The sequence below is a fragment of the Mustela putorius genome, unplaced genomic scaffold (assembly GCF_011764305.1).
Source record: "Mustela putorius furo isolate JIRA1106 unplaced genomic scaffold, ASM1176430v1.1 tig00000196_pilon_pilon_pilon, whole genome shotgun sequence".
NCBI classification, from domain to species: domain Eukaryota; kingdom Metazoa; phylum Chordata; class Mammalia; order Carnivora; family Mustelidae; genus Mustela; species Mustela putorius.
The window spans coordinates 7,121,073-7,193,161 of record NW_025421310.1 but is presented as its reverse complement, the minus strand read 5'-3'; the positions used below and the strand labels follow the sequence as shown (position 1 = coordinate 7,193,161).

Genomic DNA, 72,089 nt, shown 5'->3' with positions numbered 1-72,089 from the left:
GAGTAAAACCCAGTTATGTAAGAGACGATTCACATGAAAAGAGTCTCAAACTAAGATACACCAGATGTAGAAAGCAGAACTTCAATACAATACAGAGAAAACTATTTTTATTATGAATCTAGAATCTCTTTACTTACTAGGAAATCATCAGTTTTCAAACTTGGAAATGACCTGGCTTGAACCAAGGTTCCTTTTCCTTCTGAAGATATAGGTACACACATGTATGTATGTACACATGCTTCTTCCTACTTAGTTCTGGGACTTCAAAATCTATCTTTAGCTTAATATGACACATCGCATTCTGTGCAGATCAAAACCCTAAAACTCTCCTTGTGTTCTCTATGCTCACAAAACAACAGGAGAAACATACAGTGTAAAATTTGATCAATAGTCCTTGAGAATTGTGTAGCTGTGGCTTCTCATTATATTTGTAGTGACTTTGTTCAATTAGCGATCAGTAGGTAGAACCCCTGGTGTTAGATGGTGAGCCATGGCTCAGGACAAGAAAAAGAAACTAACATTTACAAAAACCATTCATGACAGTCCTTATCAAAATTGTAGCAATAAAGAAAATCTTCTAATTCTGAAATAGAGAAATACACTCAAAACCATTCTGTGAGGTTAGCAGTACCCTGATATCAAAGCAGTTTAAACAAAAGATAAAAGGTTAGTTTATCTGATGAAACTTCTGCTACTCTGTCCTACTCTGCCTTTCTCTGGTATTTATCAACAGACTGGAAGTTGAAGGACAATTAATTTTATCCACACCTCTTCTGATTTTGTTCTCTTCAGAAACTACAAGCAAGGGGCACCCAGATAGTTCAGCTGGTTAAGGGTCTGCCTTCAGCTCAGGTCATGATCTCAAACTCCTGGGATAGAGCCCTGAGTTGAACTCCCCACTCAGTGGGAATCTGCTTCTCCCTCTTTCCCTTTCATCACTCTCAAGCATTCTCTCTCAGCTGAGAAAACATTTAAAAGAAGAAAGGAAGGAAGAAAAAAGAATGAATCTATAACAAGAGAAATACAGAAGAAATAGTTTACCCTGAAATGCAACAATTCCTGAATATTCCTCAGTATCCCATGTTCCTTACAAATGACAGGAGGGAAAATAGGAATATTTTAGGGGAGGATCTGGCAGACAGCACCAAGCCAATAAAAGAAGTTCACATCAGCTCAATGGAAACAAATGTTATCAGTGTCTAATGCACATCAAAGGACACATCATCACTGGTTTTTCCAATGGACTGAAAACAGGATTTCAGAATATAAATCTGATTTTGGAAATACAGTAGATATATACCTAAACAATTGAATCACTATACAATCTGTAGAGGCTGCTTTTAGGCAAGGAGGCTTGAGCAAAGGAGTGGAGGAAGGGCCCCAGTGTCCCCTTGGCTGAGTCCAGACAGGCCCAGCAGGGGACCCACCTCAAAACTAGCAAGACCCTAAGGAACCAATGGGCTTCTGACAACCAGGTACAATGAGCAGAAAGGAGCAAGTCCCACAGGTTCCCCGGAACTCCTCACCTTCCTTCTCCTGAAAAGCAACCCCCACACACTGCCCCTTGCAGACAAGCTCTTCTGTGCCCCACTGTCTGCTGATCTTTTAGGTCTTCAGGAAACTTCCACGACAGGGGAATTCCGGCAGTGCTGCTTCTAGATGGACTTCCAGCTAATCGTGGACACTAGTCTGGGGCCCCAAGTGACTGAGAGAGACACTACACTGAGACAACACAGCATCCTTGTGCTAGAAATAACTAGTTTACTCCTTTCTTTTCTTTGAATTTTTAAGATTTATTTTTATTTTCATCTTCTTTAAAGATTATATTTATAGGGGCACCTGGATGGCTCAGTGGGTTAAAGCCTCTACCTTCTGCTCAGGTCATGATCCCAGAGTCCTGAAATCCAGCCCTGCGAGGGGCTCTCTGCTCAGCAGGGAGCCTTCTTCCTCCACTCTCTCTGCTTGCTTCTCTGCCTACTTGCAATCTCCGTCTGTCAAATAAATAAATAAAGTATTTATTAAAAAAAAGATTATATTAATAGGGGCACCTCGGTGGCTCAGTCAGTGGGCATCAGCCTTCTGCTCAGGCCAAGACACAAGGTCCTGGGAATACCTCCTACACTGGGGCAGTGGGAGAGTGTCTTTGCTCAGCGGGGAGCCTTGTGCCTCTGCCCATAACACACCCTACTTGTGCTCTCTTTTTCTTACAAATAAAGTTTTTTTTTACAAAGACTGTATTTATTTCAAAGAAAGCAAGTGAGATAGCACAAACAGGCAGAACCGGAGAAGGAGAGGAAGAAGCAGGATCCCTGCCCATCTGTGAGCCTGATGTGGGGCTGTATCCCAGGACCCTGAGATTATGACCGAAGGTGGAGGCAGAGGCTTAATCCACTGAGCCACCCAAGTGCCACAATAAGTAAAATTTTGAAAAAAATATTGTATTTATTTCAGAGAGTGAGAGAGAGACCACAAACAGGCAGAAAATCAGAGGGGGTTGGGGAGCAGGATCCCTGCCCACCTGGGAGCCTAATGTGGGGCTGGATCTCAGGCCCCCAAGATCATGACCTGAGCTGAAGTCAGAAAGCAGACTCTTAACCAACTTAACCACCCTCGATCCCCAAGATTGATTTATATTTTAGAAGAGATGAGGAAAGGCAGGAGAAGCAGAAATCTTTAAGCGCACACCCCTCTGGGCACAGAGACAGAAATGGGGATACCAGTTCAGGACCCTGGGATCCCAACCTGAGCGGCAATCAACAGTCCAATCTTAGTTGACTGAGCCCTCAGGCACCCTCCTCTAGTGGACTTTAAGTAGAATATCTCTTTCAGGGGCACCTGGGTGGCTCAGTGGGTTAAAGCCTCTGTCTTCAGCTGGGGTCATGATCCCAGGGTCCTGAGATTGAGCCCCACATCGGGCTCTCTGCACAGCGGGGAGCCTGCTTCCTCCTCTCTCTCTGCGAGTCTCTTTACCTACTTGTGATCTCTATATGTCAAATAAATAAACAAAATCTTTAAAAAAAATAAAAAAAAAAAGAATATCTCTTTCACGTTCTAAAGATGAAGACACTCACACCCCCTTTCTTAGAGTGAAAAGTTTCCAAGTTTTTCTGGACTCCTACTCATCGAGTTTATGTCTGCATTTTCTTACTCCCCAGCTGCATACAGCTGATCGAGAATACAGAGGAACCCGAATGAGAAATTATTTCCCTCCCTGATATCCCAGGACCAGACCTCATCTGCCACAGGAATCTCGGACTGAAAACCTTCCCCTTTAAATCTGCCACCAACAGAATACTGACACTCCTCGCGGGGCTTTAAGTCAAAGTGACAATGGCTGATGCACTATCAAAGCCAGGTTGGGGACACAGGACAGTAGGCTCCGGGACATAGAGAAGCATTCAAAAAACCTAACCATGAGTATCACTTCTGACCACATCTTATAAATAGGTGAACGCAGAATCGAGAAGCACCCATATTTGAGGCATCCACATCTGAAGCTTCTAAACACGACGGTCTGCGGAGAAACAGAGGACACGTCTCCACAGTGACACCAGGCTCACCTGAGAACCGGCTATTTTTGCCTTCGCCTCCACCTCTAGATTTTGTCCTCATGAGGGATCTGTGGGGGAAATCACAGCTGCATCAGGAGAAAATGCCCTGAAATCCAGCAAGAGCTCCTTCTCCTCACACCGCTCGCTCGCGGGCAGACTTGGAGATGCAGAAAAGGCCCAACTTCCCAGTCCTTTATGTCAGGAGCAGCTCAGAAACTGTGAGCTCCCATGAGGACACCCATCCCTGCATTTTCCTCATCTGCTTTGTGGGGAGGGAGGGGTCCCCTCCCATCGCCACTCACAACGTCAGAATCAGCATTGGAACAGCGGGCTGCATGGACCCGACATTCCCAGACTCATGGAGCAGAGACCCTGTCACCTCTCCAGGGCCAAAGCAGCAAATACACTCTCAGAAAACCACCAAAAGCCCTCGGGCTCCCCCCTGGCCTCACTGAGAACCTCCTGAAGCCCTTAATTAACACAACAGTGTTGTTTTCACCCAAACCAACTGACAGAATCTGAGGGGGAGGCCCGCAGAGGAGATCCTTCCTGAAACTCCACAGGTGACCCTGCTGGGAAGGAACTGGGATGGTGACCAGGCCAATCAGGGGAACCAAGGCTGGTGCTGGGAACAGAGTTCGAGCCCTGCCTTCTCCACCATCAGAGTTTTGGTAGACTGCAGGTTTTATGGCCCCGACCTGCTGAAGCCTCCTTGGCTGGCAAAGCAATGAAGCTCTGGCTGCCCTTGATCCCCAGCTCTGTCTGCACGTTCTGTTCCGGGTCTGAAGCATGGAGCTCAGTTCACACAACAGAATGAATGTGAGGAGAGGAAAGTTTGTTTTTCCTGCGCTGTTCTCAATTCTTCGGCTGGTCTAAGACTTAAAATGATGTAAGACATTTTCAGTAGAGAAAACAATGATGTTCTTAATTATGCGAACGAGAAAGACAGCACCTGCTGTTCCCAGCACCAGCCTTGGTTCCCCTGATTGGCCTGGGGATTGGCCTGAGGCACAAAGACAGGTGATTGAAGCTCCTGTGTCACTGACTTAAGAAGGAGGAGGTAGATTTAGAATTTCCAGAGGGGATTATATTCAGAGGAGAAAGGAAAGATGAAATATTTATCAAACAATATTTGCCCTCAAGGTAGGCAACTCTTCTTTCTCTTTTCTTTTTTTTTTTTGAAGTTTTATTAATTTTTTTTTCAGTATTCCAAGATTCATTCTTTATGCACCAAACCCAGTGCTCCATGCAATACATGCCCTCCTTAATACCCAACACCAGGCTCACCCAACCCCCCACCCCCTCCCCTCTATAACCCTCAGTTTGTTTCTCATAAACTACAGTCTCTCATGCTTCATCTCCCTGTCCGATTTCCTCTAACTCACTTCTCTCTCCTTCTCCTAATGTTCTCCTCCTAATGTCCTTCCTTATGCTCCACAATTAAATGAAACCACATAATTGGTGCTCTCTGCTTGACTTAGTTCACTCCACATAATCTCCAGTCCTGTCCATGTTGATACAAAAATTGGGTATTCATTCTTTCTTATGGAGGCATAATACTCCATTGTACATATGGACCATACCTTCTTTATGCATTCATGTGTTGAAGATCATCTTGGCTCTGCACATCTGGTGACTGTGGCCATAGCTACTATGAACATTGTGGTACAGTTGGCCCTTTTTTTCACTGCATCTGTATCTTTGGGGTAAATACCCAGGAGGGCAATTGCAGGGTCCTAGGGTAGCTCTATTTTTAATTTCTCAAGGAATCTCCACACTCTTTTCCAACCTTGCTGCGCCAACTTGCATTCCCACCAACAGTGTAAGAGGGCTCCCCTTTTTCCACATCCTCTCCAGCACATGTTGTTTCCTGTCTTGCTAATTTTGGCCATTCTAACTGGTGTAAGGTGGTATCCCAATGTGGTTCTGACTTGAATCTCCCTGATGACTAATGATGATGAACACTTTTTCATGTGTCTGTTATAGGTGGGCAACTCTCTGTGATATAAACTGTGAATCTCTGGTATCCATGTAGGAAAGAACATTAGGGTTTGAAGCCGATGGCAAGGAAAGATTTCTTGAGATGTGATGTCTCTGGTGCAAAAGGTGATTTTATGAAAGCATTGGGACAGGACTTGGGGGCAGAAAGAGCTGCACTCTGTCATGAGGCATGGCCCATTATATACTTTCAAGTTGGAGGGAGTTTGAGATAGCCAAAGTCTATAAGGGATTTTGGAAGCAAGGTTTTTAGGACATTGAGGGGCTAGTGGTATTTGGGAAAAGGTCATTTATTACCATCTAAAAAACCTTAGTCATCGGCCCCTTCTCGGTGGGCCATCTGCTTCGGGGATGATTGCCAATAGGGAGGAAGGGGGGGGTGAGAGAAGAAGGAAATTCCAAAAGAAATGTTATATGTTAAAATAGACTTACAGAATCCTGCGGGGGCTTGGGGGGTTCAGGTCAAGATTGTCTTTTCCTGTTAGCAACATATTAACATCAAGGCAGTTGAGTCCTTGGAGGAATGCCACTCTGCCTATTTCAAGGACATGTCAATGAACTGTAGATATAAGGATATTAGTAAGTTTTCTTCTGCCTTTGTTTCCCACATGATCAGCTCTCTTCCTAATAAAGGCCTTCAATCTAATTGATTCTAAATGACATTATTTCCTTCTGCTGTGATGATGAGTATATACACATATATGCATATATATGAATATATATGTATATATAATATATACACATATACATATATATTATGTACGTATATATGTATGTATATATTATATATATGCATAAGTATACATATGCATAAGTATACATATATACATATGCATATATACACATACACATACACATGCATATATATGCATATATATTATACATGTGTATATGTGTATGCATAATATATATGTGTGTGTATGTATGTATATGTGTATGTATACATATGTATATATGTGTGTATATATATAATTTTTATATATATATGTATTATTTCCTTCGGCTATGATGCTGAGTATATATATATAGATATACTCAAATGCCATTTGTGTATATACAAATAGCATTTTATATATATATTTATATATATAAATATATATAAATATATATATATATATTATATATATACATAAATACATACACTCAGCATCACAGCGGAATGAATAATGCCATTTGTTTCACAGGACAAACCTAGAAGACAGGCTTTTTTCTTTTTTTAAGATTTTATTTATGGGTGCCTGGGTGGCTCAGTGGGTTAAGCTGCTGCCTTCGGCTCGGGTCATGATCTCAGGGTCCTGGGATCAAGTGCCACATCGGGCTCTCAGCTCAGCAGGAAGCCTGCTTCTCTCTCCCTCTCTCTCTCTGCCTGCCTTTCTAACTACTTGTGATCTCTGTCAAATAAATAAATAAAACCTTTAAAAAATTTAAAAAAAGATTATATTTATTTATTTGACAGAGAGAGATATCACAAGTAGGCAGAGAGGCAGACAGAGAGAGAGAAGCAGGCTCCCTGCTGAGCAGCAAGCCTGATGTGGGGCTCAATCCCAGGACCCGGAGATCATGACCCGAACCAAAGGCAGAGGCTTAACCCACTGAGCCACCCAGGTGCCCCTAGAAGACAGGTTTCTAACTTAAATTGAAACCCTGCCTTGGCCTCTTGGGCCAACTTAATAGTCTAAATTTCTGCATGCACCTTTCCATGAAGGATGGATGAAACCCTTCTTTGTACGTGTGTACAATACAAATTGTTTCCAAGAAGGACTGGTAATCCCACCCTCTGGCACAACCACGCATGGGGACACATACATAACATCCAGGCACCTCTGTGAGGTCCTTAGGAGGCACTGTGAGTGCCCAGGCCATCAAGAACTGTATCAGACTGCCCTGGTCCCCTCATACTGATTCACTGTCCTCAAATTCTTTTAAAACTCTGAAGACCTGGCAAAATCCTTGGAATTGATTTTGAACATAAGTCCTTCTTCTTTTCAAGTGGCTCACCTTCTGAATAATGCTGATATTCCATTCCAATCGAAACTCATGCCCTATGCATTAACTTTTCAAAGGAATGGCAACCAGCTTGGGTTTTTGGATAACAAAATTGTAGGATCCTTCAGCACAGTGATCAGGAAGAACTGTGATGATTTGTGGTGCAACTTAGTAAGTTCATTGAAGTGGCATATGGTTGGGACTTGTGCTCAGAAAGAGCCACACTTTTTTCTTATTTTTATATATTTTATTTGAGAGGGTGCCTGGGTGGCTCAGTGGGTTAAAGCCTCTGCCTTCAGCTCAGGTCATGATCTCAGGGTCCTGGGATTGAGCCCTGCATTGGGCTCTCTGCTCAGCAGGGAGCCTGCTTCCTCCTCTCTCTCTGCCTGCCTCTCTGCCTACTTGTGATTTCTGTCTGTCAAATAAATAAATAAATTCTTTAAAAAAAAACAAAACAAAAACAAGAAACAGATCTATAAATGTCTATTTTATTTTGAATAAAGTTCATGGATAATCCTAAGAAATATAAAAATTCCAAGATGACACACATTCCACACTCTAATCTGTTGGTCTGTAACAATCTCCCATTACAGGCAGAAGAAAAGAGGTTCCCAGGTGAAAGTCCAAGTGTCTTATGCCTCATGTCATAACAAACACCATAAACTTCTTCATCACACTAATTCCACTTCTCAACAACCCACCCCCAACTGATACAGGGAGACGCTGCACATGCTGTGGGTTTGTGTTGGACACTCTGAGCATAGGACATGCCAGTGTCTTCAAGGAACATCTAGCATAGCTTCCTGATCCTTGGCCATAGAAGGAGACATCTGTTTTCCTGTACAATGAACTTATTTGTCCTCTACCCAAGAGCCAGATGCGTTCATTATATTCCCAAGCTTTTTTATACACAAACATGAGTGGAATGACAAGTACAACTAAAATATCAATCAAGGAAATGCTTGTGCAGATCACAACATCACCACATGACTTCAAGGAATAGTGACAAGTCTGTAGAAGGCACATATATGAATGTATGATTTGGGGCAGATTTCCACAACAGCAACCAATATATTTTCCTTCATGATCTTTTGCTGATCACCTGGCAGAGATATACATTCACATGCAGTGTAGATCACAAAGTCAATGTACCTGGAAGATTTGACTTTAGGATGCTTCTGACCATCAGCCATAGGACCACTTGTGAGGGTCTGGAAGACCCCCAAGATGCACACTGTGCCACCAGGGACACATCCCTGGCCACTCTGTCAACCTAACAAAGAAGTGTGCATCCAACGTCATGGCAGAAATCTTTCACCCCAAAGCTGTCAGTGTCAGTTGGACTCCATTACAGCCGATGTCCAATGTTCCCCTGTTTGGCAGTAAAAGCAGTAGAACTTATCCTACCTCCAGTGAAGTAAAGACCAACAGTGGTACAACATCTATCAGGTTGCCATGGTTGCAGGGACAGTCTGCAACACAAAGCTTATGGCAAGTGCCCATGGCAAGTGCCCAACTCCTGGAGGCATGTCTGCTGTGGGAAAACAGGAATAATCATTCATCTGAGCACATGCATGATCTATGACACCAAACTGAAATTGGGTGTCTGGTCCTGAGAGGCTGCTAACACCACTAGAGGAAGAATACATAGAGAGTAAGTCAACGAAGAAGTCAGCATCTAAGATATTGCCTGTGTGAATCTATATCAAGACATGACTTGTGTAGGGAAGCCTGGGTGGCTCAGTCAATTAAACTTCTGCCTAAAAACTGGATCCTGATGCAGGAGGTTCCTGGAATAGAGCCTTGCCTGGGGCTCCCTGCTCAGTGGGGAGTCTACTTGTCTCTCTGTCTCTGGCCCTCCCCTGAACTTGTGTTCATTCTCTCTCTCAAAGGATAAAATCTTTAGAAAAAAATGATTTGTGTAAGGAAATGGGACGAAAACATAGTTTAACTTCTCCAGAATACATTTCAATCTGTTAGACATGTTGGGGGAAAAAATAGAGAACGTCAGACACTAAGGAAACCACAGAGGACAGTAATTTATAATCCATTTCTGACTTAAATTTTACACAAAATGATGTGTTTATAGAGAAACACAAAGGATTCAGTCTCTGTGGTAGGGTAGAAGAAACAATTTCTAAGATGAAGGGTGAAATGAAGAATGAGATTACAATAAAATTCAAAACTTTTCTGCATCACAAGCTCAAAAGATAGAAATAGAGGTAGACTGAGACAGGGGGACAAAAGACTCATTCTCACAATATACAGCCCTACAAAGATTGAAGAAAAAAGTGTAACAAAAAAAAAATGACCACAGGAACTCATTAGACACCTTGTAGAAGAGATTATCCCATGGTTCATGTCCAACTCTATAATAACAGAGAAAGACAACACCAGCAACAAAGCAAATAAAATGCAGACTTAGTATCATCATGTGTGAACCAGGAACCCAACATCAAAATCACATAACCTACCAAAATGTGGACAAACCAGAATCCCCATGCGCTGCTGGTAGATGTGAAAATGGGCACAAGTGTTAGAGAAAGAACATGGTAGCATCTATTAAAGCCGAACATATCTAACCTATTTACCAACAATCCGGTCCCATATAAACAGCCAGGAGATATGCATGCACGTTCTAGTAAAAAACAAATTACATATTTTACATACCAGTACCATTTATGACAGTCTGCACTGAGAACCCTTTCCCCCCATTAATAGTACAATGATGCAATCACTTGGTATTCATACAATGGAATTGGAGCAATGCATTCTTCTTCTCCTTTTCCTTCTCCTTCTTAAGGTTTTATTTGTTTACATGAGAAAGTGCTACACATCACTTGGAATCAGGAAAATACAAATCAAAACCACAATGAGATATCACCTCACAGCAGTCAGAATGACTAAAATTAACAAGTCAGGAAATGACTAATGCTGGCAAGGATGCAGGGAAGGGGGAATCTTCCCACATTGTTGCTGGAATGCAAGCTGGTGCAGCCACTCTGGAAAACAGTATGGAGGTTCCTCAAAAAGTTGAAAATAGAGCTACCCTACTACTGAACAATTGCACTAGTGGGTATTTACCCTAAAGATACAAGTGTGGTGATCCGAAGGGGTACATGCACCTGAATGCTTTAGCAGCAATGTCCACAGTAACCAAACTATGGGAAGAACCTAGATTCCATCATCAGATGAATGGATAAACAAGATATGGAATATGTATATAATGGCATACTATGTAGCCATCAAAGCAATGAAATCTTGCCATTTGCAATGATGTGGATGGAAGTAGAGGGTATTATGCTGAGCTAAGTCAGTCAACCAGAGAGGGACAATTATCATATGATCTCTCTGATACAAGGAACATGAGAGGCAGGGTGGGGGGTCATGGGGTTTGGGAAGGAAAAACTGAACCAAGATGGAATGAAGAGGGAGACAAAGCATAGGAGACTCATAATCTCACAAAACAGAGGGTTGTGGGGAGGTGGGAGGGTAGGGCAAGGGTGGCTAGGTGATGGGCACTGGGGAGGGTATGTGCCATGGTGAGTGCTGTGAAATGTGTAAGCCTGATGATTTACAGACCTGTACACCTGGACAAATAATACATTATATGTTAATTTAAATTAAGTGTGTGTGTGTATATATATGTATATATATTTTATATATGTATATGAATACTTCATTTGTTTATTTGTCAGAGAGAGAGCACACAGTGAGGGGTGTGCAGGCAGAGCAGGCAGAGGGAGAAGCAGACTCCCTGATGAGCAAGGAGACCCATTCAGGACTGGATCTCAGCACCCTGGGATTATGACCTGAGCTGAAGGCAGATGCGTCACTGATTGCGACAACCAGCCTTCCAGGGACCCGTCCATTCTAATGAATGATGCACAGTAATACATGGGAATACACATCAACTCACAAATAGACAGAAACAAACCCAAATACAAGAGTCCCCACTGCCTGACTCCATTTATGTAAAGTACAAAATGAGCACAGCAACCTCTTGCCTTACAGGTAAAAAGAGTGCCAAGTCTGGGGGAGGGTTACTGAGGAGCTCAGAGGGAATGTTACAGGACAGTACTCTATATTCTGATCTCACTGCCTTGGAGAGATGTGAACAGTTTGTGAAATTCCACTGAGTGGTTCACTTCTCTTATGCACATGTGACTTTACTTTAAAAACAAAAACGTACTCATGAAAACCAGATGTACAAAAATACATAAGCATCACCATGTCCACGTACTGACAGACTGAAATCACAGGTATGATGTAATGTCCTACCATGACTAGATTCGAAAAGCATGTTTAAGAAAATAAAAGTATGCCTTCATTTCTAGCTAAAGCAACGTTACTGAATGCATAATGGTCACAGAGAAGGACTGAAAGAAAGTTTATATTTTCTTAATCTGAACACACTAAAACACAAAACAGAAGTAGTAAAACAAAACAATAGGTAAGGTATAAAGTAAAACACTAAAATACATAGTCAATCCAAATCCCAACATCTCCACTGTAATATTAAACATTAATGAAACAAACGTTCCAGGTAACACTAAATGATGCTTCAATATATTTCACTGGCATTTTTCCTGTATCTATAACTCAAAAGAAAGGACTATCAAATTAAAAAAAAAAGAAAGAAAGAAAGAAAGAAAGAGAAAGAAAGAAAGAAAGAAAGAAAGAAAGAAAGAAAGACGGAAAGAAAGAAACAATTCAGGTAGCGATAAGCAATCAAATAAGCAGCATGGCAACATAAACATCTCACAGAATAATCGTTAACACGAAAGGCATTAGTCTCTGTTAACGTTATGGTTCAATATAAAAAAAATTCATGATTTAAACATTGTACCTCTTGGATGTCAAACATGCATATGTGCAAATGTATACACACATATATACAAATACATACCCACAAACACATGCATACAGGGAAACATCTCTTTTTAGCCCAGGGAAGAGAAAACCGTTCCTCACAGAGGGAGGACCTCATCCAGATAGTGACAAAGTAGTTCCACCTTCGCTCAATGAGCAACTGTTCACATGAGACACACGTGCTTGATTCTCAATACAAAAGCGTGAGGCTGAAGCATCCCGGGACCCCAGAGACCAAGAAGGACAACCATAGAAGGGTAAGGAGCAATTTCACGTGGATCCCAGCGCGCGTTTCCCAGGCCAACACAGTGCGCCACTAGCAGGGACCAGAAGGAACTACAATGGCTTCAGGATAAAAGACAGCCCAGAGTGGACATCCAGCATTCCCCAAATGGCAAACCACTTCCTGGGTTGCCCAGTGAGTGCTCACCTCTCTGCCTCTCCACATCTGCCTTCAGCTTCCCGGGGGGCGTCTGTACTGCGGGACCACTGGGGACCCTATGGACACGGAGAAGGTGGGCAGGGCTTACAGCAACCAGTGCTCAGATCATAGAGCTGCCAGACCAGACAGTGCTCCAACTTCTAATGGCAACGAATTAGAGATCCACGGGAATCTGCCCACTTGCAGAGAGGAAATGAACCTACCTGGCTAAGGAGATTTGTCAGCATCTATGACTGACTTAAGTATCCAGCCAACGCTTTGAACTAGAACATTCTCTGTTCTATGGGTAGCTTTGCAAGTTCTAAGTCACTTCCTATGGCTGATCTTAGCCTCCAATACTGCCCCACTGGAAGCCTGAACAGAGACCCTAGACAACCTCAGAGCCTCTCTAACAGGCCTCTGGGGAGAAAACCAAGCCAGCAGCATGGACCAAGCACTGAGCATAACCTCTTGCTTTGCATGAGCAGGGAGCCTCCTCAGTTAATCTGAGCAGCCTCAGAGTGCAGCCTCTGGTCCTGCCAAGCAACAGAGAATGGCCTTTGGTCCTGCCACATGTGCAGCATCACCTCTGGCCCCGGCTGATCACAGAGTTGCCAGCATAGGTTTGGAAGGCACTCAGGAGTCCACACATACCCATGGACAGATGTCTAGCCTTCTGTGCTCATAGAGAATAATTTTATATCCAAAATGATCGCACATGTTTTAACACCAGAAGCTGCCGAGTTCCATGGAATACCTCTAGAAGGAATGCCAAACAGTTGGCTACATTCAGATGATGGTGAATAGAACCACTCAAATTTGCCTTCTTGCCATTTCACTAAAGGAGAAGGCACAGATACAAGAGTGAGCAATTCCACAGTATTCCAATGAAAATTGGCATCAGATTACTTCCACGTTTCAAATGCACATGGGCTATTATTTTTAACAAGGTGCACTATTCTCATTCAAACAGAGAGGATTCAGCATGAAACATGACTTGTGGGTGACTTTTTATCATTAAAAACAATATTCAAAATATTCACTAGTGTCTGACACGTTCCTCTGCATACAGCATACACTGTATGTCCCACAGGTTACTGATGAATTATCTATTAATGTGTTCAATGTTCGAGATTCCATGGATTAGGGCTAATACTACTGTCCTTTCACTGAAAGAAATGATTTAGATAAAGGAAGGTACAGGGAGCCTCTCACTATTGGTAGAGTCAGGGTTTGAATCTGGGTGCCCTACACAGGAACAGGAGGCACACAGAACATATACCGTTCTAGAAGGTGCCCGTGTTTGGGTTCTCTTCCCTCTCTGATACTCAGTGGTTCACCCAGCCATCCACACACAAACAGCTTCCATGACACTTCAAAGTGAACATTCTAGCCCACACCACTAATATACAGGCTGAGTGGTTTTCTGGTTGAATCCTCGGAACTAGACACAAAAGATCAGACATCCAAGGTACAATACAGGAAAGGCCCAACACACAGGAGTCCACATTCTCTCCTGGAGAACCAAGTCGACACAACTGAGTATCTCACTACCTTACCCATGGGCTACTACCTTCCCTGAAGAACACAACTATGAATGTGTCCCCAGATGTAGGTTCTCAAGGTCTAGTCCCTAGACAGCCACCTGAGACTGGGTAAGAAAGGAAAGGTGGGGGGCTGCACCCCAGAGCCACCGACATGGTAATGCAAGGCTAGGCACAGCTACCCAAGATTTACAAGTGCTCCCAGTGATTCTGACCCAGGGAAGTTTGGACAACCTCTGCAGGAACTAAGTCCTAAGTCAACCCTGAGCTATTCCCACAGAAGTCACTCTCAGAAACCCTCTGTGCTTGTGGTCATGTTAGTGTTGGGACACACAGACACAACATACACAACACACATTTCCTTTATTCATTACTAAATCTGACTCTAACAGAGTCTGTCTTGGCTTCTTCCACTTCCAAGTCTCTCTTCTCTTCCAAATAATACCCATCTGAGGACGGAAACAGAAATAAGAACCACCAGGATTCTGCATCCCAATGGAGAAAATAATGGACCAAATAACCTTTTAGAATGCTCCAGAAACCAGTTAGGAGAACACAGCACGCCCACACAAGTACAAATGAAGTAGAGACATTGAAGAGACAAGGAAAGATTGGGACAGTTTCCCACAAGGCTGTTCACCCTAACTTCCATGGCAACACTATGAGAAAACTCCTTCCTCTCCTCAGTGCAGAGACAAATGAGTGACCTGAAGGTTCAATAATCTGGGTTTTCACCTGCCTGACAAGAAAGACACAGAGAATGAGAGCACCTCTGGAGGCAGTGTGGTGGCTACTCAGGCAGAAGGCTAGCTTTTGCTCAAATAAGGAAGAGATGACAGAGCTGAAGGCAAAGGGAGAGGAGGGGAATCACTCATTCTAAAGTAGTAACTCCCCTTCCTGAAACCAGGAAATTACTGTAACACAGACTTGATAAAATGCCCAGGACATGTGTGACAGAACCCAAAACTGCATTATTAGTGTTTTCCTGAAGAAAGCAAGTTTGTCATTCTGGATCCACAGGCTATTTTCTTAAATTCCAAAATACCACTCAAAGATCACAAGGCATAAAAAGAAACAGAAAAATATGCTCCAATTAGAGGAACAAAATAAATCACCAAAACTAGCCCTAAGTTAATAAAGACTCATATATTGCCCCCCCAAAAAAATTCACAGGGAAGAATTCAAATTACCATCATAAAGATCCTCATGGAGGAAGAAGAGAACACACACAGGTGATGAAACATAATTGGGAAAATGAAGCATAACCAAAATATAAACCCAAAAAGACAGAAAGTATAATATCCATGAACCAGAAATTGGGAGCCGATGAGAACAATTACTGAATTGAAAAATATACTAAGGGATCAGCAACAGACTTGAAAGACAAGAATGAATCAGAACTCTTAAATACACCTGTTCTAAATTCTCTACTGAGAGGACAACAAAATAAATAGGTGGAAAAGGACAGAGTCTGAGGGACTCATGGGACAAGTGGTCCAATATGCACATTAAGGGGCTGTGGTACCCGGTGTGACAAATTGACCAGGAACATGAGAGTAAGAAGATGGTGAAAAGAAATTAAGGGACAAAGAGATGGGGGCAGGAGGAGCACTGAGGAGGATGTCCAACAGTGCCGATTTTATTCCACATCTTATAATCATTTATAAGGCAGACCACAATAGGAGGAGTAATACATCAGTATCTAGCTAGATAACCACAAGTTCCTATAACAAGTCTTACATTAACTACAAACAAATCTTGTGATGCCAGGTAATCACGGCTAATGCCATTAGCTACTATTGATACAAGAAGTTACAATCAACCAGGGAGTGGGTTATGGAAGTACAGGAACAACAAGGACCAACTAAGAATTTATGACCCTGATCACATTGTTCCCTTCTGTAGAGAGAACATGTGGGAAGTCACGTAGGTGAGCACATGACACATAGCACAGACCCTTTCTCAGTGCTACTCGACTTTATCAACCTAAGCCTTTTGTTTGGCTCTTCAGCCTTTAAAGGAGGCATAAGTCAGGGCCTGGTTTGATCCACGACCCCAACCATGCCGTGGCTTCCAACAAGGGGTCCCCATAAGGACAGGAGTGTGACCTCTGTGGACACAAGAGACAATTCAAGCTTGCTAAATTGTAATAGGATAAAGGGCAACACATGAATCCAGTGACAGATTGTAATTAACCCATCAAACACCACAGATGAAAAGAGACTTTTGAAACAGCATGGCAAATGTACTTCACCTTGTGCAAGAGCTCCTAGAAGGACATAGTGGGATTCCCAGCAGTCCCAACAAGAATGGGGCTGGTATAATGTATTCAGGTACTGAAAGATCAAAAAATACTACCAAGAATACTTTACTGGGTAGAACACTTTTCCACAGATGTAGAAATGAAGACATTCCCAAGTAAAGACCCCTCTACATTTACCAGTAGATCTGTCCTAGAAGAACCGTTAAAGGAACGCTCTCAATGAAATAAAAGGATTCTACTGAGAAACTGAAACCACACGAGAACACAGAGCTCTCCGCTGAGCATAAATATGTAGAGAATTACACAAACCTGCAGTGTTGTAATGAGATATCAATCAGTTTATTTCTGCTACAGTATTTTTTTAAGATTTCTGTATTTATTTATTTGACAGACAGAGATCACAAGTAGGCAGAGAGGCAGGAAGAGAGAGAGAAAGAGAAAGAGAGAGAGAGGAGAAAGCAGGCTCCCTGCTGAGCAGAGGACCCAAGGCAGGGCTCAATCCCAGGACCTTGAGATCTGACCTGAGCCGAACGCAGAGGCTTAACCCACTGAGCCACCCAGGCCCCCACAGTTTTGTTAAAAAAAAAGTGTAAAAATCATCAATGTAGGTCATATAGTACACAACAAAAAGAATCTGTGACATCAGTAGCAAAGTGGGTGCAGGGGTGGGGACAGGAAGAATTCCATTTCTATGGAATTGACACTATGAGTTTTAAATGGTTCAATTTACAGCTAAGCTGTTTTAAGGAATCTCCAAGGAAACCACAATGAAAATACTCACAGAACACACAAAAGCCAATGAGAAAGTACCAGGGCCTACCATGGGTATTAATGCCACAATTAAAGATAAAATGTATGTTTTGAATTTCATACAGAAACATGATACAGAGGTATAAAATGCTTCAGAATTACTATGAATTCTAAAAGTCTTTCTCTCATGCAGAGAGAATAAAATTCACCAACAAATACATGGTAAAATTAAGTCTATCTTTCTTTTTTGAAGTTTTTATTTATTTATTTGACACAGGCAGAGAGAGATCACAAGTAGGCAGAGAGGCAGGCAGAGAGGGAGGAAGCAGGCTCCCCACTGAGCAGAGAGCCTGGTGCGGGGCTTGATCACAGGACCCTGAGATCATGACCCAAGCCAAGGCAGACACTCAACTTACTGAGCCACCCAGGCACTCCAAAATTAACTCTACCTTGATGACAACTCATCAAGACATAGTACAACATTCACTGACCACTCTGCAAGGAGAGAAAAAGTAGGGGTCACATGGTAAATATGTGTGACATACAAACACAAGACAAAGACACACATAATTTACTGGCAAAAAGCATAAAGCCCATTCATTTTGAGTTATACTCATATAGTCCTGAAATATACTGAGCTGAAAATTCTCTTCCTGTAACAAATAAATTAATATTTGGGGTTAAATTCTAATACATTCTGAGGAAAGTAGAAGAAAAAGCTCATGATTAGTTTCCAATGAAGCAACATTGCATTACTGAACACAAGGATATTTCAAAATGGAGGTCTGGGGTACATGGGGGCTCAATCAGTCAAGCAGGTTCCTTCAGTTCAGGACATGAGCTCAAGGTTATGGGATCCAGCTCCACAATGAGCTCCCTGCTCAGCAGGAAGTCTGCTTCACCCTCTTCTTTTACCTTTTCCCCACTCATTCTCTCTCTCTGTGTGACTCAAAGAAATAATTTTTTTTAAGATTTTATTTATTTAATAAATAAAGAGATCATCAGTAGGCAGAGGCAGGCGGAGAGAGAAGAGGAAGCAGGCTCCCCGCAGAGTAGAGAGCCGATGCGGGGCTCGATCCCAGAACCTTGGGATCATTATCTGAGCAAAAGACAGAGGATTTAACTCACTGAGTCACCCAGGTTCCCCAAGAAATAAAATTTTTAAACAAACTATATGGAAATATTACTAACTGTCTAATTCACTTCTTATAAACACATGTCCATGTCATATCAGGACATTTGATGTAAAAAATTCAGAGATATATCTCATGTAGAACTAATGAAAAAGTGAAAACACACATGATGAAGTCACAAGAAGTTCACACAAGAGAGAATCAAATGATGATGCAATTATTAAAAAAACAAAGTAATAAATGAGACTTTATTAAAGTCTACAAGTTCAAGTTCTAAATGTGCTAGTTCCCCAGTAGCATTTGTTATGTAGGAATTCTAGGAAACAAATAGAGACATTACATTACTTCACCACTGAGGAATGGAACTCATAGAGTAGAAATTTCTATATGTAAAAAAAGAAAGAAAGAAAAAGAAAAAGGAAAAGGACTTTTGAAGGGAAATAAAGCAGTACATTTTCTCATTTTAGGGCGGTGCTTTGTTATCTGAAGTTACTGAAACTCAATTTTGTAAGACTAAGATTAAACCCTCCATAATATTAGAAAGCAAAAGCCAGAAAACATTAAAAATCTGTCTCCAGTGTTCCAGGAATTTCCCCACCAAACCCCAGTGTGCATACAACTACGCTGATCTACTTGTCCCATGATGAAAACCAGAATTGACAAAGTCTGTAGCGTACAGGTCCTCAGAAATAGGATGACTTCCCCAGGGCCCTCACAGCAATGGAGGAGGATTATGGAGGCCCTCCCACTCCAAGGAGAGTCTACTGGCCCTCCCTGTGGATGTGACAGACCATCACTGAAGCTGAAGGAGAATCCCTAGAGAATGCAAGAACTTGATAATATTGGAGAGCAGATGTTCCTCTGGGAAAGAGAGAGACATAAAACTGGGCAAGTCTCCAACTGACATTCCTTCAAAGAGAACTAATCAAACCACTGGTTAAGGTCTACCTTCCTCCCTCAGACTTGGATCTCCCCTCTGTCATCTGCCTCAATCATTCCCACATACCTGGATGGAAGCCTCCAGTCTCCTTTCTCTTCACATCCCAGAGCTGCTTCTCTTGCTCCAAAAACATGATCAAGACTGGCTTTGACAGAAGGAGACCTGTTTATGAGAAAAAAGGAAAATGACTATTGCTGTCAATTCTAACTTTCCATCAGGCTTGGGTTCAGCAAAGAGGGGACACTGTAGAATTCTAGAAAATGGTTTCCCAAAAGCTATGGCCCAACAGTTTCTTTAGAACATATTGGAGGCATTTACAATGTTCACATCCTGACCTCCACTTCCAAGTAGTAGACATGGTAATAAGAAGAGGAAATTTCAGTTTAAGATGTGAGAAGCACCATTCTATGCCACTAAGTGTTTAGAATTGCCACTCAACTACATCAGGGTTGATGTTACCTTGAGGAAGGAGAAGCCAAGGCTGAAAAAGGAAGCATCATGAAGATTTTTCTCTCCATCTACAAGCCCCTACTTATTTCCCTTTCTGCCTGGATCTGATTTCACCTCATTCAAAGTGAAATCTCCCAAGAGACAGTCTTCACAAGAAGAACAAAACCCTCAGTGAGGGTTGGGAAGTCTGGAAAGAGTCTTCCTAACCCAAGAAGAGGAGGTGTCCATAGTTCTCCAGCTTCATATCCCTGTACAATTCCTGCTGAGAGTGGGCCAGGCATCCCCACTCCTCCTCAGAGAATTCTATGGCCACATCCCTGAAGGACAGCTGTCCCTGTAATAAAAAAACACAGTCACCAAGTGGCCATTGACACAGTTCACGATGGTCCCTAAAATGAAACAGAAAGTGTCACCACCTAGAACCAGATTGGACCTTTCCTTCTCTCTGACATGGGTGTGGAGTTAAAGAAAAACCTATGTGGCAAGGAGCTGCCTGGTTGAGAACTTTCACTCCCAGAATTCAACTCTATCGACGACACAGAGATGACAACCCTCCTTGTCCAGTGCAAAGTATTGGGATGTGGGAGAAGAGCCAATGGTCAAGAAATTCCTGACAAGTTTCTGATGTGAAATACTGGGCTTCTGGAGTGAATAATGAAGGAATTGTTGAGATACCTGTGGTACAAACACTGTGGTCCTAACGCAAGGGGAGAGGAACGGGAGCAGTGACTGGTTCTATGCTGTCAGGTGGGGAGGTGGTGAGGGATAGCAGGAGGCTCTAAGGAATTTGGAAGCAAGTTTCCAGGACCCTCAGGGCCTCCCAGCTGGAGTTTTGAAAAGGCCACTCACTATTTAGCAACACTTTAGTCGGAGACCCTCCAGATATCTATCAGTGGGCCACAAGCCTGAAGGATGATGGCCAAGCTACATTTGGGAAATAGAGTTCAAGAAGTTTCCAAAGCAATTTTCATATGTTAAAGAGGAATTACAAGGTGCTGGAGGTCTGGCTAGTGTCAAGTTAAGGCTGCTTTTTGCATCCAACAAAATATTAACCTTGAGGCAGTTGTGGGTTCCCTGAGGAATGTCCTACTCTGCCTTTTTCAGGTATTTATCAACAGACTGGAGGGGTGCATGGGTGGCTCAGTAGGTTAAGCCTCTGCCTTCAGCTCAGACATGATCCCTGGGATCTGGGTTCAGGAGATGCACATTGGACTCTCTGCTCATCAGGGAGCTTGCTTCCCCTCTCTGTCTGCTGCTCTGCCTAATTGTGATCTCTCTGTCAAATAAATAAATAAATAAATAAATAAATAAATAAATATTATATAAAAAAAAACAGACTTGAAGTTGATGGAAATTTAATTTTATTCACACATCTTTTTTTTTTTTTAAAGATTTTATTTATTTATTTGACAGAAAGAGACCACAAGTAGGCAGAGAGGCAGGCAGAGAGAGAGAGGAGGAAGCAGGCTCCCTGCTGAGCAGAGAGCCCGATGCGGGACTCGATCCCAGGACCCTGAGATCATGACCTGAGCCGAAGGCAGCGGTGTAACCCACTGAGCCACCCAGGCGCCCTATTCACACATCTTTTGACTTTGTTCTCCTCATCAGAAAGCCTAAGCAAGGGGTCCCTGGATAGTTCAGTTGTTTAAGGGTCTGCCTTCAGCTCAGGTCATGATCCCAGACTCCTGGAATGGAGCTCTGAGTTGGGCTCCCCACTCAGTGGGGAATCTGCTTCTCCCTCTTCCCCTTTCATGTGCTCTCTCTCTCTCAACTGAGAAAATGTTTAATCAAAAAAAAAAAAAAAAAAGAGAGAGAGAGAGAGAGAGAGTCAGAGACAGAGAGAAACCTACAATTAAGAGAAACTGAGATGAATGAAGTTTATACCTGCAATGGGATAGTTCCTGCATATTCCTCAGTATCCTAGGTTCCTTACAAATGACAGGAGAGAAAATAGGAACATTATAGGGGAGGATCTGGCAGACAGCACCAAGCCAATAAAAGAAGTTTACATCAGCTCAATGGAAACAAACTGCTTTCAGTACCTAATGCACATCAAAGGACACACCACTGCTGGTGTTTTTCTGTAGACTGGAAACAGGAAGTCAGAATATAAACCTAATTTTGAAAATACACTGGATATACATGCTCAATTCAATCACTATAGGATCTGTAGAGGCTGCTTTTAGGTAAGCAGGCTTGAGCAAAGGAGTGGAGCAAGGGCCCCCAGTGACCACTTGGCTGAGTCCAGACAGGCCCAGCGGGGGACCCACCTTAACATTCCCAAGGCTGTAATGAACCAATGGGCTTCTGAAACCAAGCATGATGACCAAAACTGGGAAGGTTCCACATGTTCCCCATAACTCCCCTTTAAGAAACACCCCTACTCACTGTTCCTTTCAGACAAGCTCTCTTGTGCCCTTCTGCCTGCTGGTCTTTTAGGTATTCAATTAACTTCTCCAGCCTTGTCCTGCCTCGGGGGAATTCTGACAGTGCTGCGGGATGGGCTTCCAGCTAATCATGGACCCTCGGTCTTGGGGCCCCAGGCAACTGACAGAGACACTACACTGAGACAGCACAGTGTCCCTGTGCTAGAAATAGCCAGTTTAGTCTTTTTTAAATTTTAAATCCTAAAGATTTATGTAATTTTTTTTCTTTTTAAGATTTTATTTATTTATTTGACAGACAGAGATCACAAGTAGGCAGAGAGGCAGCAGAGAGAGAGGAGGAAGCAGGCTCCATGCCAAGCAGAGAGCCCGATGTGGGTCTTGATCCCAGGACCCCGAGATCATTACCTGAGCCCAAGGCAGAGGCTCAACCCACTGAGCCACCCAGGCGCCCCTATATAACCTTCTTTTTAAAGATTTTATTTATTGGAATGCCTGGGTGGCTCAGTAAGTTGGGCATCAGCCTTTGGCTCAAGAATGTCTCTCACACTGGTGGGGGCTTTCCTTGCTCAGCAGGGAGCCTTCTCCCTCTGCCCACTGTTCACCCTACTTGTGCTCTTACTCTTTTCTTACAAATAAATACAATTGTTTAAAAAGATTGTATGTCTTTCAAAGAGAGTGAGAGAGAGAGCACAAACAGGTAGAGAAGCAGCAGGAGAGGAGGGTGCTGGCCGATTTTGGAGCTTGCTGTGGGGCTGGATCCCAGGGCCTCAAGTTCAGGACCTGAGCTGGAGGCAGAAAGCAGACTCTTAGCCAACAGAACCACCCTGGTCCCCAAGATTTATTTATACTTTAGAAAAGATGGAGACCGGCAGAAGAGGGAGAAAGAGAATGTCAAGTAGACTCCCCTTTGGGCACAGAGCCAGAAGTGAGGATACCAGCCCAGGACCCTGAGATCCCAACCTGAACTACGACCAACAGTCCAAGCTTAGTTGACTGAGATTTTCAGGTACCCTCCTCTAGTGGACTTTCACATGCTAAAGGTGGAGAGATGCACACACTCATATTTTAGAATGAGAACTTTCCACATTTTTCTGGACTCATGCCCACCACGTTCATATCTAAATTTCCTTTCTCCCCAGCTGCACACAGCTGATTGAAAATCCAGATGAGCCCAAATGAGAAATGATTTCCCTCTCTGATATCCCAGGACCAGACCTCATTAGCCACAGGAATCCCGAACTTGACACCTTTCCCTCCGGACCTGCCACCAATGGAATATTGTCACTCCTCATGGGACTTTAATTCAAAGTGACAACAGCTGATGCCCTATCAAAGCCAGGTTGGGGACAGGACAAAACGCTCTGGGACATAGAGAAGCATTCTAAAGAACTAACCATGAGTATCACTTCTGAAAAACAGGTGAACACAGAAGCCAGAAGCACCCAGACTCAAGGCATCCCCATCTGCAGCTTCTAAACGCGAGGGTCTGTGGAGAAACAGAGGAAATGGCTCTGCGGGGACACCAGGCTCACCTGAGAACCAGCCATTTTGCCTTCACCTCCACCTCTAGATTCTGTCCTCATGAGGGATCTGTGGGAAATCACAGCTGCATCAGGAGAAAATGCCCTGAAATCCAGAAACAGAGCTCCTTGTCCTCACAGCGCTTGCCCACGGGCAGGACTTGGAGATGCAGAAAAGGCCCAACTTCCCAGTCCTTTGTGTCAGGAGCAGCTCAGAAACTGTGTGCTCCCATGAGGACACCCATCGCTGCATTTTCCTCACCTGCTTTGTGGGGGGGGAGGGGTCCCTTCCCACCGCCACTCACAACTTCAGCGTCAGCATCGGAACTGCGGGCTGCAGGGACCCGACTCTCCCAGACTCATGGAGCAGAGACCCTGTCACCTCTCCAGGACCAAAGCAGGAAATCCACTCTCAGAAACCTACCGAAAGCCCTCAGACTCCCCCCTGGCCTCCCTGAGAATCTCCTGGAGCCCTTAATTAACACAACAGTGTAGACAGAATCTGAGGGGGAGCCCAGTAGAGAAGATCCTTTCTGAAACTCCACAGGTGACCCTGCTGGGAAGGAACTGGGGAGGTGACCAGGTCAAGCAGGGGAACCAAGGCTGGGGCTTGGAGCAGAGTTTGAGCCCAGCCTTCTCCAACATCAGAGTTTTGGGAGACTGACACCCTCTCCCTCTTTCTGCTACACAAAGGGAAATACCTGACAGACTGAAATTTCCTTTATAAATGCAAATGTCTCTTTCAAAGTAACACAGGATTTCAGAGCTTTTCCTTTATCTGCCTTTGATTCAAAATACCCAGCCAAAAATAATGCTCAGGCCAAGAAGACATATTTTTGGGTAACAAAGAGCCCTTCAGTAGGTTTTTCTGTTCATAAGGACCTGCCACACAGTTGTCCACAGTCCATCTACTTTTTACCCTCCCATCAGCGATATACAAGAATTCTAATTCTCAGCATTCTCAGGAAAATTGGATGTTATCCTTTTTCTTTATTTTAGCCATTCCAGAAAACACTGAGTGCTTTCTCACTGTAAAGTATGCAGTTTTCTTACAACCTTTGTCTTGCTGACTGAATGAAAACCACTTGGAAAACATCAGGTTGAACAAAGAAAAAAGAAATTAATGCTTCAGTGAGACTCCATTTCCAAATAAGTAACCTTTCTCTTCTCCACAAACCTCTTCTCCTCACTTCTCAGCCCTTTGTTTCAGGAACCTGGTTCCACCCCAACAACATGATTACCAGCACTGGCAACACAGATAAAATTCTTCTGGAATTCGGACATAATCCAGTATTTTCCTACAAACCACAGCCCCTTCCTCTGCAGGTTTCACACCCTGACCTGCTGAGGCCTCCTTGGCTGGCAAAGCAATGAAGCTCCCGCTGCCCTTGATCCCGAGTTCTGTCTGCACGTTCTGTTCCGGGTCTGAAGCATGGAGGTCAGTTCACACAACAGAATGAATGTGAGGAGAGGAATATTTGTTTTTCCTGCGCTGTTATCAGTGACATCAGACAGTTTCACTAGAAAAAACAAGTTCTTAAGTATGGGCATGAGAAAGACATGAGGCTCAAAGAGAAGTTGAGACTTCTGTGTCACTGTGACTTGAGGAGGAGGAAGTGGGACTTAGAATTTCCAAGGAGGGGATTGTATTCAGAGAAAGAAAAGACTAAATATTTATGAAACAATGTTTGTCCCTCCAGGTGGACCACTTTTTTTTTTTTTAATTCACTTTTTCACTTTTCAAAGATTGTTTATGCACCACACCCAGTGCTCCATGCAATACGTGCCCTCCTTAATACCCAACTTCAGGCTCACCCAACTTCCCACCCACCCCCTCCAAAACCCTCAGTTTGTCTCTCATGCTTCATCTCCCCTTCTGATGCCCCCCGACTAACTTCTCTGCATCATGCAATGTCCTCCATGTTATTCCTTATGCTCCACAAACAAGTGAAATCGTATGATAATTGACTCTCTCTGCTTGACTTAGTTCACTCAGCATAATCTCCTCCAGTCCTGACCATGTTGATACAAAAAGTTGGGTATTCGTATTTTCTGATGGAGGCATAATACACCATTGTATATATGGACCATTATAGATATGGACCATATATACACCACCGTATACACACACACACACACACACATATGTGTGTGTGTATATATATATTTATATATGTATATGTATATATGGACCACATCCTCTTTGTCCATTCATGAGTTGAAGGTCATCTTGGCTTGTTGTTCACTTTGGTGACTGTAGCCATGGCTGCTATGAACATTGGGGTACAGATGGCCCTTCATTTCCCTATGTCTGTATCTTTGGGGTAAAGACCCAGGAGTGCAATTGCAAGGTCATAGGAAAGCTCTATTTCTAATTTCTCAAGAAATCTCCACACTGTTTTCCTACGTGGCTGCACCAACTTGCATTACCACAAACAGTGTAAGAGGGTTCCCCTTTCTCCACATCCTCTGAAACACTTGGTGTTTCCTGTCTTGTTAATTTTGGCCATTCTAACTGGTGTAAGGTGGTATCCCAATGTGGTATTGATTTGAATCTCCCTGATGGTTAATGATGACGAACATTTTTCATGTGTCTGTTCTAGGTAAGTCTTTTTTTCTTTTTTAAGATTTTGTTTAATTATATGACAGAGAGAGAGAAATCACAAGTATGCGGAGCAGTAGGCACAAGAGGCAGAGGCGGGGGTGGGGGGGAGCAGGCTCCCTGATGAGCATAGAGCCCCATGCTGGGCTTAATCTCAGGATCCTGGGATCATGACCTGAGTCAAAGGCAAAGGCTTTAACCCACTGAGCCCACAGGTGCAACTCTATCAGTATCAACTGCTGTGGTGTCTGTGAGACTCAGAGGGTTCGGCTTCTGCCTTTGGCTCATGATCTCAGGGTCCTGGGATGGATCCCCATGTCAGGCTCTCTGCTCAACAGGGAACAAGCTTTCCCTTCTCACTCTGCCTACTAGAGAACTCCCTCTCTCTGTCAAATAAATAAATAAAATCTCTAAGAAATATATTTTATTTGAGATAATGAGAGAGGCACTTGTGGTGCTGGGTGGTGATGGGCAGAGGAGAGACAAAAACCAACTCACCACTGAGCAGGGAGCCTGATGCAGGGCTCATGACCTGAGCCTAAGGCAGATCCTTAATGACTGAGCCACCCAGACACCCCTAGTACTACATTCATGATGGCACTGAAGAAGGGAGGAAGGTTTGGCACAGCAGGGAAATAGCTTTCCTGAAGGATCTCCCAACCACACTGGATCTGACCTTGACTGGGGTTACCTACCTGGGAAATGAGGGAGCAACCACAGCACATGCCCAGCTGATTCAGCCTTTCCACTGTCCAGGTGGCTTCTTCATCTCAAACATATATTCTACCAGGTGACATCTTAAAGCTGCCCACATGACTGCATCATCAAACACCCTCCTCCATAACTTGTCATGGATCTAGGCAGGGAAGTACAGTCATCACTGACATCCAACAGCATTAGTCCTCAGGAAGACGCAGGAGGTCCATCAAATCATCAGGATAAGGCAGAACTTACCCACTCTTGAGAAAACCACATTAGCCATCTCTTCTCCCCATGACAAGTATTCATCAACTGACACAAGCAAGAGCTGCCTGTGCCTCTGCAATGACTAAAGGGAGCCACCTCTGGGTCCCTACCCACACGGGAAAAATTTACTCACATTTCCTTTTTATAAGTCTTGTCCTTCTCTCAAAGGATGGTGCCTTCCTCAAATTTCACTTAGATTGAATTTCCACATCCCTGTTCTAAACGCCTTAATACCCATTGGCTTTCCATCTGTCTAATCTCAATTAAGCATCTTCTGAAGACATGCTTTCCACAACACAGGTAAAAGAGAACAGTTGTGGTTCTGACGGAGCTAGAAAGAAAAGTGAGGGTTAACACAACTAGAGATCTGTAGATAGGTAGGTCATAAAACAAGTAGTAGTTATTTTTTTACATCTAGGAAGTCATGTGGGAAACTCAGCACAGTTGTCCTCCTTTACATGCTAACTCCTTCTCTTAAATATTTTTTTGTCTCTTCCTGGGCTACCACATCACTCCAATTGGGAAATATTTCTCTTTCTTATGGGGTATCTATGACATACATAGCGTGGTCATATGCACATGTGTACCTCACAGACACATGAAAACAATCCTCAATGCGGGATGTGGGGCACCTGATTTCATTTGGGGCCAAGGGACAGTACTATAGAGTCACAAGTCTATGTCCAGAATATGTTATTCTGACTAAAACAGATTTAGGGAAGCTCTGGTGGAGGGGGAGTCTTCTCTATGGGACATGGGAAGGAAGTCATTGGAAGAAAAGAGTGATGGTGGCTCACTAGGATAGAGTACAGATGCCATATGAGACGTTCCACTAATTTGTCACCCCATAGCATGCTGACTCGGGAATGCACTAGTGAAAAGGGCTCCTGTCAGTACAAGGCCCTGACAACACTACTGGCTACACAAAATCAATGCCAAATAGCAGTATCATGGAGTACATGAGCTAAAACACCAATAATACCTCTATGTCACAAAGCTTGGTAATACACATAATACACAGTAATATCATCCTATTCACAAAGAGGAGAAAATCATAGCATAGACTGGGAAAAATAATCACATATCCCTTAAACCTTCAGAGCACTGGGAAAATGGTGTCCTAGGTATATTGTTTTACTCCAGTACCAAACAGGTGATTGATTTGATCAGCTCCTACAACCCGCAATGAAATAGATGAATGCTAGACGTAGAATAGCACATCATTCATGACATACTCATATCCATATGTTAAACACCAGTGTTTTATTGAAGCACATAGGTGGCTAAGTGGGTTAAAGCCTCTGCCTTTAGCTCTGGTCATGATCCCAGGATCTTTGGGATCCAGCCCCACATTGAGCTCGCTGCTCCACCAGAGCCTGCTTCCTCCTCTCACTCAGCCTGGCTCTCTGCCTACTTGTGATCTCTTTCTGTCAACAAAATAATTAAAATCTTTTAAAGAAAAAACAGTTTTATTAATGAAAATACATTAATTTCATACATACACTGAGTAAGTAATACATATCAAATCCACTCTATTGTCTCCTTTTGAAATACAGAACACACATGTGCAAAAGTATTCAAGTGTTCTCATAAGGATGTGGGAGTACTTATTTCCAAAATTTCAGGATTGAGGTACATTGCCCAAAAATGTGTATGTGCAGTGGTAGGGCATTGTATGGAATAGTTAGCTACTCTCCTGCAGTCATCTGTCAGGATTTCCTCATTTAACCACATCAATTCATACTCTCTAACGATTGCACTTAGGAAGATACATTCAGAGTCCACTGCATGGCTACCTCTTTTTTCTTAAAGAACAATTAGGAAAACCTCCTATTTCTAATATTGAGGAAGTTCTTTAGTGTCAATACATGCAGAAGTGTGTGCTCCGAACACCTATCCCATGGAATCTTACATCAGTGTTATAACCGTAAGCACCATCTCCACTGAGCTGTACTTCATATGTTGTAAATCATACAGTCCTCTTCCATGGAAAATTAGGTACAAATGAGTCCCACTTAATGGAGCAGGACATCTAATATCTTTGATGTAGCAACAATCAGCCCCATATTCTTACACACCCATGAGGAACAGAGAAATTTTCGAGAGTGATTTCAGAGGAAATACATTAATATTGTTAGTCACAAATCTCAAATAGGGTTAATGTAAACATTTAAAAAGACTGAAATCCTTATATATATGAAAAATTCCATCCCCTAAATCTGTTCAACAGACTACTATATACTTTTTCTAAGTGTACAAGTCTGATTTATCCTTATAATCACTATTTTCATGCAGGGTAATGTCTGAGTAGGGTGAATAATGTATTCCATTGGCTTGATTCCTGTAACATTCTTTGGCATCTGATGTTCAATAGTTCTCTAAACATTGCTAACTTTTAATTGACTTTCCTTAATGCACTCTCTGGTGTGTCCTCCAATGTATACTAAAATGAAGGCCTGCCCACATTCACGATGCTCCAAGGGTATGAGTCTAGTATGCATTATGACATATGGAGTAAGAACTGAATTCCAGTTACAGGCTTGACCATGTTATTTACATCTCATACTTTCACTCCTGTATGAAAACAACGATGTGAAGACAGTTGGGAGTCCCACTGAGAGGTCAGACACATTCTTAGTATTTGTACACTAACTCTCCTATTTAAAATCTCTCATATGGAGTGAGGAGGGAGCAGTCCTTAGGCACTCTCTCACATTAATTACATCCATAATCTTCTCTGCAGGATGAATTCTGTGATGTGCATTAAGAGTTGTGTACCTACTAGAGGTTTGGCCACATTATTCATCTGGTGTCTTTCCAGTATGAATTCTCTGTTTAGAAGGCATGCATGCTGGACAAAGGCCTTGCTACACTGGTTTTATTTGTGAGGTTATTATCTAATATGAATTCTCTCATAGGCATGAATCCATGACTGGTCTTTAATCAACTTTGCTCACATTCTCTTTTTCTTTTGTTTTTTAAGATTTTATTTATGTATTTGACAGAGAGATGGAGAGAGAACACAAGTAGAGAGGAGGATCAGTCACAGGGAGAGAGAGAAGCACGCTGGCCACTGAGCAGGGAGCCCGATGCAGAGCTCAACCCTGGGACCCTGGGATCATGACCTGAGCTGAAGGCAGCCCCATAACCACCTGAGCCACCCAGGTGCCCCTGTTCTTACATTCTATACACTGGCAAACCTTCTATCTAGTATGAATATTATGATGTTTAGTGAGGACTGAGTGCATGTAAAGGCCTAACAATATTCTTTTTTTTTTTAATTTTAAGGATTTTTTTTAAATTTATTTATTTGAGAGAGAATGAGTGAGAGAGAGCATGAGAGAGAAGGTCAGAGGGAGAAGCAGACTCCCCAAGGAGCTGGGAGCCGGATGTGGGACTCGATCCAGGAAGTCTGGGATCATGACCTGTGCTGAAGGCAGTCGCTCAACCAACTGAACCACCCAGGAGCCCCGCCTAACAACATTCTTGACTTTGGTAAGGTTTCTCTCCAGTATAAATCCTGTGTTGTCGAGTAAGTGTTGAGCTGTTTATAAAGGCTTTGCCACACACTTGACATTGGTAAGTTTTCTCTCCAATATGAATTCTGTAATGTTGAGTAAGGCCTGAGTTGTGGTTAAAGGCCTTGCCACAGTCTTAATATTGGTAAGATGTCTTCCCATTATGAATTCTTTGAAGCTGACTAAGCCTTGCCACATTTTTGGAATTTATAGGGTTACGCTCTAGTAGGAGTTCTGTTATGTTGACTGAGGTGTGAGTTCACCTTAAAGGCCTCGCCACATCCCTGACACTGGTAAGGTTTCTCTCCAGTATAAATTCTGTGATGTTGTATAAGGTTTTAATTGTGAATAAAGGCCTTGCCACATTATTGACATTGGTAAGGTTTCTCTCCATTATAAATTTTGTGATGTTTAGTAAGTTGTGAAGGGATGGCATAGGCCTTACCACATTTTTGACATTTGTAAGGTTTCTCTCCAGTATGAGTTCTGTGACGTTGAATAAGGGATGACCTCCAGTTAAAGCTCCTGCCACTTTAACTGGTAAGGTTTCTCTCCAGTATGACTTCTGTAATGTTCAATAAGAGTAGTGCTGTCCTTAAAGGGCTTGTCACATTCTTCACATTGGTAAGATTTTTCTCCACAATGAACTCTCTTATGCTTAGCAAGACCTGACCTCCAGTTAAAGGCATTGCCACATTAGTGACATTGGTAAGGTTTCTCGGCACTATGAGTTTTCTGATGCCGAGAAAGATTTGAACTCCTGGTAAAGGCATTGCCACATTCCTGACATTGGTAAGGTTTCTGTCCAGTATGAATTATCTGATGCTGAGATAGATCTGACCTCCTGGTAAAGGCCTTGCCACATTCCTGACATTGGTAAGGTTTCTGTCCAGTATGAATTTTGTGATGCTGAGAAAGATATGAGCTCCTGGTAAAGGCCTTGCCACATTCCTGACATTGGTAAGGTTTCTGTCCAGTATGAATTTTGTGATGTTGTATAAGGTCTGAGTTGTGGATAAAGGCCTTGCCACATTCTTGACATTGGTAAGGTTTCTCTCCGTTATGAATTTTTTGATGTCTAGTAAGTAGTGAACAGACGGCATAGGCCTTACCACATTCATGACATTTGTAAGGTTTCTCTCCAGTATGAATTCTGTGATGTCGAATAAGGTCTGAGCTCCGGTTAAAGCTCTTGTCACATTTGTGACATTGGTAAGGTTTCTCTCCAGTATGACTTCTGTGATGTTGAATAAGGGATGACCTCCAGTTAAAGCTTTTGCCACATTTTTGACATTGGTAAGGTTTCTCTCCAGTATGACTTCTGTAATGTTCAATAAGAGTTGGGCTGTCCTTAAAGGACTTGCCACATTCTTCACATTGGTAAGATTTTTCTCCACAATGAACTCTCTTATGGTTAGCAAGACCTGACCTCCAGTTAAAGGCATTGCCACATTCCTGACATTGGTAAGGTTTCTCTTCACTATGAGTTTTCTGATGCCGAGAAAGACTTGCCCTCCTGGTAAAGGCATTGCCACATTCCTGACATTGGTAAGGTTTCTGTCCAGTATGAATTTTCTGATGCTGAGAAAGATCTGACCTCCTGGTAAAGGCCTTGCCACATTCCTGACATTGGAAAGGTTTCTGTCCAGTATGAATTTTGTGATGCTGAGAAAGATCTGACCTCCTGGTAAAGGCCTTGCCACATTCCTGACATTGGTAAGGTTTCTGTCCTGTATGAATTCTGTGATGTTGTATAAGGTTTGAGTTGCGGATAAAGGCCTTGCCACATTCTTGACATTGGTAAGGTTTCTCTCCAGTATGAATTCTGTGATGTCGAGTAAGGGTTGAGCTGTGGTTAAACCTCTTGCCACATTGTTGACACTGGTAAGGTTTATCTCCACTATGAATTCGCTGATGTTGAATAAGTTTTGAGCATGATGTAAAGGCTTTGGCACATTCATTACAGTTGTAATTTTTCCCTTCAATATCAATTTGGTGCTGTCTATTAAGACTTGAGTGATTGTTAAAAGTCTTGCCACATTCTTGACATTTGCAGGGTTTCTCTCCAGAATATATCTGCGAATGTCCATTTAAAGATGAACAGTCCTTAACGCTTTGACCACCTTCTTCGCATTTGTATACTTTTTCTCCAGTATGCATTCGCTGATGTTGAGATAGTGTTGAGTGGCAGTCAAAGGATTTACCACATTCCTTAAAGATGTAAGTTTTCTCTCCCTGAGGAATTATCTCATTGATGTTTAGGCTGGATGACTGACTAAACATGGTCCCTGGTTTATTAGATGTGAATGGGCTTTTTCCCTCATGAATTTTGTGATGATCAGCAACACTGGAGGACTGGTTATGAGCTTTCCCACATTCATTATTTTTATGAAGACTGTCTCCCAAACAGTGACCATTATGTATACTGAAGTTAGAGCATGGTTTAAAGCCTTCCCCACATTTATCACATTCATAATGGTTCTCTGCAAACCTAGCAATGACACATCTATGAACACAGGAGCCCTGTTTCAGTATTTTCTCAGATTCAGTGCATTGAGTAATTCTGTCTCCAGTGAAAAGCCTCTGGTCATACTGTAGGGTCGACTCCTCAGTGAAGTCCCTCTCATATGCATCCCACTGAGGATTTTGTTCTTCATTTCTAAATCTCTGATTTAAAGTCAGACCAATCCTATTTTCCAAATGGCTCAAGTCATTACTCTCAGCATGGACTAGGTTACTTTCCAGATGTTCCAAGTGGTCTGTTGACAAATCGCTATGGTTGACTATCTGATTGGAGGTTGTGCTGACAGAAACACACTGCTCTGTACAAATAGTTGACTTAAAAAGGGAGGTTTTCTGCACTGGTTTATATCCTTCACCATTTAGGGCAGTGACATTCTCATTAAGGGCCATTTCCTTGGTTTGGGTATATCGTCCAGGATTTCTTTGAGGCACTTCCCTCTCCCCATCATTGTCCCAGTCTGTGCATAAGTATAAAATCTCAACAGCACTATCTTTGTATCTGTGCGTTGACCCATTCTGGAAAGAACGTTCTATGCTACACTCCAGCAGGAAACTCTGGGTCTCATGTGAAGATACAGCTGAAAGATACCAAATAAAAGTAAAACTATTGCACTTACTACATTCTGAAGAATATACTGAAGACTTCTAATAGAGAAGCATCAAGTCACTCAGACAAAGTCAGAAAGATGGCTGACAAGGAGTCATCAGGACCACATTTCCTGATAAAAACGTAACATGGTATACAACATATTGACCATATATCCTAAGAGATAATTCTGTGATATGGTCTCAGTGTAGCAGAAATCTCTTTCCTGTATCTCTAACAATCACAAAAAGGATATGAGCTCAAACTTAGCAGATGAATGGAGGATATGGAAACAGAAAACTGAACTGAATCAAACAAGAGTACAGTAAAAAAGGAACGTATCAAGAACAGGAAGAGTTGTTTGGCAGAAAAGATCAACAACACTGACAGCCCATGAATTAAATAAAGAATAACAGAAAAAAGACTGACTATAATGACAAGTGAAGAAGTGAAAGCTGGCAAAGTATAACTGACTGTAGGAATAAAATTGTAAGAGGCAACAATATTTGAGGGGGCACTCACAAGATTTTGGGTGGGAGCTGCAGAGAGAGGGAATCACATGCAGGCATCACACTGAATACACAGTGACTTGAGCCTGTATCCCAGGACCCTGAGATCAAGATCTGAGCAGAAATCAAGAGTCAGTACTTCCCCATGTGAGGCACCAAGCACCCAATTATTTTTTAACTCTTATATCTGTGGTAACGTTCTCACTGTTGTTTTTTTACTCCTCGAGTATCCTTATGATTGCAATCTTAAATTCTCCATCAAGCTTCTTACTACTGTTTCCATTTTATCTCTGACCTTGCTCTTATCTGCTGGTTTTCCTTGGGATAAATTCTTTCATCTTGGCATTTCTCTAAGTCTCTACTTGCCTCTGTCCATTAGAAAAGTCAGTGATGTGTCCTGTTGTATCCTTCAGACCAGTGGTCTGCAGAGTCTCTCCTTGCCTGCTATGGGCAGTGTTTGGTCCCTGGCCTGAATGTGGCCAGTTTGAACTAGGTGAGCTCTGCTCCAATTGTGAAAGGAGACCTGACATCAACTCCACCAGGACTGCAGCCCTGCAGAATCCCTGCTCAAGAGACGAGATGTGGACAGGGGATGACCTTGCTTAGCCTGAGGCAAGCCTCACTGAGAAGCTTAGTCTCCTCGGATCACAGGGGGTGAAGCCTGGTGCAAGCAAGACAGACAGCCAGCGTCATCACTGAGTGGGGCTCAGTCTTCATACTACAGGACAGGAGAGGGCGCTCATGTTTTGGAAGCCACATGTCACTGAATGTTTCCTCTCAGGAATGTGCTCCTAGACTACTGAATACTATCCCCACTGTGCACCCCAGGTGTTCTTCAGATGACTGTTTCCACAACTGGTGCCCCCAGGTTGTTTGCCAGCCTTCTCTCCAGGATCACCCAGGTGTCTTCTTGATTCTATCCCATCCAAACTTGCTGACCATTAAACCTCCAGGTTTTAAGATGTGCTGGTTCCAAGAACTCATAAAATTCATCCCTTCTCCCTCTCCAAGCCAATGGCTTTGGGAAACCTCCTTAGGCATCCCCTGAGTGCTCCTCTGTCAAGACGTTGACCACACAATGGGGGCTCCCTCCCCTCTACAATGCTATACTCCTTTCCTCCCTAAACCATGTCTCCACACTATCTCCATCTTCATGTGGCCTCTTTTCTATTATTACTTGAGGAGTTTCTCCTGTCACTCTTCAGCCCAATGTCTGGGGAACTTAGGATGACTTGACTTTTCCCTAGTGGTGCTCATCACAGGACAAATGAGTCTAGGACCCTCCTACGCCACTGCCATTTCTTCTCCTAGAAATTAGGAGAATTAATTATTTTAATCCTGTTAAAACTCATATGGATTTTATAAAGCTGGTACACAAACCAACACATTAAAAATTAGTTTTGTTTCTACACAACAAAGAACAATTCCCAAAACAGAGACATCATACATTTATGGCAAACCCCCCAATAAATGCTTCCAATTTAACATAAGAGTAGAGGTCAAACCAGAAACAATGAAAAGTGCAATATACTCTGCAGGAATCCTAGTTACCTAACCTATAGTTAGGTTTCCTAGGAAACCTAACTATATTCTTTCACTGGAATAATTGAAACACAATAAATCTTGAAATGATCTACACAAAATGCAATCTCTACCAAAACTCCAATGCTATTTTTGCACAAAGCTCAAAATCCATCCTAAATTTACGTGGATGTCATGGGATAACCCATACCCAAAATAATCTGGAAAGTGAAGAGAATATATCCTGATTTATGGCATACAAAGCACAGATATCAAACTAATGTCCTACAGACATGACGTCCAGAGTAGAATAATGGAGGAGTCTGGCTGAGCTAGATTTGCATGTCACCAATGTTAATGTAAATGACAATGAACTCAAAAAGATCCTGTTATAATTCATAGTCTGATTTGGATGTTTGGGTAGCGTCTGAGCTTCTACTTTTTGCACATGTGCCACTGATCAACAATGCATGCTCCGCTCAAAATTCCAGTACTGAATCACAATAGTTTCAAAGGTTCCTAAAAAGGGGGCAGAGCATACAGGTGAGTATGGAGTCCTTCGCTTCCCTTCACTCTTTATTCAAGCCAACCCAATCCTGCATAACAAACTTAACCCAATCACACTTCTCTGGACCTCCTCTTATTTTTCTTTCCTCAATTTCCCCTACCACCATACTTATGGAAATAGCTCGCTCCTTCACAAGAAATGCAGGTGCAAATTGCTTCTGTGTGCAACACTGGGTTTTGTACCTTAAACCTCACTGCATCCACGGCCTTTATTAATTTCAAGTTTTCCCTGCATTTTTACTAATACCCATGATCAGGGTACAGGAACACTTCTTTGAACCTAGGCTTCCCTCTGAAAACCGACTTTGCCTAAAATAAGCAGCTTTACAACCTGGTTGCACTTTATGGACTTCCCCAAAAAATCCACTTTCAAAGAAAAGCCTTCCTGATGCTCCTCAGTGGTGAGAGGAGAGAGACCAAATTCAAGGAAATGAGTTAAGAAGCTCTCACAGAAATGACTGTTCTTCCATGGACAGCCTGACCTGCTCTTCCTGGGCTGCCTGTGAGGACCACAGGCTCTTCTCGGTTTTCTAGTTCCCTTCTTTGCTCTGCTGGGCACATGCTTCTCTTTCCCTGTCCCTTCTCTTCTACATTAAGGAATGTTTATCTCCACGGTGATACAGATCAGTTTGCTTTCCTAGGACTTTATCCTACTGTGAGTACTTAGGATTAGCCTCTTTGGAAGAGTAGGTTTAGTTTCTTTACCTGCAACTTCCTAAGACAATACAGTAATCTACACATGTATATGCTTCTTGATATCCATCTTGAATTCCTTTCTATTAATATAAACATTAAAATGTCCCATTATAGTAGGTGTACAACATGGGGATTCAACAACACTACAGGTGATACTATACTCACCAATATTAGCTAACTACAATCTAGCACCATCAAATGCTATGGGAAAACCATTGGAGGAGGTCCCTGCATTCTTTTCACCCCACAGAAGCCTGTACTTCCCAATCCCACTTCCTCATGATGCCCATCATCCTTCTCCATTCCACACTGGTAACATTCAGGCTATTCATTGTATTTGTGTCTCTTTCAGCTTTTTTCTTTGTATCTTGTCATTTGTGGTATGTGGTTTGACCCAGAAGGTGTTATGAGATGTGAACTAAGTGACATACAAATACTGTACATATTCACTTATGTGTACAACCAAAACAACAACTTAAATGAACAAACAAGAAACAGACCTATGAATGTCTATTTTGTTTTGAATAAAGTGCACAGATAATCTTAATAAATATAAAAATTCCATGATGATGGGGTGCCTGGGTGGCTCAGTGGGTTAAAGCCTCTGCCTTCGTCTCAGGTCATGATCCCGGGGTCCTGGGATCGAACCCAACGTCAGGATCTCTGCTCTGCGGGGATCCTGCTTCCTCCTTTCTCTCTCTGCCTGTTTCTCTGCCTACTTGTGACCTGTCTGTCAAATAAATAAATAAAATCTTTAAAAATAAATAAATAAATCCATCTAAAAAAAATTCCAAGATGACACACATTCTATACTGTAACCCATTGGTCTGTAACAGTGTTCCAATACTGGCAGAAGACCAGAGGTTCCCAGGTTGAAATTCAAGTGTCTTATGGCTCATGACACAGCAAACATCATAAGCATCTTCATCACACTAATTCCACTGGCCAACCACCCACCCCCAACTCATACAGGGACACACTGTACATGCAGTGGGTTTGTGTTAAAGACTCTGAGCATAGGAAACCCCAGTATCTTCAAGGAACATCTAGCATATATGCCCGATCCTTGGCCATGAAAATAGCCCATCTGTTTTCCTGTACAATAAACTCACCTGTCCTCGACCCCAGATCAAGATGATATCACTATACTACCAAGCTTTCTCATTCACAAATATGAATGGAATGACCATTATAACAAAAACGTCAATCAAGGAAATGCTCATGCAGATCACAAGGTTACCACATGACTTCAAGGAAGAGTGACAATACTGTATAAAGCACATGTGTGATTTGTCTCAGATAGCCACCACAGTACAGATACATTTTCCTTCATGATTTGCTGCTCACCTGGTGCTGCTGTACAGTCACATGCAGGGTAAATCCCAAAGTCAATGTACCTGGAAGGTCTGACTTTAAAAATATTCCAACCATTGGCCATAGGGCCAACTGTGAAGGTCTGGAAGATACCCAAGATGCACACTGTAACACCAAAGACACATTCCTGGAAACTCTGTGAACTTAACAAAGTCGCATTCATCCAATGTCATGGTAGAAATCTTTCAACCAAAAGCTGTCAGTGTGGGTGGGAGTCCATTACAGACCAATGTCCACTGATTGCCTATTCCCCTGTTTAGATGAACCTACCTGGCTAAGGGGAATTGTCAGCACCTGTGACTGACTTGGGTGTCCAGCCAATGCTCTGAACTAGGGCATTCTCTGTTCTTTGTCTGGGTAGCTATGCATGTTCTAAGTCACTTCACATGGCTGACCCTATCCTCCATTCCTGCACCATTAGACACCTGAACAGAGACCCTAGACAACCTCAGAGACTCTCTTACAGGATTCTTGGGAGAAAACCAGCCAGCAGCACTGACCAAGCATTTAACATAACCTCTTGCTCTGCATGAGCAGGAAGCCTCATCAGTGAATCTGGCCAGCCTCAGAGCCCAGTCTACAGTCCTTGCCCTGCAACAGAAAATGGCCTTCAGTCCTGCCACATGTTCAGCATCACCTGTGTATCTCACTACATTAACCACGGGCTACTACCTTTCCTAAAGAAACCATCTATGAATGTTTCCCCAGATATAGGGTTGCAAGGTCTAGTCCCCAGATAGTCACCTGAGACTGGGTAAGAAAGGAAAGGTGGTGGGCTGCACCCCAGAGCAACTGACATGGTAATAGAAGGCTGGGCACAGGGCTCCACATTTAAAGTGTTCCCAGTGATTCTGACCAGACAAAATTTGACAACCTCTGCAGGAACTAAGTCAGAACACACACCTGGCTGGTTCTCACTGGTATTGTTTGGCAACTTTCTTCACATTCAACATCTACTCTGTCATGTGACATCTTTAAGATATGCCCACCATGTTTAAATTAACTAATACCCCCTCTCCACATACTCCATGCATCTGGACCTCAAAGAGTACAGTTATCTCTGTCATCCAATAGCAACTGGTCCTCGGGACATCAGGGAATACATTACATCATGAGAAAAGCATTGGATGTCCTAGACAGCTGCATTTCCCAGAAAGGCATCTCTGTCCCACTTGTTCATCCTAACTTCCTTAGGCCTTGCAGTGACCAAAGGGACCTCTCTACCACATCTTTGTTCACATTTCAAAACTTTGCCATATTTCATTTCTACAGCACTTATCTTCCTCTCAGATTGTCACAACATCATGTTTTATCTGTCCTCACAACTTCCAGTGCCAAGTACCTGAACTAATTCTGTGGCCCAGTGATGGATTTTTGCTTTCTCTTCTAGTGCAGTGGTGACAAAATTGTATTTAAAACATACATAGGCCTCACATGATCCTGTTATCAACCATTTACAGTGGCATTAGAAAACTTCAAGCTACCCCTAAGGCTAAGCAAGGGCCTGCCTGGCTTAGGTGGGAGGGGGAGTGGAGTGACAATGAGGTTTCCAGAACACAGGAGGAAAGTCAGCTGTGATGCCTCCATCACTGAAATAGAGATGGGACAGAAGAACTGGACAGGATTTGGGAAGAAAGAAAGTACAATTTTTCTTTCTAGACTCAGAGTCAGTAGTGTAGTCTTGGACGGGGTCCTCTCCACAGATGAAGAATGCAGGCCAACGTTTCAGCCTAGATCTGTTTCATCTCTTCCATTGGGCTGCTCCATCACTCCTAAAAAAACACTGTCTTCTGTTTAAGTTAGAACATCTACTCAGCACCCAGCCCTATCCCATCTTTGTTTCCTTCAAGTAAGTGTTAAAAACAAAACAGGACTTGTGAAATCTCCATGTTTTCACCTAATCAAATGCTGACACTGAAGTGACCAACACAGATGACATCACTTCCTAGAAGGGAAAAGAAGAGTAACTAAGGAACTCTTACTTTTCCAACTGCAAAGGCAGGAATGAAGTCTATCAATTTAACTACATGGAATTTATAATGCTCCCTGGAGAATTACTCTCACATTTAAATTAAATTTAGAATACCATGTCACTCAATGGAAACTCTTGTTAAAATATCTATTGAGGTAGCTAAGTAACAGGTTGACACAGGAATAAGGAAAACAGAGTAGATCCTACAGGAATAAAACCCAGTTATGTAAGAGACAATTTGCATGAGGAGATTCTCAAACTAAGATACACCAGATGAAGGAAGCATAAATTCAATACAATACAGAGAAGAAAACTATTTCTATTAGAAATCTATAATATAATATAATATAATATAATATAATATAATTATATAAAAATATAATATACAATATAATTATATTTAATATAATATAACCTCTTTGCTTGCTAGGAAATCATCACTTTTCAAACTTGGAAATGACCTGGTTTGATCCAAGATTCCTTTTCCTTCTAAAGATATAGGTACACACACGTATGTATGTACATGTGCTTCTTCCTACTTAGTTCTGGGACTTCAAAATCTGTCTTTAGCTTAATATGGCACATTGAAGGGACGCCTGGGTGGCTCAGTGGGTTAAAGCTTCTGCTTTCAGCTCAGGTCATGATCCCAGGGTCCTGGGATTGAGCCCCACATCGGGCTCTCTGCTCAGCAGGGAGCCTGCTTCCTCCTCTCTCTCGGCCTCTCTGCCTACTTGTGATCTCTGTCTGTCAAGTAAATAAATAAAATCTTAAAAAAAATATATATGACACATTGCATTCTGTGCAGATCAAAACCCTAAATCTCTGCTTGTGTTCTCTATCCTCACAAAACAACAGGAGAAATATACAGGGTAACATTTGATCGATAGCCCTTGAGAATTGTGTAGCTATGGCTTATCATTATATTTGTAGTGACTTTGTTCAATTAGTGATCATTGGGGAGAACCCGTGGGTCTTAGATGGTGAGCCATGGTTCAGGACAAGAGAAAGAAACTAACATTTACAAAAATCATTCCCAACAATCCTTATCAAAATCTTAGCAATAAAAAGAAATCTTATAATTTTGAAATAGAGAAATACACTCAAAACCATTCTGTGAGATCAGCAGTACCCTGGTATCAAAGCAGTATAAACAAAAGATAAAAGGCTAGTTTATCTGATGAAATTTCTGCTACTCTGGCTTTCTTTGGACATCCATATACAAGTACAAAAGAGAGTCAAGAGGAAAAATGAATCACACTGAAAATAATTTTCCCTCTCTAAAGATTCATCTGCCCCTGAATCCTTTCAGGTCTGCTAACAAATACAGTTAACCATTGAATAATATGCTTTTCATCAACAGTGGTCCACTTAGACACAGAGAAGTTTGCTTGATAAATCAAGTGCACAACGGTAAATGTATTTTCACTATGATTGCCTTCATATTTTATTTCTTCAAATTACGTCCTTATAAAACTATGGTATATACAGCAGACACATACAAAGAATGGGACGACTCATGACATTTGTAATTAACCCACCCAACACCACAGATGAAGAGAGACTTTTGAAACACAATGGCAGGGGCACCTAGATGGCTCAGTGGGTTAAGCCTCTGCCTTTGGCTCAGGTCATGTTCTCAGGGTCCTGGGATTGAGCCACCCCATCCAGCTCTCTGCTCAGCAAGGAGCCTGCTTCTCCCTCTCTACCTGCCTCTTCACCTACTTATAACCTCTCTCTGTCAAATAAATAAATAAATAAACAAACAAACAAATGAATGAATCTAAAAAGAAACACAATGGCAAATCCACTTCATCTTGTGCAAGAGCTCCTAGAATATCACTAGGAGGACTCTCAGCAGTCCGAAGAGCAATGGGGCCTGCCATAACGTACTCAGGTACTCAAAGATTGAAAAATAGCCACCAACAAAATTATTTCCCACGGAGCAAAATTATTTCCCACGGAGGCAGAAACGAGGACACTCCCACGTAAAAACCCCTCTAATCTTACCAGTAGATCTATCCCACAAGAACTATTAAAGGAAGTCTTTCTAGATGAAATAAAAGCATTCTACCCAGAAACTGCAACCACATGAGAACACAGAGCTCTCGGCTGAACGTAAATACGTAGACAATTACACAAACGTGCTGTGTTCAAATGAGATACCAGTCACATTTATTTCTGCTACAGAGTTTGCTTTGGGGGAAAAAACAACAAAGAATAAAAATCACAAATGTGGGTAATAAAGGATCCAACATAAAAGGATCTGTGATGTCGGTAACAAAGTCGGGAGGGTGTGCAGGTGTGGAGACAGGAAGAAGAATTTTCTATTTATATTTAGAAATAGAAAATTTTCTATTTCTATTTCTGTTTTAGGGGTGCCTGGGTGGCTCAGTCAGTTGAGCCTCTGCCTTCAGTTCAGTTCAGGATCTCAGGGTCCTGGGATCAAGACTCACCCTGGGCTCTCCGCTCAGCGGGGAGCCTGCTTTCCTCTCTCTCCCTGCCTACTTGTGATCTATCTGTCAAATAAATAAATAAAATATTTTTAAAATAAAAAAAAATATATAAAAGGTTCATTTTACAGCTAAGTTGTTTTAATGAATCTCTAAGGTTACCACAATGAAAGTACTCATAGAAAATGCATAACTCAATGACAAAGGTACCAATACATATCATGGGTATTAATCCTACAATTAATTAGATAAAGTATATCTTTTGTATTTCATACCAAAACAGAAGTATATACAGAAGTATTAAATGTTGAAAATTACTCTGAATTCAATAAAAGTATTTCTCTCATGCAGAGAATAAAAATTCACCCACAAATACATGATGAAATCAATTCCATGTGGATGACAACTCACCTAGACATGGAACGACATTCACTGCCCACTTGTACCAAGGAGACAGAAAGTAGGGGTGACACAGTATATATGTGTGACATACAAACACAAGACAAAAACACACAGAATTTTCCAGCAAAAAGCATAAAGCTCATTCTTTTTTTTTTTTAATATTTTATTTATTTACTTGACAGAGAGAAATCACAAGTAGATGGAGAGGCAGGCAGAGAGAGAGAGAGAGGGAAGCAGGCTCCCTGCTGAGCAGAGTGCCCGATGCGGGACTCGATCGCAGGACTCTGAGATCATGACCTGAGCCGAAGGCAGCTGCTTAACCCACTGAGCCACCCAGGCGCCCATAAAGCTCATCCTTTTTTGAGTTATACTCACATGGTCTTGAAATATGCTGAAATATACTGAGCTGAAAATTCTCTTCCTCTAACAACCTGCACAGATAAAACCCAACCCACACCTAGCTAATGTCGTGAATGAGCCAGACAAGGAAGCAAATTCTTAGGAAATTACCAAGAGTAAGAGAGTAAGAGAAAACTCAACCCATGAAATTCTAAATAAAACACTGATGTATAACAGAGAAGGAAAACTTCTATATTACCATAATTTTGAACTGTGTCCACGTACCCATGAAAATCAAGCAATTGAGTAGCATGTCTTCATGGACTATAATATTGTGAAGAATTCTCATTAAAGTCAATCATAAAGAGGTGTAAATGAGAATTTTATGAACACTTAAAAAGCTTGAAAGACGTGCATTATGGTTTTAATATATTCGTCCTCCTCTACAGAATGTAACGCTATAGTCCATTCCATTACGACAGAGGAAACAAACAGCATCTTCATTTCTGAATAAATAAACATCATAGATGGTGAAAATATGCTGAGACACACTATATTATATTAATATTTGGAGCTAAATTCTGATGCATTCTGAGGAAAGAAGAAGAAAAAGCTCATGATTAATTTCCCATGAAGCAACACTGAATTACTGAACACAAGGATTTTTCCACACATGGAGGTTTAGGGTACCTGGGGGCTCAGTCAGTAAAGCATCTTCCTTCCATTCAGGTCATGATCTCAGGGTTCTGGGATCCAGCCCCACACTGGGCTCCCTGCTTAGCAGGGACTTTGCATCTCCCTCTCCTTTTGCCCTTCCCCTCCATACTCATTCTCTCTCTCTCTCGCTCTCTCTCTCTCTGTCTCAAAGAAATAAAAATTTTAATCAAACTATATGGGAGTGGAGCACCTGGGTGGCTCAGTGGGTTAAAGCCTCTGCCTTCAGCTCAGGTCATGATCCCAGAGTCCTGGGATTGAGCCCCGCATCTGGGCTCTCTGCTCAGCAGGGAGCCTGCTTCCCTTCCTCTCTCTGCCTACCTCTCTGCCTACTTGTGATCTCTCTCTCTGTCAAATAAATAAATAAAAATCTTAAAAAATATATATGGGAGTATTACTAATTGTCTAACTCACTTCTTTTTTTTTATGATTTTATTTATTTATTTGCAAAGACAGAGGGAGAGAGAGCAAGTGAGCACAGGCAGAGTGGCAGGCAAAGGCAGAGGGAGAAGCAGGCTCCCTGCTGAGCAAGGAGCCTAATGTGGGACTCGATCCCAGGATGCTGGGACCATGACCCGAGCCAAATGCAGCTGCTCAACCAACTGAGCCACCCAGGCATCCCTCTAACTCACTTCTTATAAAGCACATGTACATGTCATATCAGGACATTTGATGTAAAAAATTCAAAGATAAATCTCATATAGAACTAAATAGAACATGAAAACACACAGGACAAAGTTACAAGAAGTTCATGGAAGAATCATACAATGATGCAATTTTTAAAAAATAAGGTAATAGATCAGAATTTCTTAAAGGCTACAAGTTCAAGTTCTAATGTGCTAGTTCCCCAATATCGTTTGTTATGTCGGAATTCTAGTACACAAATAGAGACATTACAGTGTTTCACCACTTAGGAATGGAACTCATAGAGCAGAAATTTCTATACGGGGAAAAAAAGGAAAGAAAGAAAAAGAAAAAAGACCATTCAAAGGGAAATAAAGCAATACATTTTCTCATTTTAGGGCATTGCTTTGTTATCTGATGAAGTTATTGAAACTGAATTTTGTAAGACTAAGATTATAGCGTCCATACCTTAGAAAGCATAAGCCAGAACACATTAAAAATCTGTCTCCAGTGTTCCGGGAATTTCCCCACCAAACCCCAGTGTGCACACAACTACCCTGACCTACTTGTCCCATAATGAAAACCGGAATATACAAAGGCCATAGCATACAGGTCCTCAGAAATAGGATGCCTTCCTCAGGGACCTCAAAACAATAAAAAGCTCTCAGATTTCTTTTGAAGGAGAGTCTCCTGGCTCTCCCTATGGATGTGATGGACCATCACTGGAGCTGAAGGAGAATCCCTAGAGAAATCTAAGAACTTGATCATGTTGGAGAGCAGATGTTCCTCTGGGAGAGAGAAAAAAAAGTAACTGGGCATGTCTCCAACTAATCTTCATTCAAAGAGAGCTACTCAAACCACTGCATAAGGTCTACCTTCCTCCTTCAGACTTGGACCTCCCCTATGTCATCTGCCTCATTCATTCCCACCTACCTGGATGGAAGCCTATGTTCTCCTTCCTCTTCACATCCCAGAGCCAGTTGTCTTGCTCCAAAAACATAATCAGGTCTGGCTTTGACACAGTGAGACCTGTTTATGAGGAAAAAGGAAAACGACTATTGCTGCCAATTCTAACTTTCCATCAGGCTTGTGTTCAGGAGAGAAGAGATGATATTGTACAATCCTAGAAAGTGGTTTCCCAAAAACTGTTCCCCAACAGTCCCTTCAGAACACACAGGAGGTGGGGCACCTGGGTGGCTCAGGGGTAAGCCTCTTCCTTCACCTTAGGTCATGATCTTAGGGTCCTGGGATTGAGCCCCACATCAGGCTCTCTGCTTGGCAGGGAGCCTGCTTTCCCCCCTTTCTCTGCCTGACTCTCTGCCTACTTGTCATCTTTCTCTGTCAAATATGTAAACAAAGTCTTAAAAAAAAAAAAAAAAGAACTCACAGGAGGAATTTGCAATGTTCACATGATAATCAGCAGGGGAAACTTCAGTTTAAGATGTGAGCAGCAGGGGTGCCTGAGTGGCTCAGTGGTTGGGGCCTCTGCCTTTGGCTCAGGTCATGATCCCGGGGTCCTGGGATCAAGCCTCATGTCAGGCTCTCTGCTCAGCCTGCTTCCTCCTCCTCTCTCTCTGCCTGCCACTCTGCCTAATTGTGATCTGTCTGTCAAATAAAAAAAAAAAAAAATCTTAAAAAAAAAAAAGATGTGAGCACCACCATTCTATGGCACTAAAGGTTGAGAACTGCCACTCATCTACACAAGCAATGATGTTTCCTTGAGGAAGGATAAGCTAAGGCTGAGAAAAAAATATTATGAAAATTTTTCTCTCCATCTACTTATTTCCCTTTCTGCCTGGATCTGAATTCTAGTTATTACAAGAGAAATCCCCCAAATACAGTCTTCACAGGAAGTAATAAAACCCTGAGTGTGGGGCACCTGGGTGGCTCAGTGGGTTAAAGCCTCTGCCTTCGGCTCAGGTCATGATCCCAGGATCCTGGGATCGAGTCCCACATCGGGCTCTCAGCTCAGCAGGGAGCCTGCTTCCTCCTCTCTCTCTCTGCCTGACTCTGCCTACTTGTGATCTCTGTCAAATAAATAAATAAAATCTTAAAAAAAAAAAAAAAAAAAAACCCTGAGTGTGGTTAGGGAAATCTGGAAGGAGCCTTCCTCACCCAAGAAGAGGAGGTGTCCGTAGTTCTCCAACATCACATCCCTGTACAGTTGCTGCTGAGAGTGGGTCAGATGTCCCCACTCCTCCTCAGAGAATTGTATGGCCACATCCCTGAAGGTCAGCTGTCCCTGCAATAAATACCACAGTCACCAAGTGTCCACTGACACAGTTCATGTTTCCTAAGGTAAAATTTGGTCAGCGGGGAGCCTGCTTCTCCTCTCTCTCTCTCTGCCTACTTGTGATCTCTGTTGTCAAATAAATAATAATAATAAAAATCTTAAAAAAAAAATAAGCACCTATGGGGAAGGGGGCTGCCTGGTTGAGAACTTTCACTCCTTTCACTCCCAGAAATCAACTCTATCCACAACAAAGTGGTGACAGCCCTCCTTATACAGTGCAAAGTGTTGGGATGAGGGAGAGGAACCAATGGTCAAGATATTCTAGACATGTTTCTGATGTGAAATATTGGGGTTCTGTAGTAAATTATGAAGAAAGGATTGTTGAGATACCCGTGGTACAACAACTGTGGTCCTAACACAAGGAGAGGAACGTGAGCAGTGACTTTGCCCAAATTGACAGGTATTGCAGGCATGTCTGATGGCAACTATGTGGCTTGGCTTCTGGCCTGAAGAGGCCACTAAAAGTTCAACCTAGAGATTCCTTATAAGAAGTTCCAGCAAAACAGATTCTAAAAGATCTATATAATCACTCAGTTCTTACTGAGCTTGTGTAAATAATTAGGCCAAGTTTGTTAAAACTGGACTAGTTTTTCAAATAAATTAGTCCCAATATGTCTATCTCTGGAAATGAGGGTTATTTTAGAGAATTTTTTTTTAATAACACACCTTTATGGATGTTAAATTCTAGATTTGATTGTCTTTAAAATGTTTGTTTACCTAAGGTAGACAACTCGAGGTAAACTTCAGAGAAGTTACACAATAGCTCGATTACATGATCTTGCCTAATATTCTGAAGAAATAATAACAGGACCCATTGGGAACATAGCTTAAATATTTAAACAAATGGAAAAATGAAATTGATTCCCCCAAAATTATATAACTTAACTTTCACCTTGTGTGTGGATGGAATAATGAAATTGCCTAAAAGCCAGCATACTGCACTCAATAGCATCAACTATGGACTTGTGGAGATAATGTATGACCCCATTTTATGACTGGATTGGATGATGCTTGGGGGACTCCCCTTATCTCGTGACAAGATTTCTCCCACTTGCCAATGATCCTCTGTAATCAGGATATCGTTAAGGCTGAAACACTCAAAGGGCTTTTAATGGTTTCATCCCTTAGTCATATTTATCTTAGAAGCCACCTGAGGTGCAGTTGCAAACAGATGCTTTAGCTAAGCATAGAACAGCCCTCCTCATAAAAAGAGCCTCAAAGCTCACTATGGCACAGTCCCTGACTGTAATGACTTCACATCAGGTCCAGATTTGTCTTAGAAGCCAAAGGCACCAATGGATGATGGGGGCTGACTTATTAAATACTGGGCTACACTTACAGATATGCCAGAAATAATACTTAAAACTTGTCCAACTTTAAACCTAGTTACCCATATGCCTGAACCTGATCACTGTACTTCTTTCTCTGTAGAGCAAAAATGTTCAGACGTTATTTATCTTGCTTACTCTGTTTGGCCCGATTTAAGATGTCCCTGTTAAAAATACAAATGACAGCTGATTTACTGATGACAATACTTTTCATAAAAAGAATAAGAAAAGCTAAGTGTGCCATAGTGCTCACTAGCACTTTGCAATTGCCAAAGCCTTACAAATAAACATTAATATTGACTCCAAATATGCCTTCCTGGTACTACATGCCCATGGAGCTATTTGGAAGGAAAGGGGATTGCTATCAAGCCATAACTCCCCAATCTAATATGGGCCTAAGTTACAAAACCCTCCTTATCGCTATACTGAGGATGGCATATATCAAATCTGGGATACATATTTGTGGCTCACACCCACTATTGCACAGCTCAATCAAAAGGCACTTTAATGCCGGGAACAAAGAAATCATACATATGATACTTGGGTAAATAACACACAACATCTGGGATGGCTATCATTAGAAATGTGTTCCCAGTGGGACGCCTGGGTGGCTCAGTTGGTTAAGCGACTGCCTTTGGCTCAGGTCATGATCCTAGCATCCTGGAATTGAGTCCCACATTGGTCTCCTTGATCGGCAGGGAGCCTGCTTCTCCCTCTTCCTCTGGCTGCCACTCTGTCTGCTTGTGCTTGCTCTCTCCCTCTCTCTGACAAATAAATAAATAAAATCTTAAAAAAAAAAAAAAGAAAGAAATGTGTCCCCAAATAATACTACTCCAAGCTACTGACTGGTTTGCTACTGATTGGGTAAGGCGACCTGCCATTAGATAGCCAGCTCCAAACGGAACCCACTGGATCTGTGGAACTAACCTATGGCCCTGCCTTCCTCCAGAATGTACAGGTCCCTGTACCTTAGGATTTGCCTGGATTCATGGGCACATTACTAAAACCATAGCCACTCCAGCTAATCTCCCCCATTTAAAGCAAAGATGGACACGATCTGTTTTTAAATGGTACGGTCACTTAACATCCATTTTGGCTCCGTCTGTGGGACTAGAGGGTGTCATTTGGCATGTAGAAGCCCTTAATACATATACTACAAAGGCACTCAGTGATTCACTAGATAGCATCTCTTTACTTAGTATCAAAGTCTCACAGATACGCAAGGCAGTCCTACAAAATAGAATGGCCTTAGATGTCCTGACAGCAGCACAGGGTGGCACATGAGCAATTATCAAAACAGAATGTTGCATGTTCATCCCAGACTATCACAAAAATGTCACAGGACTAATACAAGATATAAATACCCAGAATAAGGCTCTACAAGATCCTTCTCTCCCTCTCAGTGATTGGTTAAGTTCCTGGTTTAAAGGAGGACTATGGCCAAAAATTAAAAATCTCCTTTTCTGGCTTCTTATTCTATAGCCTTATTAATCTTTATGTGTTGCCTTGTTCATTGTTCCTCTACTTGGTGCCAAGACTCCATTGCTGCAATGACTTCACGATGATCCTTACCACGCACAGAGACACTTCATCACTGTCAGCCCTGGATCCAGCTGCCTCCATCTTCTGTAACTCCCCTCCACCTTCCTCAACTGATCAATGTTGACCCAAGTAGGTAGGGACAGTTCTACACCCCTATTTAACAGAATGAAGTTACAGAAGATGAAATTTTCCATGTTCAACTACCTTAAAGATTTAAAAGTCAAAATTGTTCAGGGGGGAATGATGAGGGAGCAGGAGGCTGGCTGAGGACAAAGCAAAAGCTGGCACCTTGCAGCCCCTCTCCACCTGCTCCCCTCTGTAGTGTGTGTAACATTCCTCAGGCACCCCTGCCTGCCCTAAAAGGAAAACAAAGAGTTAACTTGCAGAGATCACAATCCTGCAAGAGAGCAGTCTCCCTCCATCTACAAATGTCCTAGTGATTTATAACAGAGAAGCTATCTTACCAATAGCCCAATTTCCAGGGGCAAATAACTCAGTTCCTCAAGCCCTAATGTCGCCCTCCCCTCCATAAAAACTGAAGAAGGCTGAGGTAGAAGGTAATGTAAATAAAGCTAAATTTCTTCTAAACCTAAATCTCACTAGGAAAGATGTTTGATAGGAGGAATGTGACACTCCCCAGGAAACTCCCAATTGTCTTGTTAGTGCCTCATTAGAGGGGAAAAAGGCCTTGGCTTGACAATAACCAGGCTTTGCATACCCTGACAGTCTTCTTTACCCTGAACAGCCCCTTTGTCCTCACTTACCCAACTCCTGAGTATATAATCAGCCACTCCTCAAGATAGTGGGGCATCAGCTCTTCCTGCCCATGGTCTGGTCCCTGTGCTTTAATAAACCACCATTTTGCACCAAAGATGTCTCAAGAATTCTTTCTTGGTCATTGGCTCCGGACCTCACCCCACCGAACCTCATCTATATTCTAAAACTTCATCACCTGGGAAACTGGGAGCCTGATGTGGGGCTGGATCTCAGGTCCCTGGGATCATGACCTGAGCTGGAGGCAGAAAGCAGACTCTTAGCCAACGGAACCACCTCGATCCCCAAGATTGATTTATATTTTAGAGGAGGTGGGGAAGTGCAGAAGAGGGAGAAAGAGACTGTCAAGTGGACTCCCCTCAGGGCACAGAACCACAATAGGGATACCAGTCCTGGACCCTCAGATCCCGACCTGAGCTGCAACCAAAAGTCCAACCTTAGCTGACTGAGCCCCCAGGCACCCTCTTCCAGTGGATTTTCAGCAGAATATCTCTTTCACGTGTTAAAGATGGAGACACACACACACCCTTTCTTAGAATGAGAAATTTCCAAGTTTTTCTGGACTCATACCCACCGAGCTTCTGTCCGCATTTCCTTTGTGCCTGGCTGCACACTGCTGATCGAGAATCCAGATGAGGCCAAACGAGAAATGCTTTCTGTCCCTGACATACCAGGACCAGACCTCATCAGCCACAGGAATTTTAGAATCGACACCTTCCCCTCTGGAACTTTAAGCCAAAGTGACAATGGCTGATGCACTATGGAAGTCAGGTTGGGGACAGGACAGAAGGCTCTGGGAAATAGAGAAGCATTCTAAAGACCTAACCCTGAGTATCACTTCTGACCAGGTCTTTTTTTTTTTTTTTTTTTTAAGATTTTATTTATTTATTTGACAGACAGAGATCACAAGTAGGCAGAGAGGCAGGCAGAGAGAGAGAGAGAGAGAGAGAGAGGAGGAAGCAGGCTCCCTGCCGAACAGAGAGCCCGATGCAGGACTCGATCCCAGGACCTCGAGATCATGACCTGAGCCGAACGCAGCGGCTTAACCCACCGAGCCACCCAGGCGCCCCCTGACCAGGTCTTAAAAAGAGGTGAACGTGGAGTCCAGAAGCATCCGAACTTGAAGCATCCGCATCTGCAGCTTCCAAACGTGATGGTCTGCGAAGAAACAGAGGACACGGCTCTGCGGGGACACCAGGCTCACCTGAAAACCAGCCATTTCTGCCTTCGCCTGCACCTCTAGATTCCGTCCTCACGAGGGATCTGTGGGAAATCACAGCTGCATCAGGAGAAAATGCCCTGAAATCCAACAACAGAGCTCCTCCTCCTCACACCGCTCGCCCGCGGGCAGGACTTGGAGATGCAGAAAAGGCCCAACTTCCCAGTCCTTTGTGTCAGGAGCAGCTCAGAAACTGTAAGCTCCCCTGAGGACACCCATCCCTGCATTTTCCTCACCTGCTTTGTCGGGGGGAGGGGTCCCCTGCCACTGCCACTCACAACTTCAGCGTCAGCATCGGAACGGCGGCTGCAGGGACCCGACCCTCCCAGACTCACGGAGCAGAGACCCCGTCACCTCTCCAGGACCAAAGCAGCAAATCCACTCTCAGAAACCCACCGAAAGCCCTCAGGCTCCTCCCTGGCTCCTGGAGCCCTTAATTAACACAACAGTGTTGTTTTCGCCCAAACCAACTGACAGAATCTGAGGGGGAGGCCTGCAGAGAAGATCCTTCCTGAAACTCCACCGGTGACCCTGCTGGGAAGGAACTGGGGAGGTGACCAGGCCAAGCAGGGGAACCAAGGCTGGGGCTGGGAGCAGAGTTCGAGCCCTGCCTTCTCCACCATCAGAGTTTCAGGACACTGACACTTTCTCCCTCTTTCTGCTACAAGAGGGAGACCACTGACAGACTGCACTTTCCAGTATAAATGCAAATGTCTCTTTCAAAGTAAACACAGGATTTCAGAGCTCTTTCTTTATCTGCCTTTGATTCAAAATAACCAGCTGAAAATAATACTCAGGCCAAAAATACATATTTTAGGGTGACAAAATATTCCCTTTCAAAGTTTCTGTTCATAAGGACCTGCCACACAGTTTTCCACACTGCATGTTTTGTTTTGTTTTTTACCCTCCCATCAGCAATATACGAGAAATCTAATTCTCAGCCTTCTCAGGAAAATTGGATATTATTCTTTTTCTTTTTTTAGCCATTTCAAAAAACACTGAGTGGTTTCTCAGTGTAAAGTATGCAGTCTTCTGACAACAACTATCTTAGTGACTGTAAATGAAAACCACTTGAAAGACATCAAGTTGAACAAAGAAAAAAGCAATTAATGCTTCAGTAGGACTCCATTTCCAAAAAAATAACCTTTCTCTTCCCCACAGACCTCTTCTTACTTCTCAGCCCTTTATTTCAGGAAGCTGGTTCCATCTTGACAGCATGATGAACAGGGCTGGCAGCACAGACAAATTCCTCTGGAAATTGGCCATTATCCAGCATCTCCCAGCAAACCCTTGGTCTCTTTCCCCAGGTGGGACGCAGGTTTGAAGGCCCCAACCCGCTGAGGCCTCCTTGGCTGGCAAAGCAATGAAGCTCCGGCTGCCCTTGATCCCCAGCTCTGTCTGCACGTTCTGTTCCGGGTCTGAAGCATGGAGGTCAGTTCACACAACAGAATGAATGTGAGGAGAGGAAAGTTTGTTTTTCCTGCGCTGTTCTCAATTCTTCGGCTGGTCTAAGACTTAAAATGATGTAAGACATTTTCAGTAGAGAAAACAATGAAGTTCTTAATTATGGGAACAAGAAAGACATGAGGCTCAAAGAGAGGATAGTTATGCCCTAATAATGGGTCCAAGATTAAAGGAGTGAGACTGATATAAAGTGAAGGTCAAGCAAAGACTTATTTCACGCCAAGCATCAAGAATCTAACTGAACCTTCAGGGTTGCACCTCTTACAATAGAAGAGGACACTTTTCCTTTCACAGACTAGCTTTTAAGGGCAAAGGCCATAGGGTTGGGCCTGGCCACACACAGGTGGCCAATGAGATTGTCACACACACAGGGAACTCCACAGTGATGCTAAGACCTATTTAATTACAGTTTACCCTAGTAGACATTTGAAGCAACCTATCACCTTGGTCAGAATTTGCCCAAAGGGTGGGGCCAGACTCCTTGGTAGCTAGGGAAACAGTATGCAACCCCGCTCTGATCCTATGTCTCCATCTGGCCAGACCCCCCCTTGATCTGGGCTTTGTTATAGTGGAGCTGGTTTCCAGGACTTGTTTTTAAGTAAATCCCATCGGGGAAGGGAAGCAGGGACAGGTTAAATTTATTGAAAGCCTCTTACTAAATAGGTCCTTACAGATGAGTAAAGCTTCTGTGTCACAGTGACTTAAGAAGGAGGAGGTAGGATTTTGAATTTCCGAAGAGGGTATTATATTCAGAAGAGAAAGGAAAGATGAAATATTTATTAAACAATGGTTTGTCCTCCAGGTAGGCAACTCTCCTCCTCCTCCTCCTCTTCTTCTTTTTGCAGTTTTATCTTTTTCCAATGTTCCAACATTGTTTATGCACCACACCCAGTACTCCATGCAATACATGCCCTCCTTAATACCCACCACCAAGCTCACCCAACCCCTGACCCCATTCCCTCCATAACCCTCAGTTTCTTTCTCAAAGTCAACAGTCTCTCATGCTTTATCTCCCCCTCTTATTTCCCCCAACTCACTTCTCCTCTTCTCCTCCATGCTAGTGTCCTCCATGCTATTGTCCTCCATGCTATTCCTTATGCTCCACAAGTAAGTGAAACCATATGATGATTGATTCTCTCTGCTTGATTTATTTCACTCAGCATAATCTCCTCTAGTCCCAACCATGTTGATATAAAAGTTGGGTATTCATCCTTTCTGAAGAAGGCATAATATTCCATTGTGTATATGGACCAGAGCTTCTTTATCCATTTGGGTGTTGAAGGTCATCTTGGTTCTTTGCACACTTTGGTGACTGTGGCCATTACTGCTATGAACATTGGTGTACCAATGGCTCTTCTTTTCACTACATCTGTATCATTGGGATAAATACCCAGGAATGCAATTGCAGGGTCATAGGGAAGCTCTATTTTTAATTTCTCAAGGAATCTGCACACTGTTTTTCAATGTGACTGCACCAACTTGCATTCCCACCAATAGTGTTAGAGGGTACCCCTTTCTCCACATCCTCTCCAACACTTGCTTGCTGTCTTGTAATTTTGGCCATTCTAACTGGTGTAAGGTGGTATCTCAATGTGGTTTTGAGTTGGATCTCCCTGATGGCTAATGATGTTGAACATTTTTTCATGTATCTGTTATAGGTAGGCAACTGTTTATGGTATAAACTGTTAATCTCTGGTATCCATGTAGGAAAGAATGTTATGGTTTGATAACCATGGCAAGGAAAGAATTCCCAAGATGTCTATGGTGCAAAAGGTGTTTTTATGAAAGCATGGGGACAGGACCCAGGGGAAGAAAGACCACACTCTGTCATGAGGTATGGTCCATTATAAATTTTCAAGTTGAAGGGGGTTTGATATAGCACAAGTATCTAAGGAATTTTGGAAGCAAGCTATCCAGGACCTTGAGGGGGCTATCAGTTCTTGGGAAAAGGTCATTTATTACCAACCAAAAATCCTTAGTCATGCGATCCTTCTGATGTTTATCCGTGGGCCATCTGCTTGGAGGATGTTTACCAATAGGAAACTAGGGTGTTTGAGAGAAAAGGGAAGTATTCAAAGGAAATGTTTTATATTAAAGTAGACTTACAGGATCCTGCTGGGGGTTGGAGAGTTCAGGTAAGGGTTGTCTTTTCCAATTAGCAACCTATTAAAATCATGGCAGTTGAGTCCTTGGAGGAATGTCAATCTGCCTGTTTCAAAGATATGTCAATGACCTGTAGGTATAAGCATATTAGTATGTTTTCTTCTGACTTTGTTTCCAACATCATGACCAACTCTCTTCCTAATAAAGGTCCTCCATCTAATTGATTCTTGAATACACACACACACACACACACACACACACACACATCAGCAGTGTAGCAGAAGGCAATAATGCCATTTATATCACAGGAAAAACCTTGAAGACAGTTTTCTAACTTTTTATTTTTAAGATTTTATTTATTTATTTGACAGAGATCACAAATAGGCAGAGAGGCAGGCAGAGAGAGGAAGGGAATTAGGCTCCCCGCTGGGCAGAGAGCCTGCCATGGAGCTTAATCCCAGGACCCTGAGATCATGACCTGAGCCAAAGGCAGTTGCTTTAACCCACTGAGCCACCCAGGTGCCCCAAGACAGGTTTTTAACTTAAGTTGAAACCCTCCTTTGGCCTCTTGGGCCAACTTAAAGGCTTTAAATTTCTGCGAGCACCTTTCCATGAATGATAGAGTAAACCCTTCTCTGTACATCTATATATCACACATTGTCTCCAAGAAGGACTAGTAATCCCACCCCCTGGCACAACCACGCCTGGGGACACATACACATACTGCAAGCACCTCTGTAATGTCCATAGGAGGCACAGTGAGCGCGCAGGCCATCAAGAACTGTGTCAGACTGTCCTGCTTCCCTCCTCCTGATTCACTGTCCTCAAGCTCCTTCTAAACTCTGAAGGCCTGGTAAATTCCTTGGAGTTGATTTTTGATCATGAATCTTCTTTCCAAGTGGCTTGCCTCCTGAATAATGCTGATATACCATTCCAATCAAAACTCATGCTTTATGCATTGGCTTTTCAATGGAATGGCAGCCAGCTTGGGTTTCTGGATAATAAAATTATCAGATCCTTCAGCAAAGTGGTCAGGAAGAACTTCTGTGATGCATTATGGTCCAGCTTAGTAAGTATATTGAAGTAGCATGTGGGTGGGACTTGTGCTCAGAAAGATCTACACTTTTTTTTTTTTTTTTTTCTTTGAGAGAGATGCCCTCCTGGTGGTGGATGGTGATGGGCAGAGGAGGAGAGACAAACCAACTGACCACTGGGCAGGGAGCCCACTGCAGGGCTATGTGCTGGGAACCTCACATCATGACCTGAGCCAAAGTGAGACCCTTAACTGACTCACCCCCAGAGCCCCTAAGACCTATACTTTTAATGTCTGAAGGAGGTGGTTGCATGCTTAGTGCTTAAGGGGGTGGGATCTTGCAGACAGAAGTAGATTATAAATGATTCCACCAGTTTCTTTATATCTTTAAAAATATTATTTTTTCTCCCCCTTTTTAAAAATTTTAGTTCTTTAATTTTTTTTTTTTTATTAACAGATAATATATTATCAGCCCCAGAGGTACAGGTCTGTGAATCACCAGGTTTACACACTTCATAGCACATACGTTCCCCAATGTCCTTAACCACACCACCCTCTCCCTACCCTCATTCCCCCGGCAACCCTCAGTTTGTTTTGTGAGATTAAGAATTTCTTATGGTTTGTCACCCTCCTGATCCCATCTTCTTTCATTTATTCTTTTCCTACCCCCTAATAAAAATTTTATACTTTTAAGATTTTATTTATTTGACAGAGACAGACACAGTGAGAAAGGGAACACAAGCAGCAGCAGGAGGATAGAGAGAAGTAGGCTTCCCTCTAAACAGGAAGCCAGATACAGGGCTCATGACCTGAGCCCAAGGCAGACACTTAATAACTGAGACACCCAGGTGCCATAGAATGACACTCACTATGGCATCGAGGAAAGGGTAGAAGGTCCTGCACAGAAGAAAGGAGCTTCGCTCAAGGATCACCCAACCACAGTGGATCTTATTACCTACACTGGGGTTATGTACCTGGGAAACAGGCCTTGGAAGCAACCATAGCATATGCCTTGCCGATCTTGCATATTCCACTGCCCAGAAGGCTTCTTCATCTCAAATATATATTCTACTGTGTGACATCTTAAAGCTGCCCACATGATTGCATCCTCCAATGCCTCCTCCATTTCTTGTCATGGATCTAGCCAGGGGAACTTCAGTAATCACCGACATCCAACAGCATTAGTCCTCAGGAAGACACAGGAGGTCAATCAAATCATCAAGATAAAACAGGACTTCCCTAGCCAGAGTAATCTACATTTGGCAAAAATGGCTTTTGTTTCCCCATTACATGTATTCATCAGATGACACCAGCAAGAGCTGCCTGCGCCTTTACAGTGACTAAAGGGAGCCACCTCCTATTCCCTCCCCACACTATAAAGAGTTCCTCACATTTCCTATTAATAGGTCTTGTCATTCTTTTTAAGGGTGGTGCCTTCCTCAAATTTTACTGAGATTCACATCCCACATCATCTTGCTAAATGTCTGAATTCATACCCATTGGCTTTCCATCTATGTAATCTCAATGAAGCATTATCTGAGGAAACTGTCTCTGTAGCACAGGCAAAAAAGAATGGCTTTGGTGCCTATGTACATGGAAAGAAAAATAAGGGGGAATACAACCAGAGATCTAGGGATAAGTAGGACCTAAAACAAGTAGAAATTATTGTTCTACATCTAAGGAGTCACTTGGGTAACTTGGGACACTTCTCCTCCTCTACATGCTAATTCGTCATCTTAAATACATTCTATCTCGTCCCTGACCTACAACATCACTTCTATCAGGATAGATTTCTCTTTCTTAAGGGGTATCTATGACACACATAGCATGGTCATAGGCGTATGTGTACTTCATAGACACATCAAAACAACAGTCAGTGTAGAACAGGGGACACATTATTTCATTTGGGGCCATGGTGCAGAACTATAGAGTCCCAAGTCTAAGTGCAGAATATGCCATTCTGACTAAAACAGACTTAGGGAAGACCTAGGGGAGGGGAAAGGTTCTCTGAGGGACATGGGAGGAAAGGCATTATAAGATAGGAGAGATGGGGGCACCTGGGTGGCTCAGTGGGTTAAGCCACTGCCTTCAGCTCAGGTCATGATCTCAGAGTCCTGGGATCGAGTCCCACATTGGGCTCTCTGCTCAGCAGGGAGTCTGCTTCATCCTCTCTCTCTCTGCCTGCCTCTCTGCCTACTTTTGATTTCTCTCTGTCAAATAAATAAATAAAATCATAAAAAAAAAAGAAAGGAGAGATGGTGGGTCATAAGGACCGGGTACAAATGTCCTATCAGATCTTCCACTAACTTGTGACCCTGCAGTATGAATACACTACTGAGAAGGGCTCATGTCAGTGTAAGGCCCCGACAAAGCTACTAGCTACACACAATCAATGCCAAGTAGCAGCATCATGGAGTATGTGAGCTAAAACACCAACAATATCTCTATGTTACATACCTTGGTAATACACCCATGGTAATATCATCGTATTCACAAAGAGGAGAAAATCATAGCATAGACTAGGGGTAAAACAGTCACATACCTCTGAAACCTTCAGACTACTGGGAAAATGGATTACTAGGTATATTATTTTACTCCAGTACCAAACAGGTGATTGATTCATCATTAACCTGCAACCTTCAATAAGAAAGATTAATAGAGGAGGCAGGATAACACATCATTCATGACACACCATATCCATATGTTAAAACACACTAGGTTTTATTAATGAAAATATATTAAGTTCACACATACACTAAGTTATGCATTTCAAATCCAGTCTATCGTCACCATTCGAAATACAGAATACACATGTGCAGAAGCATTCGCATATTGTCAGAAGGATGTGGGATTCCCTATTTCCAAAATTTCAGGACTGAGGCACATTCCTAAGAAATGTCCATGCTCAATGGTATGGCATTGTAGGGAAGGCTTAGCTACCCTGCTTCTCATCTGTCAGGATTTCCTCATTTAACCACATCAAGTCATACTACGAATCGATGGTGCTTACAAAGATGCCTCGATAGTGTACTGCCTGCCACCTCCTTTTCTTAAAGAACAATTAGTAAAACCTTCTATTTCTAATATTGAGGAAGTTCTTTAGTTTAAAACATGGAGTAGTAGGTGTTCTACTTCATGGTAGCTTACATCATGTAGCTTACATCTACCTACTTCATGGTAGCTTACATCAATGTTTTAACCATAGGCATCTCCATAGAGATTTTCCTCGTACGTTGTATATTATATGGTCCTACATCTTCCATAGAAAATTAAGCACGCATGCATCCACTTAATGTAGCAGGCATCTGGTATCTTTGATGGAGCAACAATCTGCCACATGCTCTTCCATATTCAGCAGGAGTAAAGGGATTCTCAGGAGAGATTTCAGAGTAAAATACATGAATATTGTTAGTCACAAAAGTCACATGGGATCAATGTAAAACATAAAAATATTGAAATCCCTTATACATATGTTGTTGAAGCAGAATACCATATACACGTTCTAAATGTTTGAATTTTCCTTATAATCACTATTTTCATACAGAGTAATGTCTGAATAGAGTGAATAAAGTATTCCATTTACTTGATTTATGTTACATTTATTGGAATTTAAGGTGAAATTAAATAGTCTTCTAAATATTTATGCCATTCAAGTTACATTCCTGAATGCACTCTCTGGTGCATAATAGCCAGTGTCTATTAAAATGAACATCTACCCACATTATGTTACAAGGGTTTGAAACTCGTATGCACTTTGTGAGACTGAGTAAAGACTGAAATCCAAAAAAGGCTTGTCCATTTTCTTTACATCTTACAGTTTTGCTCCTATATGGTTACTAGGATGTTAAGTAAGTTGGCAGTTTCTCTGAGAGGTCAGACACGTGCTCTCTCAGTCCTTGGGCGTTTTCTCATATAGATTACCTTTGTAGGTTTCTCTCCAGTATGAATTTTCTCACATCCACTGAGGGTTGTTTGCGTGTTAAAAGCTCTGCCACATTAAATTCATTTGTCAGGTTTCTTTCCAGTATGAATTCTATGTTTAGTAAGGTGTGCCTGCTGGACAAAGGCCTTGGCACATAAGGTTTCTCTCCAGTGTGAATTCGGTGATGTTTAGTAAGTGGTGAGAGCCATGTAAAGGCCTTCCCACAGTCTTTACATTGGTAAGGTTTCTCTCCAATATGAATTATTTGATGTTTAATAAGTTCTGAGGGTGACTTAAAGGCCTTGGCATATTCTTGACATTTGTAAGGTTTTTCTCCAGTATAGATTATGTTATGTTGGTTAAGCGCTGAGCTCTGTTTAAAAGACCTGCCACATTCTTGACATTGGTAAGGTTTCCCTCCACTATGAATTCTATGATGATGAGTAAGGGCTGAAGCCTAGCTAAAGGCCATACCACATTCTTGACTTTGGTAAGGTTTCTTTCCACTATGAGTTTGGTGATGTTGAGTAAGGTCTGAAGACCAGTTAAAGGTCTTGCTATATTCTGGACATTTGTAAGGTTTTTCTCCAGGATCAATTAGATGTCGAGTAAGGTTTGAGGGCCACCTAAAGGCCTTGCCACATTCTTGACATTTGTAAGGTTTCTCTCCAGTATGAATTTTCTGATGTTGGGTCAGCCCTGAGCTCTGTTTAAAGGCCTTCCCACATTATTCACATTGGTAAGGTTTCTCTCCAGTATGAATTCTACAACGTTGCGTAAGCTTTGAGCTGTGGTTAAGTGACTTTCCAAATTCTTGACATTAGTAAAGTTTCCCTCCAGTACAGATTTGCTTATGTCCATTTACTGATGAACAGTCCTTAAAGGTTTAACCACCTTCTTCATATTTCATTTTTTCTCCAGTATGCATTTGCTAATGTTGAGGTAGTGTTGAGTGGCAGTCCAAAGATTTACCACATTCCTTAAAAATGTAAGTGTCATTTACTCTAAGGATTATCTTAGTGATATTAGGCTTGATGACTGACTAATCATGGTCCCTGGTTTATTACATCTGAATGGGTTTTTTCCCTCGTGGATTCTCTGATGATCACCAACACTGGAGGACTGGTTACAAGCTTTTCCACATTCATTATAGTTATGAGGCATGTCTTGAACAGTGACCATTATGTAAACTGAGGTTAGAGCTCGGATGAAAGCCTTCTCCACATTTATCACATTCATAATGGTTCTCTGCAAATCTAGCCCTGACACATCTGTGAACACTGGAGCTCTGGTTCAATGTTTTTTTCAGATTCAGTGCACTGAGCAAGTCTGTCTCCAGTGAGAAGCCTCTGGTCATCCTGGAGGGTCGACTCCTCAGTGAAGCCCCTCTTGAATGGATCCCATTGAACACTTTGTTCTTTATTTCTAAATCTCTGATGATCAGAAATATCTGGCTGAAAGGTCAGGCCAATCCTATCTTCCAAATGGCTCAAATCATTATTCTCAGCATGGACTAGGTTACTTTTCAGATGTTCCAAATGGTCTGTCCACAAATAGGTATGTTTGACTATCTGATTGGAGCTTGGGCTGACAGAGACCCACTGCTCTGCAGAACAGTTGACTTAAAAAGCGAGGTTTTCGGGTGCCTGGGTGGCTCAGTGGATTGGGCCGCTGCGCTCAGGTCATGATCTCGGGGTCCTGGGATCGAGTCCCATGTCGGGCTCTCTGCTCAATAGGGAGCCTGCTTCTCTCTCTCTCTGCCTGCCTCTCTGTCTACTTGTGATCTCTCTGTCAAATAAATAAATAAATCTTAAAAAAAAAAAAAAAAAGCGAGGTTTTCCACAGCAGTTTATATCCTTCACCATTTGGGGCAGTGAGATTCTCATTAAGTGCGATTGCCATCATATGGGTGTATCATTCAGGATTTCTTTGATGCCCTTCACTGTCCCCATCATTGCCCCAGTCTGTGTGTAAGTGTAAAATCTCAACAGCACTATGTTTGTGTCTGTGCATTGGTCCGTTCTAAAAAGAACCTTTTATGCTGCACTTTAGGGGAAAACTCTGCATGTCAGATGAAGATATAGCTGAAAGATTTCAAATAAAATAAAATCATTGCACTTACTACATTCAGAAGAATATACCCTTGAATGCTAATATAGAAGCATCAAGTCAATCAGACCATGTCAGAAAGATGGCTGAGAAGGACTCATCAGGACTTCATTTCTCCATGGAAATGTAACATGGCACATAACATACTGACCATATATCCTAATATATAATTCTGCAGTATGATCACACATATTTGCTGTCTCAAAAATCAATTTCCTTTATCTGTAACCATCAGGAAAAGGGTTGCATGAGTGTAAAATTAGGAGAATGATGGAAAACAAAAAACTCGAATGAACCAAACAGAGTACAAAAAAATAGGAATATATCAACCATAGGAAGAGTCATTTGTCAGAAAAGATCAACATCATTGACAACCCATGAACTAAATGAAGAATAATAGAGAAAGGACTGACTAAACTGAGAGGTGAAGAAGTAAAAGTTGATACAGTATAAAAGACTGTAGGAATAAAAGTACTTATAAAGAAAACAATGGGGGGGCCCCTGGGTGGCTCAGTGTGTTAAGCCGCTGCCTTCAGCTCAGGTCATGATCTCAGGGTCCTGGGATCGAGTCCCACATCTGGCTCTCTGCTCAGCAGGGAGCCTGCTTCCCTTCCTCTCTCTCTGCCTGCCTCTTTGCCTACTTGTGATCTCTCTCTGTCAAATTAATAAATAAAATCTTTTAAAAAAAGAAAAGAAAACAATGGGTAATCAGTGCCCACAAATTCATACCAAAAGATGAATTTCAAAAAAAAATGTATAACCAATTTAGACTCCATCATTCAAAAAAAAAATTAATAAATAACTGATGTATAAGCACAAAACAGAATGAAGGATGAATAAAAGAAAAATATTCCCAATAAACAAAAATTGTGTGCTGGATGAATTCGGTTTATACACAGAAAGACACTAAAGAAGAAAGGACTGCAAATCTCCTCAAATATTTCCAAGGAGTGATGATCAGGAAAACTGGCAGAACACTCTGTCTGTAGCACCAGCATTACCAGCTCATGCAAGCTAGACAAAGACACTACAAATGACAATGTTTGCAAAACTTTACCTGTGAGGAATAGTCACTCAAAGTCCACAATAAATAGCAATCTGAATCAACACCACATTTTCCCTTTTTACAAGATCATCAAGTAGGAAACAATCCAGAAATTAAGAGCACTCCAACATATAGAGAACCATAACTTGAAGACCCCACATTAGCAGAATGAAGATCAAAAATGACATGATCATATTAAGGGAGACAGAATACAAATATGGGCACAAGTTACATTAAAACATGTAACATGTTACATGTAACAACATGTTACATTAGAAACACTCAACGGAGAGAGAGAAGGAAACCCCTCAACCTAATGAATACCATAGATGTGTGAAAAGCTGAAATCGAACCTATTCCACAGGGAAAGACTGCAAGCTTCTCCTCTATGATTCTCATAGGGTACCACAGGACTGGGGCTGGCATCGAGTGCTCAGGTACTGCAAGATAAATAATGGCCACTAGGCATACTTTATTGGGCAAAACTCTTTTCCACAGATGTAGAAATGAAGACATTCCCAAGTAAAAATGCTCTAAGTTTACCAGTAGACCTGTCCTCTGAGACACATAAAAGGAACATGCTCTCGAGGAAATGAAAAGGATTCTACACAGAAACTGCAAACTGCAACCACACGAGGACACAAAGCTGTCTTCTAAACATAAATATTTAGATAATTACACAAACCTGTAGTGTTGTAAGTGTTGTAATTAGGTATCCCTGACGTTTATTTCTGCTACAGAATTTTATTTTTAAGAGAGGATAAAAATCTTTGATGTAGGTAGTAAGGCACACGACCTAAAGACAGAATCTGTGATATCGGTAACAAAGTGGGTGCCGGGGTGGAGACGGTATGAAGAGTTTTCTGTGCAATTGATGATATGAGATTTAAAATCCTTTTTTTTTTTTTAACCTCTAAGTTGTTTTAAGCAATCTGTAAGGTAACCACAATGAAAAATACTCACAGAAGACACAAAAGTTAATGAGGAAGGTACCAAGGCATATTATGGTATATAATACTACAATTAAAGATAAAATAGGGGTGCCTTGGTGGCTCAGTGGGTTAAAGCCTCTGCCTTCAGCTCAGGTCATGATCCCAGGGTCCTGGGATCATGCTCTGCATACTCTCTGCTCTGTAGGAAGCCTGCTTCCTCCTCTCTCTCTGCCTGCCTCTTTGCCTACTTGTGATCTCTGTCTGTCAAATAAATAAATAAAATTTAAAAAAATAGATGAATTATCTAAAAGGAAAATCACTATGTAACTGTATTTTCAAACACAGACTGTGACCCCATGAAAAACAAACATTGGAATTGTTGGCATGCCTTCACTGATAGTAAAATTGTAATGAATATTCATTAATATCAACCATAAGAAAGTCTAATGAAAGATTTTACTAGTAAGCACTTCAAAGACATTAAAAAATGTATCATGTTAATATACACCTCCTTTTATGTAGAATATAAAGCTATAATTCATTCTGTAGAACCAAGCAACCAAAATCCTTTCTTTTTTTTTTTTTAATTTTATTTATTTATCAGAGAGAGAGAGGGAGAGTGAGCGAGCACAGGCAGACAGAGAGGCAAGCAGAGGCAGAGGGAGAAGCAGGCTCCCCGCCGAGCAAGGAGCACGATGTGGGACTCGATCCCAGGATGCTGGGATCATGACCTGAGCCGAAGGCAGCTGCTCAACCAACTGAGCCACCCAGGCGTCCCAAAATCCTTTATTTTCTAAATAAACACCAACTTTGGAAAATATATGGACAATGGCTTTATTTTTAAAAAAGTATTTGGATGAATTCAGGTATATTCTGAGGAAATCAGAAGAAAAATCCAATGACTAAATTTTCCCTGAAGTAAAATTACATTTATAGGCAAGTTTTTCTTAAATATGGGGATTGTACTAATTAGCTCCCTCACTTCTTGTAAAGTACATGTCCGTGTCCCGTCGGAACTTTGGATCTAAAAAATCAAAACTGAATCTCATATACAACTAATTAAAATGGAAAAATATACAAGAACTTCATATAAGATAAAATTATTAAATGATACAATTATTAATAAATAAGGTAACAACTGAAACTACATTAGAGGCTATAAATTGAGTTCTAAATGTCCTAGCTCCCGTATGGCATTATTTAGGTAGGAATTCTAGGAAACAAATAGATACATTATTTCACCATTTAAGAATGGAACACACAGACTGTGAACTTCTAAAGGGAAATACAGGATGTGAATTTTCTCATTTTAGGGAGGTACTTTGTGATCTGATGAAGTTACAGAGTCTCAGTTTTGTATAGTTCATATTAAATCCCCCATAACACTTAAAAGCATATACCTGAAAGTATGAGATGTCTGTCTCCAGTGTTTCTGGAATTTCCACACATACTCCAACATGCTCAGCACTACCCTGACACATATTTCACAGGAGGCAAAACAGAACTTACAAAGGGCTTAACACAAAAGTCCTCAGAAGTAGGGTGATTACCCCAGGGCCCTCACAGCAATGGAGAAACTCTCTGATTAGGGGGGCCCTCCCCATCCAAGGAGAGTCTCCAGGCCCTCTCTGTGGATATGATGGACCATCTCTGGAGCTGAAGAAGAATTCTTCAAGAATGTAAGAGTTTTATCATCTTGGATAGCAGATGTCCCTCACTGAGAGGGAGACCAACAACACTGGGCTTCCTGAAATTATTTCCATTCAAGAAAATACATGGAAGCTACACAGTTTAAGGTCAACCATCCTCTTTCACATTTGGATCTCACCTCTGTCATCTGCTTCATTCTTTCCCACCTACCTGGATGGAAGGCTACTGTCTCCTTTCTTATCTCATCCCAGAACTTATTCTGTTCCAAAGAGGACACCAAGTCTGGCTTAAACTCAATGAGACCTGTTCATTAGAAAAAAGGAAAACAAGTATTGCTGGAGATTCTAGCTTCTAATCACAGGTGTGCTCAGTAGAGAAGAGAGAACATTGTAGAATTTAGAAAATGCAAAATGGAAATCTAGGAAATCTGAGAAATGGTTTCCCAAATGCTATTGCTCAAAATCCCCTTTACAATAGGAAGGAGGGATTTCCAATGTTCACATCCTGACCTCCACTTCCAAGTAGTAGACACAATAATGAGTGAAAGTTGGTGTAGAAGATGTGGGCAGTACCACGTAAGCCACTCAATGTTTAGAACTGCCAGGAATCTACAGAAGTGATGATGTTACCTTGAGGAAGGGGAAGCTAAAGCTGAGAAGGAAACATCATGAAGATGTTTCTCTCCATCTACAAAACCCTACTTATTGCCCTCTCTGCCTGGATCTGAAATCCAGTCATTCAAACAGGAATCTCCCAACAAACAGTCTTCACAGGAAGGAGCAAAACCCAGAGTGGGTTTTGGAAAATCTGGAAGGAGTGTTCCTCATCCAGGAAGTGGAAGTGTCTGTAGTTCTCCAACATCACATCCCTGTACAGTTCCCGCTGAGTGTGGGTCAGGCATCCCCACTCCTCTTCAGAGAATTCTATGGCCACATCCATGAATGTCAGTTGTCCCTGCAATAGATACCACAGTCACCAAGTGGCCATTGACACAGTTCACGATGGTCCTGAAGATGAGAGAGGGAATTAGTGTTAACCTCTAAACCCAAGATCCAAACTTTCTTGGTCCTGCTTGTACCCTCTGAACTTTCTGCCACATTTTACTTACCCTCTTGTTTCCACCTTATCTTTATTTTATTCAAAACACCCATGGACAGAGTCTGCTCCCAGGAAAACAGAAACTATCCAGCTAAGGGCACTTACAGCCCTGAGGAAGAGCTTGGGCTGGCCCAATTAGAACTTCACCCCCATGACACCTAAGCAGATGGGCCAAGTAGTAAACATTAGAGTGATCTACAGTTCCCTTTATCTCATGATAATATGAAAATCTCCACTGAAGAAGGTACACAAAGCCCATTTACATAAATACAAAGTATCTAGACAAGGTTTTCTTGAGGTTTTTGTGCCACCTAATGCTCAGCTCTACAGAAGATAAGGCTCCAGTTTCTGAATATGCACCCTAACCCCAAATAATAGGAAATCCTTCTCCCTTATTCTAGGAGTCTCTATGTTGCAAGTTATTCCCTGTGATTTTTTTTCTTTTTGAGGCAAATCAAGTTTGCATTCTGTGATAACACCATCTATTGTAGTTTCTATCTGTGACTCACCAAGCAATGAACTCATGTTAGTCCAGTTTTATTAGGACAACTGGTTCTGCCTTAAGAGAACATCCTCCTTTGTACAGCAAGATCATTTTTAACCCAGTAATAGGCTCTAATGTATTCTGTGACTTTGAGGTAAGAGGATGGCATAGGATCCACAAAACCAGTATAAATACTGTGTGTTTATCCAAAATAATTTGTCAAATGAAGTCCTCAACAAAGGAACACACAGTTTTGAGTACTGTGTTACTATCATAGAGTATAAGCTGTGGCTACTTCTTAGGTGGGATGTTTTACTGGGTTACAAATGTACTTATCAAATTCTATTGTGAATTCGAATTTTAAGTCAGTGCATTGGAGATCTTGTAAAAATGTAGATTCTGTTCAGAAATACTGGGGTGGGATGGGAGTCTGCATTTCTAAGAAGAAAATAGCCCATGACCCAAGAGCTCTATTTTTTTTTTTTTTTTTTTTGCAGGTTTCGAATGTGTCGTTTATTCACTATTTTTGATGACTATAAATAAGTGTTTCCACTATGGAAAAGAAAGTGAGCACAGTACATTTTCATGACTGGGGAATGGATTTTCTGAAGTCTTCTTCAATAGGGCAGAAACTTAGAAAAAAACAACCTGAATGTTGGAATTCAGTTCTTTATATAAAGTCCCTTGTAAAAACAAAACAGAATAAAAACAAACTGAATAGAAGGGGCAGGGCAAAATTTAAAAAAAGAAAAAAGAGGAAAAGAACGGAAGGAAGAGAAAACAAGGGGCGGTGGCTTATTGCTCCTCCTCCGCTGCAGCCTTGCTCTCCGTGTCTTCCGACTCCTTGCTCTCCTCCTTCACGGAGAGAGCTTCTAGCTTCTCAGTCACCTTCTCGGCATCATTGTTTTTGCCCGACCCTTTCTTTTCTCTCTCCTCGATCTCTTTCCTGCATTCTTCAAACTTTGTTTTGAATTTCTGTGCATTTTCAGCATTTAGGAAGCGGATGGCCAGCAGCTCTGGCTTGGGGCACTCGTCGGCAAAGTCAGCATGGGTGTTCCAGACCCAGGCACGGTCGCTGCCCGCGTTCGGCTTCAGTTCCATCATCGGTGTGATGTAGTGGTTGGCGCATATCTTCAGGGTCTTGTCCCTCCTCATGAGGAGGCGGATGGTCCCTTTTTCCTTATGCTTCAGAAGCTTAACGTCACCAGTGCCTCGTTCCTTCCACTCTGGGAGATCGTTCTCTGAAGCGAATCGGAATAGCTTTGCCCGCATTTTAAAAAGCTCTTCTTCATCTTCTTCCAGCGTTTTAATTTCTTGCTCAGGAAGAGAAACTATAGGCTCAAACTGGGGGTCGTGGTTGGACTCGTCGGCATTCTCAGTGGAGGTATCATGGTCCTCATGGGTGTCCTTGGCGGCCGCCATGGGGGCGCGGCGGCGGCGGCGGCGGCGGCGGGGCTGGCTCTCGGCGGCTGGTTGTAGCTCCTTTCCTCCGCGTCTGGCCTCTATTTTTAATGAGAGCTAAAACTTCAAGGCATGAATTACTGGAGGACTTGGAATTGATACGGTTGGTTTTTGTTTTGTTTTCTTTTGTATTACTGATTTTCATTTAATTTCAAACACAGAGAGTAAGAGAGCAAGAAACAGCAGGAGCCAGGGTGTAGGCAGTAAGGGGAGGGTTGCAGAGGGAGAGAGATAAGCAGACTGCCCCCTGAGCAGGGAGCCCAGCACAGGGCTCTATCTCGGGTCTCTGTCACCATGACCCAAGGCAAAGGCAAACAGTTCACTGACTGAGCCACCCAAGTGTTTCTGAATACGTTTTATACCAATGACAGATTCTACTGGAATAGCAAGAAAGTCAACAACAATCCTTTTCTCACCATTTCCTAGTTTCTAGAGAGCATCTAATAATTGTTCATAAATTAAGGTGAAATGAAGAATAATAATCTTAGAGAAGAAAACATTATTCTTCTAATTTTATGGGAATATTTTGTCAAACATCCAGTAACATGGAAGGGATCAGGCTTTCACCAAGGTTATCTGACTTAGAGTTGATCTAAAATGGCCCTCAGGTCAATATACAGAGAGACCCTAAAGTAGTATTCATAGAAGGTGCCCAACCTGAGAAGAATGATGAAAACAAGAAGGATCCACCCAATGCTGATCTACCATTGTACAGTCATGCACACATCCATATATTTAGGAAGTACTTATACCCACAGGAAAAGTGATAGAATAGAAAATTTTCATACTGCCTAATTTAAGAAACAGTTTCAATGACATGACATTCATAAATCTTTTTGCTGATGATGATGCCTTTTTTTTTTAAGATTTTATTTATTTATTTGACAAAGAGAGAGTCAGTGAGACAGGGAACACAAGCAGGAGCATTGGAAGAAGCAGACTTTCCACTGAGCAGGGAGCTGGATCTGGGCCTCCATTCCAGGACCCCAGGATCATGACCTGAGCCCAAGGCAAAGGCCAAATGACTGAGCCACCCAGGTGCCCTGATGATGATGCTTTTCTTTTATTACACTATCAACACAAACACACTGAATGACAGAAAGAAAACAACTTTTATTTCTGAGACTATTATGATGAGGGCTAGAAGCAAATAATGTTCACTTGTAGTCCAGAGGGCTAACCTACAGCTGGCATAGTTTTTCTGTTGTTGTAGTTTTAAGATTTTATTGAGAGAGAGAGAGAGAGAGAGAGAGTGAGCAGGGCAGAAGGAGAGGGAGAAGCAGACTCCCCATGGACCAGGGAGTCTGATGTGGGCTCAATCCCAGGACCCTGAGATCATGACCTGAGCCAAAGGCACAACCTTAACTGACTGAGCCACCCAGTCACCCTGCCTGCATAGTTCTAGAAGCATCACCTCAGGGCAAATTGCTACATTCTCAGTGGATCTTGGGACTACCTGTACATTTCCCCCATATTAATATCAAGTGGAATAAGTGCCTGAGGAATCTTGCAAAAGGAGTTTTACAAGTACAGATTCAAAGAAACATTTAAGATCTTATACTCCCTGCACAGCCCCTCCCCAATAAACATTAAGCAGAGAACTACCAGCTTGATGCAGCCAAAGTGCAGCTCTTCCAGCCCATTCATATGGCGCTGTTGAAATAAACTTACTCGGGGTGACTGGGTGGCTCAGTGGGTTAAAGCCTCTGCCTTCTGCTCAGGTCATGATCCCAGGGTCCTGGGATCGAGCCCCACATTGGGCTCTTTGCTCAGCGGGGAGCCTGCTTCCTCCTCTCTCTGTCTGCCTCTCTGCCTACTTGTCATCTCTGCCTGTCAAATAAAATCTTCAAAAAAGTAAATAAACTTACTAACTTGCATCACATGTCCTCTCAAGAATTCTTTCTTGGCCATTGTAGTCAATGATCCTATACCATAGTAGTTCATTGAACAATTTGATTAAATTATCATTTGTGTATTAGATCTCAGGATTTTAAGATACTGAACAATGTTTATTATGTGATTCTTGGTTTGTTTGTTTTTTTTTTTCTGAAAACACAAAGAAGTAAATAGAAGAGTGAGTCTGTGATAGGAGTGTCCAGTAGAAGAAAAACTATGTGATGGCGGGTTGACTGAATGAGAATCTCCAACCCAGAACTCATATATACAACTACACAGAAGTGAGAGCCCTCCTTGTGCAGTGCAAACTGATGGATTTTGGATATGAGCCATTTGTCAAGAAAGAATTCTTGAGATGTTTTTGATGTGCAATATTGGGGTTCAATAGTAAATTATGAATAAAACAATTATTGAGATATCATTCGTGCAAAAAATGTGGTCTTATTAAAGCACAGGTCAGGACCTTTTGGTCAACGAGCTGCACTGGGGTTGTAAGCAGTGACTGATTACCTACTTTCAAATGGGGAGAGGGTGAGGGATGGTGGAAGTGTCTAGGGA

At 42.2% G+C, this 72,089-nt stretch overlaps 2 protein-coding genes across 2 annotated transcripts; both read right to left on the bottom strand.

Annotated features, from left to right (window-relative positions):
- Positions 1–31,597: 31,597 nt before the first annotated feature.
- Positions 31,598–50,422, bottom strand: LOC106004490 (zinc finger protein 345-like). The gene is made up of 7 exons (XM_045077271.1): positions 50,372–50,422; positions 47,294–47,420; positions 46,112–46,207; positions 38,651–38,782; positions 33,016–34,002; positions 32,163–32,847; positions 31,598–32,078 (listed from the first exon to the last, which is right to left on the bottom strand). The coding sequence occupies exons 1-7, from the start codon at positions 50,420–50,422 to the stop codon at positions 31,598–31,600; spliced, it is 2,559 nt and encodes an 852-aa protein (XP_044933206.1).
- An 18,405-nt stretch (positions 50,423–68,827) lies between these two features.
- Positions 68,828–69,628, bottom strand: LOC101692623 (ran-specific GTPase-activating protein-like). The gene has a single exon (XM_045076999.1). The coding sequence runs from the start codon at positions 69,594–69,596 to the stop codon at positions 68,970–68,972; it is 627 nt and encodes a 208-aa protein (XP_044932934.1). The 5' UTR covers positions 69,597–69,628; the 3' UTR covers positions 68,828–68,969.
- Between the last annotated feature and the right edge of the window lie 2,461 nt (positions 69,629–72,089).

What these genes read in the sequence shown, in the direction of transcription:
- LOC101692623 (XM_045076999.1), bottom strand. Translation starts at nt 69,596, where the DNA reads ATGGCGGCCGCCAAGGACACCCATGAGGACCATGATACCTCCACTGAG.
- LOC106004490 (XM_045077271.1), bottom strand. Translation starts at nt 50,422, where the DNA reads ATGGAGGCAGCTGGATCCAGGGCTGACAGTGATGAAGTGTCTCTGTGC. An exon ending in TGACTGTACAGCAGCACCAG is followed by an intron (nt 34,003 to 38,650) that starts GTGAGCAGCAAA and finishes GGTATCTTTCAG; the next exon opens with CTGTATCTTCACATGAGACC. An exon ending in GGCAAAAGCTTTAACTGGAG is followed by an intron (nt 32,079 to 32,162) that starts GTCATCCCTTAT and finishes CTTTAACCGGAG; the next exon opens with CTCAGACCTTATTCGACATC.